The sequence below is a fragment of the Momordica charantia genome, assembly GCF_013281855.1.
Source record: "Momordica charantia cultivar OHB3-1 chromosome 10 unlocalized genomic scaffold, Mcharantia_2.0 BLBB01000010.1, whole genome shotgun sequence".
NCBI lineage: Eukaryota > Viridiplantae > Streptophyta > Magnoliopsida > Cucurbitales > Cucurbitaceae > Momordica > Momordica charantia.
This window is the reverse complement of record NW_028275158.1, coordinates 19,010,363-19,082,451: the sequence shown is the minus strand read 5'-3', so window position 1 is coordinate 19,082,451 and position 72,089 is coordinate 19,010,363. Positions and strand designations below refer to the sequence as shown.

Here is a 72,089-nt window from a genome sequence, read left to right as displayed (position 1 = left end):
ATTTCAAATTAAATAAAATTTTTGTTTTAATTTAATAAAATTCGTTTTTTTTTATTTTTTAAAAATAAATTAAAAAACTTTATTTTTTAAAAGAATATTATGTTTACATCTTAGGATATTGACATAGTGGCAAGATGTTTGATTCTTAATGTATAAGACCTAAGTTTGAATCTTTGAATCTCTCATTGTTGTCATTTGTTTTTACTAAATAATTATTTTAAATAAAAGATTTCGCTTAGATTTTTTTTTAAAACAAAATTCAAAAATACAAAATTTGTATTTTAAAAGGGATCATAGCTTATATCCTAAAGTGTTGGCACGTTGGTGAGATGTTAGAATGTCATCAATCATGTTGTAAGTTTAAGTCTTAATGTTTCTTAAATTAAAATTATTTATTCATTTTTTTTTTGCTAAATAATTATTTTAAAAACTCCAATGAAAGGAATTGGAACCTTCCAATATTCACCTGTCAAAATTTTTCTAATGGCCTTCGTGCCACTCATACCTATTAATTCATATCTTATTACAAAATGTGAATTAATATAATATGGGACATTTATAGGATAATTTATGATAAAATGTGGTACCGTTTTTGAACGGGTGTCGTAGGGTGCTAACACATTCCCTACGCTCGACTCCCGAACCAAAAATTTATTTTCGCAGACCAAGTTTTTAAATAGGTGACCAATCACATCGTAGATGATTAGTGGCGACTCCAAACCCTTATCTCGAAAGAAACCCTTCAGGGGATGACGTCGGTAGCTCCGCGTCTCGATGACATTGCGACAGACGTACATCAAGAAAAGAATCACCATGAAAAGCTTATATAACAGAGCCGCTGACCATAGGAGTCGGCAAAGAATTTGCTTCATGCATTTTCAATTTGTGTGGCAAATCTGTAATGTATTTTAATTGGGAGAGGAACATGCCACCAGAGGAAGGATATGAAACTTCAATCCCTAGAAAAAAACTCAGTTGACCAAGATCCTTAAGTGAAAAAGTACACCATGTAAGAAAGCATTATTTATATCAACTTGGTGAAACACCCATTTATTTGTTAAGGCAATGGTAAACAAAATACGAATTGTAATGGGTTTAATAATGGGACTAAATGTCTCAGTATAGTCGATGTTTGCAGCATGGTGAAATCCATTCGCCACAAGTCTAGCCTTATATTTTATGAGTTAAGGCAATGGTAAACAAAATACGAATTGTAATGGGTTTAATAATGGGACTAAATGTCTCAGTATAGTCGATGTTTGCAGCATGGTGAAATCCATTCGCCACAAGTCTAGCCTTATATTTTATGAGTTAAGGCAATGGTAAACAAAATACGAATGGTAATGGGTTTAATAATGGGACTAAATGTCTCAGTATAGTCGATGTTTGCAGCATGGTGAAATCCATTCGCCACAAGTCTAGCCTTATATTTTATGAGTTAAGGCAATGGTAAACAAAATACGAATTGTAATGGGTTTAATAATGGGACTAAATGTCTCAGTATAGTCGATGTTTGCAGCATGGTGAAATCCATTCGCCACAAGTCTAGTCTTATATCGAGTTATAAACCCATCAGAGTTCCTATTTATCTTGAAAACCCACTTACAGCCTACTAATTTCTTGTTATCTGGTAAGGGAACAAGGAACCATGTTTGAATTTTGAGAAGAGCATTGTACTCTTCTTGCATAGCTGCCAGTTACTTTGGATGAGTCAAAGCTGCCTTAACCATTGGTGGTTCTACTTCAGAATAATCAGTCAAAAAAGCCTTGGGTTTAAAGATCCCATTTTTGGCTCATGTAATCATCTAATGCACATTCTGAGGAATGATCTGTAGAGGGATAGAATCTTATGTATCTAATGCAATGGGATTGGAAGAAACTTCATGAAAAATAGTAGGTGCATGTGAAGCGGTATTCAGATTAGGAGAGACAGTAAGTTGGGTAGTGGGAGAGAATGGATGAACAAATGAATTGGTTGGTGTATTAAGCTGGGATGGAATTGGTGTATGAGTAGTATCAGTTGTCAATTGAGAAGGTGTATCAGTAGAAAAGAATGAGGATTGGTAAGAATTAGCAGAGGAGAAGATGTAGGAGATGTGATGTTTGGATAAGAAGACTTGCCTATTAAAGATGAGTAAGGGAAAGAGGTCTCATCGAATAGCACATGCCGTGAGATATATATTCTCCCTGATGCGGAGATAAATTTGTAGCTGCAATGTTTATTGCTATATCCAAGAAATAAGCAAGGTGTGGATCGTGGTTCAATCTTATGATTATTGTAGGGTCTAAGAGATGGGAAACAAAGACAGCCAAAGGTTTTTAAGGAAAGTATAATTTGGTTTAAAAGTAAAGAGTTGTTCAAGAGGAGAAAGATTACTAAGGACTGGTATAGAGAGGCAATTAATGAGGTATAAAACCGCGAAGAAGGCATCATCCTAGAATGTAATGGGCATGGAAGCTTGGGATAGAAGAGTGAGACCCGTGTCAACTATATGTCAATATTTTCTTTCAACAATATCATTTTAGGAAGATGTGTAAGGACAAGTAACTCTATGTTCTATATCATGGGTTTTGAGAAAAGGAATGAAAGAACAAAACTCACCCCACCGTTTGTTTGAAGTCTCTTGATAGAGCAATTAAGAGATTTTTCAACTTGAGCCTTAAACAATGTAAAAGCTTTAAATGCTTCTGACTTGGAAGTAAGAAAATACACCCAGGTGTATCTAGAATAGACATCTACAAAGTTGATATAGTATTTAATGTTACCTTTAACAAAAATGTATAAAATAATAATCTCAATCTCAAATATTATTGATTGGCTATTTGAGTTTAATTACACAATCAATAGTTCTAACAGAAAGCATAGTTACAATAATAAATATAACTGCTTCTAACTAATACATATAACATCCTCCTTCAAACCTAAGCCGAACTAAGGCATGAGTTTGGATTTTAGAAGCAGAAAACGATCACCAGTAAGTGGTTTTGTCAGCAAGTCTGCAAGTTGAGCAAAGTAGAAATATATTGAAGGCATATGTCTTTACGAATAACCCGCTCCTGGATAAAATGAAAATCGATCTCCACATGCTTCGTACGGCCATGGAACAACCGGATTTCGAACTAATTGAATAGTGACTGGTTATCACACCAAATCTTGGGTGGCTGAGACAAAGCAAGACCAAGATCACGAAGCAAGTGACGAATCCAGAATAATTCAGCTGCTGTGGAGGCAAGAGCCCGATACTCTGCCTCAGTAGAACTTTGGGAAATGGTTGTTTGTTTCTTGGCAGACCAAGAAACTGGATTAGGACCAAGAAACACAATAAATCGAGTGGTAGAACGCCTATCATCCAGGTCACCAGCCCAATTCGAGCAGAAAATGCAGTAATACATAAAGGGGCATAAACTTTACGTTGAAAAAGTAAACCAGAAGAAATAGTTCCTGCAATATAACGTAAAACCCGTTTCGCAGCAGCCAAGTGAAATAATGATGGAGAATGCATAAATTGAGACAACTTGCTGATAGATAATACAATATCTGGTCGAGAAAATGTAAAATATTGCAAAGCACCAATAATAGCCCGATAAGCATGAACATCTGAAGGAGAACAAGGCTGTGAATTATAAAAAATAGTCTTGATAGAGATTGGTGTGTGACAAGGTTTAGCTGCAGCCATGGCAAATCGTGATAGAAGATCCCGAGCATATTTAGCTTGTGAAACATGAATACCATTGATAGACCGAGTGATGTCCAACCCAAGAAAATATTTAACACCACCAAGATCAGTCATATCGAAACGCAAGCGTAGTTGAGATACAAGGCCATCAATATAAGAAGGATTATTGCCCATAACAATGATATCATCAACATAGAGTAAGAGATAAAGTAAAATGACTAGCTAATTGATACACAAATAAAGAAGAATCAGCAGCTGAGGCAATAAATCCCAACGAGAGTAAGTAAGAGGTAAAACACTCAAACCACGCCCGAGGAGCCTGTTTCAAACCATATAAAGATTTGACTAGTTTGCAGACATGATTAGGAAATGAAGGATGTACAAAGCCCTGAGGTTGCTGCATATAAACTTCCTCTGTTAATTCACCATGGAGAAAGGCGTTTTTCACATGAAGTTGCCTAAGATCCCAACCATATTGAGCCGCCAATGATAGAATAATCCTAACAGTAGGCTTTTTGATAACAGGGTAAACATTTTATCATAGTCAATGCCCTCTTGTTGATGATAGCCTTTGGCTACAAAGCGAGCTTTATGACGTGCAATAGACCCATTAGGATGATGTTTAACATGATACACCAATTTACAATCAATAGCACTCTTGCCTTTAGCCAAAGGAAAAGCGCTTTTACTATTTATATGTAATAATATGGATACATTATTTGATTCATTTCAGGTGTATAGATTTTGTCTAATCTTGAAGAATACTTTTGGGACAAACTGAAAATTCAAATGGGTCATACTTTTTTTGATGTATGTCTTTTTTTTTTTTTTTTGAGAAATATATGTTTCTTTTTCTTTTTGGATATAATGACAATAGACATAATATTTCATTTACTGACTTTTACTATTTGCAGTTGGATTTATATTATGACGTTATACAATTCAAATGATTTAGGAGGTTCTTGTGAATAAATTGTATTGTAGAATTTTTAGGTGCAAATTGACGATTACTTATGTTTTAGAACAAGTAATTTAGAGGTGATTTTCAAACTAGTTTCAGCAACAAAAGTATTGTGGAATTTTTAGGTGCAAATTGACGATTAATAAATGTTAGAACAAGTAATTTAGCGACAAAAGGAAGTGTTGAAAATTTAACATTGATAGTAATAGCGATAAAACAAACATTTTGTCGCTAATAAATTTATCAACGACAGATATACGTGTCGCTAAAAGCAACTATTAGCGACACGATTAATTTGTCACTAATATAATTATTAGCGACAGCATATATATGACGCCTGCTCTCTCATCGCTAATATCTTTAGCGACAAAATGCAGCTTTTAGCAACATATTTTCCTTGTCCCTAAAAGCCTTTTTTCTTGTAGTGAGCTCCCAAGTATGTTGCTTGACAAGAGCATAAAACTCCTCCTGCATAGCTTGCTGCAAAATAGGAAGTTTAGATGCCTTGGTAAAGGATAAAGGTTCAATATCACATACTGAGGGTATGGCAGCTTTGAAAACCTTCTTTTTAGATATACTGGACTTTCATCGGGTCTGCATAGGATGAATATTGGTGGATAAAGATGGATGGCTAAAAGTGGTAGTAGTAGGGGTAAGGGTAAGGGTAGAAGTGGGCAAATCAGTAGAGATAGAAGGAGGCAAATCAACCAGTGGGGCTGCAACATTAAGTGAAGGAACAATGTTGGTAGAGGGTGGTTGAAGGACAGTAATGGGTGAAGAGACAGTAGGGTGATGGGTTAGCAACATCAGAATAAATGGGAGAACATGAATTAGTAGTAGTAGCAGAACCATTAGTAGATGTAGAAGAAGAAGATAGAGTAGAAAGAAGCAAAGGAAGATTAGAAAATATAGAAGGTGGGGAAGAAGAAGAAATAGGTAAGGAAGAAGAGATACCAAAAGGAAAACGGTTCTCTTCAAAACGGACATGCCTAGAAGTATAGAATTTGCTAGTGCTCATGTTATAACATAAATAACCCTTATAATCCAATGGATAGCCAAGAAAGACACATTGAGATTTTTTTGGTTGAAGTTTGTGAGAATTATAGGGTTTAAGCAAAGGATAACAAGCACAACCAAACATTTTGAGATGAGAATAATCGGGAAGACGTTTAAAAAGGCATTCAAAAGGAGATTTGTTACTCAGAGAAGGAGAAGGTAATCTGTTAACAAGAAAAACAACTGCAGAGAAGGTATAAGACCAAAAATGCAAAGGAATTGAAGCTTTAGTCATGAGAGATATGATCATTTCAATAATATGTCAATGTTTCCTTTCGGCAACACCATTTTGTTCAAAGGTGTAGGCACAAGATTTTTGGTGTAAGATGCCATGAGATGCAAGGAAAGAACGAAGAGAATGGTTAACAAACTCACCCACGCCATCACTTCGAAGAATTTTGATACGACTAGATAGTAAATTTTCAACAAAGGGTTTAATGTGACGGAACACATCAGAAACATCAGACTTATGCACAATAGGAAACAACCAAGTGTATTTAGTAAAGTCATCAATGAAAGAAACATAGTTAGTTGAACTCATTGATAGAAATTTCAGGGGTAGGGCACCATACATCAGTATGAACAATTTCCAAAGGAAAAGAAGAGGCAGTATGAGAAGCAGAAAAAGACAGTTTCTTCATTTTGCCATACAAACAAAATTCACAAGCATGGTTAACATAAGAAATAGTGGATAAACTAAGCAAACAAAAAAACAGAATTGAGTATAGGGAGGCTAGGATGGCCTAACCGATTATGCCAAAGAATATAAGAGGAATGCTTGTTAACATGAGCAGCTAAGCAAATCGGTGTAGAGGAAGCTGAACGTGAAGAAGACCGCTCAACCAAAGATGTAAATGGATATAGGTCATTTACACTAGGACCTTTGTATAAAATTTTGCCCGTAGATTTGTCTTGGACAAGAATATAATCATAATAAAAAAGAATAATGTAATCGTGATCAAGACAAAGCTGGTTAACAGATAGAAGATTGGAGGCAATATTGGGAACACAAAGTAAGTGAGATAAAGAAAAGGAAGATGGGGGAGTATTAAAAAGACCGACTTGTATGAGATATAGGAAGATTCTTGCCATTACCCATTGAGACATGATCTTCCCCATTATATTCAGATGCTGCCGATAAATTGGAGAGATCAGAAGTAATGTGTGTGTTGCAGTCGGAATCGGCAAGCCATTGTGAGGGGTGCATTACGACAAAGGCAGATGGTTGAGAAACAAAATTGGTTGTAGGTAGAGGTTGATGTTGATGGCCAACAACAGCAAGGTTTTGGGAGGCCACCATACCTGCAAGTTGAGCAGGTGGATGTCTACCCTGATATGTGTAGTTCATACGGTTGAAACAATCAATAGCCGAATGACCAAGACGGTGACATATCTGGCAGAGTATACGATTCTCAAACTGAGGAAAGCTAGAATAGGTGTTACAATTACCAAAGGAAACGATTAAATCGCCCGTGATTTCCACGATTGGAATTCCCAGAAAATTTTCCGCAACCTTGATTTCCTCTTCCCTTGGAAAAATTTGGACTAAAACCAGGAGAATTGCGAGATGATGAAGAATTTTGAGTAGCCATAAGAGCAGTAATTTGAGAGAAAATATCATCGCGCTTCATCTGTTTCTCCAAGACAATCTCCTCGGATTTCCTGAGCACATGGAGTTCATCAAAAGTGATGGACTGAGAACAAGTGAACATCGATGTTCGAAAAACATTATATTTCAACAGGTAGACCATTTAGAGCATAAATCAACAGGTCTTCATTGTCAACAGTAACAGATACATTGATGAGCTTATCTTTAACTTCCTTGATTCGTTTCACATAATCGTCAATTGACTCACCTGGATTTTTGGTTATGGACTGAAGATCGGACTTCAGATTTACCACAATAGTATGAGAATTGGAAGAATAGTGCTTCTTCAAGGTCTCCCAAATCTGCTTGGACGAAGTACTTCTGACGAGATAGGCTAGTAGTGTAGCGTTTATCAGTGTCATCAACGCTTGATCTCGAGCAATCCAATCAGCATATGTAGTATTCGGAATCATCTGAGAAGCCGAATCAATAGAAGAAGACGATTCAAGAGTAGAAGCAGCAACAAATTTCTCTGGCGGTGTCGAAGAACCGTCAATAAAACTAAAGAGCTTATGAGCCTTTAATATGGCTGTAAGCTGAAATTTCCATAAGATGAAATTGGTGGAATCGAGCCGAATCGAGATCAAATTACAGATATTAGAGAGAAGGAAGATGGGCGAATTTAGATCATTCTCAATACAAAGGGAAGCCATGGTTAAGCTTCAAAGTGATGAGATCGAGATGGAGATTGAGAGTTACTTAATGATGGAGGTTGAGATTTGTTTGGCGATGGTGGTTACCAACACGTGTGAGAACCAAGAAGATTTGACGCGTGTAGGCAGGATCAAAAGAAACGTGTTACCTTTAACAAAAAGGTGTAAAATAATAATCTCAATCTCAAATATTATTGATGGGCTATTTGAGTTTAAATACACAATCAATAGTAACCAACAGAAAACATAGTTACGATGACAAATATAACCACTTCTAACTAATACATATAACATTTAAAACCATTGGAAGATGATAATGATGCTAGTCCTCAAAGGTCAGTAATCACAATTGCAAGGGGAGAAGAGTAAACAGTATTTGATTTCAAAGAATGGAAGATTATGACATTTACTCACAGCACAACATTATCAGGGGCAAATTGACTAATGCTAAGAAGATTTTTAGTTATGTGAGTTACATGAAGTAAACTATCTAGTATGAAAACAAGTTTAGAAGATAAAGAAGATGAACTAGAAGGTGTAACTAAAGAAGAACCAGTGTGAAGAATTGTCAAACCTGCACCATTGCCAATTTTCACTTTGTTATCTCCCATATATTTCGAATTGACTACAATATTATTGAAGTTTCTGGTGACATGATTGGATGCCCAAGAATCGGGATACCAATTGATATCTTGATTGAATGTTTGTTGCGCCAAGAATGCATTCATATGTTGTTCATTACCAGAAAAGCTACGAGGGCCAGATTTTTGCTGTGCGATTGTTGAATACGGATTATGTTACCAATTCTTATATATGTGCGAGTGTACACAATCGTCGCAACAAGTAATAAAAAGTTCGAATCCACAGAGACTAAATGCCCAAACACTCAATATTTACTTAAGAAATCAATGCAATAAACTAAATAATTGTTCTTTTGAGTAAATGCAAAAGTGAGCAGTAATGCAAGTAGGTTAAACATATGTTATCAAACACACATAAATTTTCACTAGGGCTAACAAGCATTCACAATCACTAAGTAACTTCTTATGAAGATAAGAGTGTAAGGGGTAGAGGACGGCGACTCTTTCTGGGTCACTTTAATGATGCTGCAACATTAATGGAGTTAATGCAGTGGTCAAACAAACAAGATGTTCTTTCAAACACCCCAGATTTTCTACCATTTGAGTTATTAGATAAACAATATGAGCATATATGGACAGTTTTTATGACCAAGCTAGGTGATGCTTATCCCCAAGTCACCACACTCTAAACTCAAATAGACTCTAGCTCGAGATGAAGTTTTTCGCTCCCTAATACATTTTTCCAAATGTTATTAAGAAGATATTTCAACATGGTGATCAAGCACATCAAAAATGGAGTGATACAACAACTTCAACTCAAAACGTACTGTCATTAATGCAAAACAACAAGGTTACAGCCCAGAAAATGAGTCCACAACATCTCCCCCTTACACAAGATTTTTAGCTAGACAATGTCATAATGGGAATCAACAATATAGGAATAAAAACAATACAAATAGCTTAAAAGATGAGAGAGGGAGCTGAAAATCAGCTCCCTACAAGAGTTCTCGGCTTATTTCTCAGCTACGGTTGCTTGGTCTTCTTCTCCTCTTGACTTCTACCAATGGTTGGAGAGGTTTTCTTGAAGTGAGGGTTTTTGTGATTGCAAGAATGAGATGGAATAATCTTGTGTGTGGAGGCTTCTCTTTATTGCAGCTTTTATATTTCCCTCCGATTTTAGGGCAACAAAACAAGCCCTGTGGGACCTAGCTCTCACTCCCAGGTGAAACCTCCAGTTACTATGGTAAATGTCGTTGAGAAGTCTTTTCACTGCTAACTTGCTGTTTTTTGTCTCTTTCTTGAACCGATGATGTAGAATCATCAAAGCTACAGTAAAATACTTAAAAATCAGCTCATTTATATTAGTGCTAGCATTATACAGCAGAATCTTGATTTAATTGTTAATTTAGGCACAACTCAGTGAATATGGGGTTAAATGAGGCTATCTTTAGCTATCTTCTATGCAATTTAGACACAAATAACTCTCTTTTGGAGAGTTATCAGCCATGAAGGCAATCATGGGAGTATTGGAACCAGATGTAGGACCCCTGGTATTTGTTGCTTGATGAGAGTATGAAGGAGACCCATTTGGACCAACAAAGGATTTCTCAAATCTAAAATAACACCTCGCAACTGTATGTTCAATTTTGCCACATATTTGGCATTGGGGTAGGTTTCCATTATTCCAATTTCAATGAAAATTAGGATTACCATTTCTACCTCTAAAAGTAGAATTGTGACATTGTCCATCAGTTGCAGAGGAATTCTTACTTTGTGTAGTAAGATTCACCGATGGAAGAGACCCATCAGTATTAATCAAATTTATTTCATTACGAGCTTCTTGAGATAGAATAAACGAATAAACTTCTTGAAGAGTTTGGGATTGGGTCCGCGTTGAGATTAATAATACTGTAGATTCAAAATCGACCCTCAATCTGACAAGAATATGTATGGTGTCATCTTCAATCAGAATCTTTTTGCAAGCAGTAGCGAGAGAATTAATAATTGCCTTGATTTGTTGAAAATAGTTTTTCAGAGATAGGTTTCATTTCTTGAAATTCTCCAATCTTGATTTCAATTGCATAACCCGAGCAAGATTGCGAGAAGCATATATATTTTCGAGAATTTGCCATACCTAGCGTGCTGTAGAGCAATGAATCATTTCGCCAAGTATATTTTCTGACGTTGAGCTAAATAACCAGGAAGTAATTAGTTTGTCTTGCTTCTGCAATTGATTAAAAGCAGGATTGACTATCATTCTTGATGTAGAATCTTCTCATACAGGTGCAATAGTCTGAGGAGGTATTTCAGAATTTCCCATGATACTGTGTTCAAGGCCATGTCCTTGAAGTGCTTTAATATCAGCAATTTCCAAAGCAAAAAATTTTCATCATTCAATCTTACCGTAGAAATCTTACTTCATTATGTAATTTTTTTTGTTCATCTGAGAAGATATGACTTCAGAATTTAAAAAAGAGAAATTTGTTTTGCAGTAGAGAGATGTCGTTACACTGTAAGCTCTGATACAATTTCAAAGTTGTACAAGAATGAACAAAGTGACTGATTTTCTTGTTTTATTTATGAACCAAAACAGTGGTATTTATAACCTACTGTATGTTATACATCTATTGTACCAGACTACCAGAAATACAAACAAAACAAAAAAGAATTACAACCAATTGCAACCAATTGAACGAAACTTCACAGAATCTACAACCGATTGACGAGACTTTAGTGAGCAACTTTAACATCTATTGTGATAAACCACACAGACAAAGTTTATATATACTGATAACAAGAAGCATTAATAATATCTTTGAAATAAAATGAAGAGCAAACAGTAACAAATCAATGAATGTTACTGGATTAAGGGTGTGTTTGAGAGTAATTTTAGCCTGGTCAAAATCACTTTTGCTATTGTCAAAATCGTTTCCCTTTCCATTAATCATGTTTGGCAATAGAAAAGCTTAAAATCACTTTAAATTGATCTTGAATGTATCACTTGGATAATGATTTTGGAAAATCAATTATACTTGAATCAAATTTTTAAAAATCATTAATTCTACCATCCTTCCCAAACACACCGTAAAACTAAAGAGAATAAAAAGAGAGTAAGAGACTCATATTTTAGAGTGGAATTTCCTCTTGGATTATTCTACAGTACAATCAGTGGTACAATCACACAGTGCTTCTCGAAATTATCAAGCTCACCTCTCTTATCAAGAAAACTAGAGAATAAAAGATACCTATTTTAGGTGGCTTGCACAATCAACTTTTTGACCGAGCCGACAACCATTGTAAGTCAAGATGTGAGAGTAAACATCCATTAAATATTTTGAGAATCTTATCTGTTATTTTTTAATTCAAATATTTTTACTAGAGAATTTTATGACAAGCCTAAAAGGAAAAAATATTAATTAAATTAAAATCTAATAAAATTAAAAAAATTATTTTAGAAATAGAAATACCAAAATTTAAACATGAAAATTATTTTAGGAACGGAAATACCAATACCAAAGATGGAAACAAATACAGTAACAAACATGATGAACAAATTCTAACAAATATAGTAACAAACATGATGAACAAATATGGTTAACAGATGAACAAATACGATGAATAGATTGACAAATACCTGAACATTAAGATGAAAATATACTGTGAAAAATAAGATGAACACATAATGTTTATTTTGTGATGCAATTAATACAAAAATAAAAAAATCTACCTTTGAACTCATACTGTTGACTTCTCTCTTCTTTACCCTCCGTCACTCCCTACCCTACTTACAACTTTGTCACCCACCTTGTTGCTCCATCGTTATATCTCCTGCTCAATTTCATCAATTCTCCGCCCCACCTACACCTATGTCACCCCCTTGCTGCTCCACTGTTGTCTCTCTTGCTCAATTCCGTCCATTCCCCGCCTTGTAGTCACCATTGCTCAATTCCTGTCCATTCCTACGTTGTCTCTTTCGCGATACTCCTTGATTGTGTCTCACTTTATGTTCTATCCTCTTTGAGTTATGTTACGCTATAATCAAATATATATTTAAAAACTGAGATAGGTGGTTTCTAAAATTTACAATATAATCAGTGGTACAATCACATAGACCACTCTTTAAGAAGCACTCACAAAATACAGAGTAAAAATACTCTTATCAAGCTCACCTCTCTTATCAAGAAAACCAAAGGAAAAAATACCTATTTTAGGTGGCTTGCACAATCAACTCTTTAAATGAGCCGACGAACATTGTTAGTCAAGAGTAAACTTCGACTAACCCTTTAATTATCTGTCAAAAATTTCATATATATACATATATATATATATTAGTACAATATGTGGAGGTGGGAGATTCGAACTCATAATATTTTGATCAGATATAGGTAGAAATTAGCGCTGAGTTAAGCTCATGTTGGCAAAGATTCCACATTAATCATTGTAATTTTTACTATATAACTAAGGAAGCGAAAGACTTAAGATTAATGGGGAGTTGGATAGCGATTGGCTTTCTCAAAATTTATCATTGTTCATGTTGAGTTGAGATGGCGATGAATGGAACAGAGGTAAAGCAGAATCTAATCTCTCTCATGGTTGGATAATGCGTATACTTTTGAGTTTTATTTTTATTTATTTATTTTTAGAAAGTTGTGCTTTTGAACTATGCATGTAAAATGTCTCGAATTATTTTTACAAAATTATAGGAAAAAGCCAATTTTTATTCCTCTTGATTTCATCAAATTGAATAATGAGTGAAAGCTTTTTGGGTTTTTGGGCTGAATAGCCCTTTTACTAAGGTAGTATTGTTTTTTACCCATGTTTTTCAAAATATATGTTTTCTAATCTTTGTTGGCATCATCTTTGATATCAAATTACTTTCACTATCGCTCCACTCATTTTTTAGATTTCTCTCTTGTTCCGTCTCCCTCTTTTTCCATATCTTCAAAAAAGTCATCATTCTTCCTCTCTCCTCATTTTTCTTTTCTTCTTTCTTCTCGTTCAATTTTTTCTAAAAAACATAAACAAAAATTCAACTAAATTGATAGACATACTTTCTCTCTCTAAAAATAAGATTTAGAATGGAACAAAAATCCAATTAATTCATAGAACACTTTCTCTCTCTCTAAAAATAAGATCGTTTGAGAGGGAGATCCGACCGTCGAGAGCAAGTTCCAACCGTGGGCAACTCTATTTTCCTTTTATTGGACGGTTTTGCCGTTTTCTTCTTGCTCTCGATCTCGCTCAAAAGCTCTACTCTCGCTCTTGATCTCGCTCAAAATCTCACTCACGCTTTTGATCTAGCTTATGGTCTCAATCTCATTGTTGAGGAAGAGGAAGAGAAAAGGTCTCTAGATTTTTTAGAGTGGGTGTGAGGAAGAGATAGTGAAGGGTGTGAAGAAGAGAAATAAAGATTTGGTGTGAAATGAGGGGGTGAGAGGGAAGAGAGATAGATGTAGGCATGGAGCGAGGGGTGTGAGAAAGAGAGAGGAAACCTATTTTGAGAGAGAGAGAAAGAGAGTGTGAGGAAGAGAGTGGAAAATTAAATTTTATAGTTGAAAACATCGAGACAAGATGAAAAGACAAAATAATAATAATAATAATTTTAATTTCTTTCTTCCCTCTCTCCTCTTCCTCTCTTCCTCCTCTCCTCTCTCATTTTCCTTTCTCCCCCTCCCCCTCCCCCTCCCCCCTCCCCCCTCTCTTAAAATTCCCTTTCTCCTACCCTTTCTCCTAGTTAAGAAAAAACAGATATTAAAGTTCTTTATCTTTGTAAATGATGTATTAGTTGGGCTTGATTAGTTGGTGATATAACAAATTTTAGTTGTAATATTTTTTGGGCCTAATATATAGCCTTCTTCTTCTAATAATATTATGCAAGATTAATTTACTCTCTAGCCTCAATATGGTATCAGAGCACACGTGGGTTTTTCAGAGAGTATTTTGGTAATTTCTTCTCCACGATTGACGGTTCTTTTTCCTTTTCCTTTTCTCGCCTTTTGCTTCGTTTACATCAATGGCGGACGATTTCATCAATCTGACTGCATCCACGTCTACTATTATCGCTCTGATTGCAATCGAGCAATATACCAACCCTTATTTCTTGCATCACTCTGATAATACAAGCCTTGTTCTTGTATCTGATCCTTTGACAAACGAGAATTATACATCATGGAGTAGATCGATGTTGATTGCTCTCACGGTGAAGAACAAAGTTGGTTTTGTTGACGGATCTATCGTTCGGCCTACTGGAGATCTTCTTCACTCTTGGATCATCTGCAACAACGTTGTAATTTCTTGGATCTTGAACTCTCTGTCAAAAGAAATCTCTGCAAGCATTTTATTTTCTGATTCGGCCCGTGAAATTTGGCTCGATTTGAAAGAGCGTTTTGAGAAACAGAACCGCCCTCGCATCTTTCAATTACGTAGAGATCTGTCCAATTTGGTGCAAGATCAACTTTCTGTAAGTGCTTATTTCACTCTTTTAAAAACACTATGGACAGAACTCAACTCTTATAGCCCCTCTTGCACTTTTGGTCGCTGTTCGTGTGGTGGTGTGAAGGAGATTATTGCTTTTCAGCAACAAGAACACGTTATGTGTTTTCTTATGGGGCTGAATGAATCTTTCAGTCAATTGCGGGTACAATTACTCCTTATGGAGCCTGAACCAACTATCAATCGAGTCTTCTCCTTGGTTTCTCAAGAGGCTCAACAGCGTGCCATCCTCACTTCTACATCTCCGCAAACTTTGCCTACTGCTCTCATGGCTCGGAGTTCTTCCTCCTCTGGTTTTTCTAAGTCGGTTTCTAATTCTTCTTCATATTCCAGACAAGCCTTTTTGCACACATTGCGGTCTCACTGGCCACACCGTTGATAGGTGTTACAAGTTGCACGGGTATCCCCCTGGATACCGCACTTCGAGCTTTCGCAACAATTCTTCTCAAAATAAGTCTGCTACTGATTCCTCGAAGACGATTGATTCTTCTACCTCTTCGAATCTTCCTGATTCGTTGACGTCTCTTAGTGTTGATAAGTGTTAAGGGCTATTATCCCTTCTTCAATCTCATTTGACCAAGGTTAATTCTGGTCCCACGGCAGATTCTGTTCAATCTCATGTTGCAGGTATTTGTTTTGATTCTTCATCAGCGTCTTTTTTACACACTCGTTGGGTTGTTGATTCGGGTGCCTCGGCTCACATATGTTTTAATCGGGAATTGTTTACTACACCTACATCGGCTTCTGGAGTTAGACTCTCTCTACCAAATTAGTCCAGTATTACAGTTGATTTTATTGGGGATATTCGATTAAATTTTGATTTCTTGCTCACCAATGTGTTGTTTGTACCATCGTTCAGATACAATCTGCTTTATGTCAGTGCCTTGACAGCTGATTCTTCTGTTTCTGTTCTATTTGCTGATAATTGTTGTATTCTTCAGGACAAGTCCTCTTCGAAGATGATTGGCAAAGCTGAATCTTGGCACGGTCTTTATCTCCTTTCTGTTGAGCTGTATGCTGCTCTTACTATAGTTGTTTGTAATTCTGCTTATCATACTTGGCACAATAGACTTGGTCATCCTTCACCCAAGCATCTTTTTGCTTTAAAAAATGTCTTGCATATTGATTCAGTTTCTAAGCATGATTCTGATTTTCCTTGTGAAATATTTCCTTTGGCCAAACAGAAAAGACTTCGTTTTGAGTCTCACAATAATATTTCAGTCTATTCTTTCGATCTAATACATTGTGATGTTTGGGGTCCTTTCTCTTCCTTAAGTCATGCTAGTTGCAAGTACTTTTTGACGATTATGGATGATTTTTCTCGCTACACATGGACATTTTTAATGAAATAGAAATCTGATGCTTTGGTGATTGTTCCTCGTTTTTTTAAGCTATTTGAAACACAATTTGGAAAAGTTACTAAGTGTTTCCGTTCGGATAATGCACCCGAATTGTCCTTTACTGAATTTTTTCACTCTAAAGGTGTTGTGCATCAATTTTCTTGTGTTGGTCGCCCTGAACAGAACTCAGTAGTTGAGCGCAAACACCAACACTTACTTAATGTGGCTCGTTCTCTATTTTTTCAGTCTCGTGTGCCCATTACTTTTTAGGGGGAATGTGTCCTTACTGCCTCTTTCTTAATCAATCGAACCCCTTCCCTTGTTCTTCATTGGTTGACTCCATTTGCTAAGCTATATGGGAAAAGTGTTGATTATTCATCATTGAAAGTTTTTGGGTGTCTTTGCTTTGCCTCAACGTCACCAGCACATCGCTCCAAGTTTCATCCCTGGGCCATTCCTTCTGTCTTTGTTGGTTATCCCTCTGGCATGAAGGGATATCGTCTATTTGATATCGAAAATAACAGATTTTTTATATCTCGGGATGTTGTCTTTCATGAAAGGGTATTTTCCTCATACTTTGCCTCTCAGTGCTACAGATTTATTTTCTGATATTGTTTTACCTCGGGCTGCTGCTTATTCTGGGATTTCTGTTTATGAGCCTACTGTTTCTAATAGCATTGGTATGACTGATCCACTTATGCCTCCTAGTTTCGATGTTGATTCTATTGGGTCTCCTATTGTTGTTGGTTCTGATTCTTCAGGTGTTAATATTTTACACACTGATGGTGTGGTTGATGTTGTTGATACACCATTTGTTGCTCATGATGGTGCTACTTCTGATTTCGTTCATGATGTTTCTTCTGATAATGTCGATACTCTTATTTCTGTTCGAGCATCGGTGGTGGCACCTCGTCGCTCTAGTAGGCCAACTCGCAAGCCCTCTTATTTACAGGATTATCACTGTGGCCTTATTAAATCAAATGTCTCTCCTGTTTCATCAGTACAATATCTTTTGCATAAACATTTGGTATATGACTGGCTTTGTTCTAATTACAGAGGTTTTGTTCTCAATGTTTCAGCTACCTACGAACCTCAGTTCTACCATCAGGCAGTATCCTTTTCTCATTGGCGTGATGCAATGCGTGATGAGCTTCAGGCCATGGAATCTAATTATACTTGGTCAGTTGTCCCTCTTACCTCTGGTCAACATTCTATAGGTTGTAAATGGGTTTATAAAATCAAGTATAAATCTGATGGTACTATTGATCGGTATAAAGCAAGATTAGTTGCTAAGGGGTATACTTAGCAAGAAGGATTAGATTATATCGAAACTTTTTCTCCTGTGGCAAAAATGGTAACTGTTAAAGTCTTGCTTACTCTTGTTATATCCATGAATTGGCCTTTAATTCAGCTTGACGTCAACAATGCTTTCTTGCATGGAGATTTATTTGAGGAAGTATATATGGATTTGCCTCTTGGATACAAACATGCTAAGGTTGATTCTAAGGGGGAGCGTTTTATTTGTCGCCTACATAAATCCATTTATGGTCTTAAGCAGGCCTCTCGACAATGGTTTGATAAGTTTTCTCAGTCTCTTATTCTTCTTGTTTTACTCAAACCAAATCAAATTACTCATTGTTTGTTCGAGGTTCTGGCTCTAGTTTTGTTGCACTTCTTGTTTATATAGACGATATAATCATTACTGGTGCTTCTTCCACTATTATTGATAGCTTGAAGTTACATCTTAACCATGTTTTTAAGCTGAAAGATTTGAGATCATTGAGATATTTTTTAGGCCTTGAGTTAGCCCGGCCGTCTATTGGTCTTTTCTTGTCTCAACGCCATTATACACTTCAGCTATTAGAGGACACTGGATTTTTGGCTTTAAAGCCTTATTCTCTTCCTTTGGATCCTTACTTGAAGCTCTCTGCTACGGATGGGATTTTGTTGGATGATCCATCTGAGTATCGACGGCTTATTGGGCGTTTATTATATCTTACTATTACCCATCCTGATGTAACTTTTGCTGTTCACAAACTGAGCCAATTTGTGGCTGTTCCTCGATCTTCTCATCTCAGTGCTATCCACTCTTTGCTTCGATACTTAAAAGGTTGTCCTGGCCAGGGTGTGTTATTGAAACCTTCTACATCTTTCCAGCTTCGTGCCTTTGCTGATGCGGATTAGGCGTCTTGTTTGGACTCTCGTAAGTCTACTACAGGTTTTTGCATTTTTTTGGGTGATTCTCTTATTTCGTGGAAAGCCAAGAAGCCAAAATACTGTGTCTCGTTCCTCTACTGAGTCAGAATATCGTGCCCTCGCCACTACTGTTAGTGAACTTGTGTGGATTTCTTATCTTTTGAAGGAATTGCAGCTTACTGTGTCTTCTCCAGCTCTTATTTTTTGTGATAATCAGGAGGCGATTCATATTGCCTCGAATCCATCTTTTCATGAGCGCACGAAGCACATCGAATTGGATTGTCACTTTATTCGTGACAAAATTGTTGCTGGCGTAGTGAAGCTTCTGCCCATCCGAACTGATATGCAATTGACTGACATTTTTACGAAGGCTCTTTCTTTACCTTCTCTATCTGCTTTACTATCCAAGATGGGAGTTTGTAATCCCTTCCATCTTGAGGGGGAGTATTAGAGTTCTTTATCCTTGTAAATGATGTATTAGTTGGGCCTGATTAGTTGGTGATATAACAGATTTTAGTTGTAATGTTTTCTGGGCCTATATATATGGCCTTCTTCTTCTGATAATATTATGCAAGATTAATTTACTCTCTAGCCTCAATAACAGAGAAGCAGGAAGAGAGAAACTCAAAAAGAAGAAGAAGAAGAATGAGAGAAAAATAGTGTTGCAGAAGAGAGAAAAGAGAAGAAAATAAAGTAAGGAAGAGAAAGAATGAATTAATGGAAAACAAGAGAGAGAAAATCTCGAAAATGAGAGCGAAAAAAATATGGAAAAAGAGAGGGAGGGAAATAGGGTGAGTGAAAAAAATTCTGGAAAAAAATGGAGGGAATAAGAGAGAAATCTAAAAAAAAAAAATGAGTGAAATTAATTTGGTATCAAAGATGATGCCAACAAATATTAGAAAATATATGTTTTGAAAAAGTTAGGTAAAAACAAGTACTACGGGCTATTTAACCCAAAATCCGAAGCTTTTTTGGGTTTCATCTTCCTCTCTCACTGTTTTTTCTTTTCCATCGTAGAAGGAACAAACTCAAATTTAGCATTAAACAAACTAGTAAGCTCAAAATGTAATATAATAATCAAGAAAACAAGCAGTAATTTAAGAACGTTACATGTTTTTCGGATACACTAACAAAAGGAATAAAATTTGATCAATTAGTGCTTTTGGAGAAATAGGAAATCCTCGAAAACTCTTTTCATTACTCCATTTTTCAAAGTTTGTTTTTTTTATTAGAAGGATAATAATATATTTATTTTATTTTTAATTAAAGTCGTATTTTTAATAATGGGGCTTAATTTAATAAATTAATACAAATATAAACAAATTTAACACCTGCGAAGGGGCTAATTTCATAAATAATGTAATTTAAAAAATAAATTACAAATTTAAGGTAGATTACAAACTAAAATTAAAAAAATATAAATAAAATAATATAAATCCGAAATAGGGTACATTCCAAAACTATTAATAAAATTAAGATGGTTATGGTCAAAGTCAAAACTCATGAACAACGTACACGAGTTTCACGTGTCCACTTAAATCTAATGTGGCAAGTGGAGGGTCAGTTGAACTAATAAATCGTGTATGTTGTAAGTGATTTGAGGGAACTCGTGTACAAAGTACACAATTTACCTGGAAAATATGTACATTGTACACGATTTGAGGGAACTCGTGTACAATGTACATGTTTTTCAGGTTACACGAGTTTCCTCTAACACGTTTTCACCCACATATATATATATATATATGTATTATTCTCCTTCTAAATTTTTTATACCAGTTGCGATTTATCTTGATTTGTCTTTTCTTTTTGTGCAAAAATTTTGAAATTTTTTCTTAGTCTTTTGTCGTCGGTTGAATTGTGAACTAAATTCATGTACCACATTATAATAAAAATTAACTTACATGATAAACTAATTTATGTTGGCTTTACGAGTTTAAATCATACCATATATTTTAATGATAACAAACTTAATCTACTGATGATTTTAATATTTCAAAGTGTTCATAATGTAGAGTTTGAAAAGAAGAATCCGACGCAATTTGAGTTGCTCAAATCGGAATTCAGATGCAGAAGTTATGATCGAAACAAGCTGAACGAAAAATACCCGATATGATAACGTGGACGAATTTGATGCTGACACATGACGAGCTGAATTATTAAAAAAAACACACACAATGACAGAAAGAGAAAAGAAAAGAAAATGAAAAGAAAAGAAAGAAAATGAAAGAAAAAGAAATTAAAAAAATAGAAGTTACCATTTGAAAAAAAATGGAGAAATTTTGAAGTAGTCCAGTTATTTATCTATATCTATACTATATTAAAAATGGAGCATCTTGGAAAAACATTTTTGGACTATTCTACCCAATTATCGATTTTTAATTTACCAAGAATGTCATCTCTTATTTTTAATAACTTTAACTAATAAAAACATAAAAGTTATGAATATGAAAAGCTTGAATATGAAAAGTTACGTATATTTACTCATAACAATTTATGATTTTACTTTAATTGAAATTAATAGAATTCAAAAGGTATTGGAATCTCAAAAGTTTTTCTAACTTATATTCATCATCTACATGTGTGTGTATATATATATACTTGATCAATTCTTTTAAATTTTATACATATAGATTTAGTAGCGTCATAGTGCACGATGGCGTAGCACGTTAGCGTCTCTATTTATAAGAGTTGCAGAATAATGTTGTTTATAAATAGAAGTCATTGAATCTTACAATTTGATCTCAAACATCAATGCGGGCAATTTCTGAGAAATTCAGGTATTAAATCATTCCTATAAATGTTATAAATTATTTTACAATTAATATTATTATGATTTTTTATTCTATGTAATATGGATTATTCAATACTTTCTCTCCTATTTGTAGGAAGGGAAAAAAAAAGAAAGAAAAAAAAATGTTATCTCCTACTAACATTAAACAATAATGTTATTATTTTTATTTGTTGAGTTTGATTTAAAGGAGATAGCATATTTGTAGTAATTGTTAAATTAAAAGTAGTTAAAAAATAATATTCTATTATGCATAGGAATATTGTGTGCATTGATTTATAAATGTGTTAAATTAAAACTCTAAAGTATTTTTCTATTCACAATTTTAAATTTATTATAACTCATTAAAATTAATATAACAAATTAAAATTGGATTAAAAATAAATATTATAGAAATATTATAATATGATAATTTTTATTACAGTAATTATTATATTTATTTATTAAATACCCAAATATGATAAATAAAATTAACTTATAGATATAAATTTATGAGTATTTATTGTTTTAAAGAAAAATGGATAAGTTCTTAATGCTAAAAATTAAAAAGGGAGCATCTTGGAAAAACGTTTTTGGACTATTCTACCCACTTAACGATTTTTAATTTACTAAGAATGTCATATTTTATTTTTAATAACTTTAATTAATAAAAACATAAAAGTTATGAATATGAAAAAACTTGAATATGAAAAGTTACGTATATTTACTCTTAACAATTTATGGTTTTACTTTAACTGAAATTAATGGAATTCAAAAGTGATTGAAATCTCAAAAGTTTTTCAACTTATATCCATCCTCTACATGTATGATGTTATATATATATATATATATATATATATATATATATATGTGTATAAAAAGTTCCTCCATTCTTCTTCCCATCATAATTTAGCTCTCTTCCTTAGTTTAGGCTTCTTTTCATTTATTGATCAATTCTTTTAAATTTTATATATATAGATTTAGTAGCGTCATAGTACACAATGGCGTAGCACGTTGAGCGTCTCTATTTATAAAATTTGCAGAATAATATTTTTTTATAAGTAGAAGTTATTAAATCTTACAATTTTATCTCAAGCATCAATCAAATGTGAGCAATTTCTGAGAAATTCAGGTATTAAATCATTCCTATAAATGTTATAAATTATTTTACAACTAGTATTGTTGTGATTTTTTATTCTATGTAATATGGATTATTCAATCAACTTTCTGAAAGATTTGTAGATGAAAAAAAAAGTTTCCTACTAACATTAAGCAATAATGCTAATGTTTTAATCTGTTGAGTTTCATTTAAAGGAAATAGCATATTTTTAGTAATTGTTAAATTAAAAGTAGCTAAAAAATGATATTCTATTATGCATAGGAATATTTTGTGCATTGATTTATAAATGTGTTAAATTAAAACTCTAAAGTGTATTTCTATTCACAATTGTAAATTTATTATAACTCATTAAAATTAATATAACGAATTAAAAGTGGATTAAAAATAAATATTATAGAAATATTATAATATAATTTATTACAGTAATTATTATATTTATTTATTAAATACCCAAATATAATAAGTAAAATTAACTTATAGATATAAATTTATGAGTATCTATTGTTTTAAAGAAAAATGTATAAGTTCTTAAAGAAAAATGTATAAGTTCTTAATGCTAAAAATTAATTAGGGAAAGAATCAATCATATTTTTATTAAGTAAAAAGGTAAATCAATTGAATAAATGAAAATTTAAGTGCACCTAATAAATGTATAGAATTAAAAAAAATTGGATATGAATATCATTTTACTTTCTTGAAAATATTTTATACTTTTTTCCTAAAATATAAAGTAAATTTTTCTTCCAACATTATTTCACCAACAAAAATTGAGTTATATAATTTTATTCATTTATAAACATTTCTTTTTAAGTTTTTTACTTTTGATACATTTTTTCAATAAATATTGATATTTTTATTAATGAAAAATTAAATAAAAAGAATATTAGATGCACTAGTATATATATTATATTATAATATAATGTAATCATTACTTTTTCAACATACGTGGCTCCAACTGTGCGTCGTTGGAGCCACATCAAAGACAACTCGAATGTATTGCATACAAGTTTATCGAATTTGCGTCCAATACTCTATCGTGTACGATTTAGCTACCCCACTTTTGAAATTAGTTTTTAAGACTACCTATTTTTGTTTTTTATTTTTTAAATTACATTATTTAAAACAAAAATGTCTGCAAAGTCTAAAAACTAGGATAGAGATCTCCATTAAATTTACTTTTTTAAAAGGGACAAATCACACATATGGACAAAAACGAGTAGTTTTAAAAATCAATGAGAAAATATTTTAAAAGAAAATTCAATAAGGAAACATATTACACTTAGGCCATGTTTACCTACCAGGAATCGGAATGAAAATCGAGTCTAATCAATCAGAATGAGAATTTTATTCCTTTGATGCTCTAAACTGGAAATTTTCTAAAATCGGAATCGGAACTCCTTTGATGTTGTTTACTAAAATTGTTTGGAATCGGAATCGGAATCAGAATCAGAATCAGATCATTACTAGTATATCCTTGTCTTCTTTTTAGCTAATCACAAATACACTGTGGTGCTAATTTTTTTAATTACAATAATAATTTATTTTATTACTATATTATTGATAATAAATATTTTTTTTACAAAAACTATTTATTAATATTAATATTAATAAATAATAAATAATTAAAATAAAATTACATCCACTAAAATATTATTATAATAATGTTATTAAATTTTATTATTAAAATAATTAATAATAAGAAATTATATTTTAAAAATCTAATATTGATTAATAAAAAATTAAATTAATAAATTAAATATTTTATAATAATATCACATCTATTAACGAATAGTAAATAATTTCAAAAAAAAAATAATAATAAATAATTAAAATAAAATTACATCTAAATATTTTATTTAAAGAAAATTGTTGATATAAATATTATTGATTTTTAAAAATATGCATTATTAAATTTTATTGTTAGGATATTAAATAATAATGAATTCCATTTTAACCATTTAATTTATATTAATTACAACTAAGTAAAATTAAATAGTTGATAAATCAAATAAAAATTTGTAGTATCTTATAGTAAAACTACATCGGTAACTTTTAATTCAATATCTATGATTTTGAACTCAAATCTCACACATTCTCTTGGTTTTATCTTAAGACCACGTTTGCTTATCTACAATCGTAATGGAAATCAATCGTAATGAAAATCAATCGGAATCATAATGTTATTCCATTGATATTGTTTACCAAAAATTTTCCGTAATCAGAATTCTTTTGATGTGTTGTTTACTAAAATTGTCTTGAATCGGAATCGGAATTAGATATATAACAATTACTAATATACTATTTTCTCCTTGTTAGCTAATTACAAATATATTATTGTGCTAATCTTTTTTATTAATTTAATTTATTACTATATTATTGATAGTAAATATTTTTTTTATTATAACATATCTAATATTAATACATAATAAATAATTAAAACAAAATACATCAAATAAAATATTTTTTTATTAGAAGAACAAAACTTTAATCTAACATATTATTAAGTTTTATTATTATAATATTTAAAAGTAATGATATCTATTTAAAAATTTTGTTGATATTAAATTAATATTAGTTTATCATATTATATAATAAATCACATCAACTAATAAAAATTGGAGTATAAATGGATAAGAAATTATAAAACTATCAAACAAACTAACTAAAAATTATATAGATCTAATCTATAGATGAGAGATAAATGGTAAAAGTGGTACATTAATTATATTATTATATGTGAGGTTTACAATGAGAATGAGATTGACGGAGTTGTAGGAATGTAATGAGATTACACATTTTTATGTAATGAGATTTGTTTGAGGTGGGTCTCACCATTTGATAACATTCCTACAACTTAGTAAACACCATCAAAAGGAATCAAAGTTTTCATTACGATTCATTAATTACCAGGTAAGTAAATGAGGCCTAAGGTTATCTTTACTTCAAGGGAATGAGAATGAATAAATGGAAATCAATTTTTTTTTATTATATTTGATGATGTTTACCAAATTGTTGGAATTAGAATCAAATGGTGGGATCCACTCACTTTTTTCATTTTCATTCCCTGGAAAGGACAATTCTATTCTTCTCGAACACCCTAGTCATGCATTTTCATTCTTTATTCCGTGGGCCCCACATATTTATTGCAATCACTTTTCTATTTTTTATTTTCTCTCTCTCATGATTGATTAGACCCGTAACTTTTTATTTAATTGTTTTATATTTTATATTTTTTTCATTTATACTACTAATAATTTTTCTTTTAGTAAAAATTTATCATTTTTATTTTTATTTAAGTTGTTAAGATAAAAAACTATTTTTATTTAAATAATAAATTCAGAATAAATTATTAAAATTTCTTATTAGTTATTATTTTCTAATTAAAAAATTATATATTTTAGAAATGAACCACGAATAAAATGGTGATATATTTATTATTATTATTATTATTTTTATGAAAGAAAGGGTGAGATATTAAAACCTTGGACCTCAAGAAAGATTAGTCGGGGTCTTGTCTATTGGACTAAGCTTGAATTGTTGTTAAAAAAAATTTAAAAATTGCATTAAGATTATATTAATATTTTTATGAATAAGGCCAAGTTAGAGACATGTGTCAAACTCAAATAGTCCGATCTGACTAGACTATATCAGATCGAATTGGTCTACTTGAACCAACTCGAAGGATACCCTTTTTATGAATAAGAGAGAGGTCTCTAGACGTATTCGTACCTTTTGGCATAGTAACTCAAATCGAAATCCTACATCAGAATATAATAACATCACAATTATAATATTTAGTAGATGTATTTTTAATTGGATGGAAATAAATATAATAACACTATAATTTTTTTTTTTGAAACACAAATATTATTTATTTCATGAGCGCATCAACATAGAAAAAGATATATACGTGAATGTAGAAATCCGAATCCAATATGGAAAATATATAATGTTTAGTAGATGCATTTTTAATTGGCTAGAAATAAATATATTATTATTGATAATCTTTCACGAGTGCCGATATATATGTGAATTAATAATCCAAATAAAATATATATCTTAACCGGTTTAATTATAATCAAATTATTTGATTCATACATTTTTAATCGACTGAAAGTATTAGTAACATTTCCATCCCGATTAATTTGATCAGAAACTGTATGGAATTAAGGATGATTTCGTTGGGTAGGGCGGTGAAGGATGATCGGTTGATCACGTTATTTTTTTGTATTTAATTCTGTGGACTCGTACTCGCAATTGTGGCTCAGAGCGTTTGAACACAACACGCAGAGCCCATCCCGTTATCGTCTTTCCCAGCAATTTCCAACCTTTCTCGGAAAAGGAAATCGAAATTACGTAATCAGTAGGAGTTTCTGTGCAGAATAAGAACAGATTAAAATTAGCGACGACGGAAGGACCCCGAATCGAGAGGAAGAATTCTGAGTGTTCGAGGTAGAAGCCATGGCGATGCGCGAACTAGTTTCCGGAGGAGCTGCTTGTGCTGTTCCTGGGTCATCTTCTTCCTCTAACCCTCTTGGTGCTCTTGCCAACGTTCTAATTGGCTCCTCTTCCAAGACCCAGGTTTTGTTCTTCCCCCTGCCTCCTGATTTGGTTCGATGCTTCAATTCAATCATTGTTGCTACCTTTCATCTGGGGTTGGTTCAATTATGTTTCTAATACTTTGTTTTATATGTTAATTCATGAATTTGCTGCTGTCTAGTCTGGTGTAATCAGATTCTCGTTGTTTCCGCTTTTGTTCTTATCATCTTTCCGCTACCAAATTGGGTTTCCTGTTGGGTGTCACGAGGTAATTAGACAATTCATCTTACGTATGAACTATATTCTGAGCAGGAAAGGCTACGGGAAATTCCTACTTCGCAGCTCACAGGTCCTGACAGGCCTTTTCACCCTGAGAGCCATGAACAGCTTCCTGGGTCTGAGTTTGATCACCCACCGCTTCATCCTAATGAGCAGGTTCGCTTTGTTTGTTTTTTTATCTGTTGCTAATTTTCCGTTCAGAATTCACATGGAGTCTTGAACTACTTAACCATTGTTTCTATTCTGCGTCATGTCAGGCGGCAAAATTTTTCAGTGGCTTCCACTCGGCTGCCGATCAGAGTGGCATGGCCTCTGCGTGGAATGAGGTACAGGGTGGTCCTCCTCCCGCCCACTTGAGGGAAATGCAACCAAATCTTGCTGAATTTGATCGTATTTACGATCAAATCCCTGCTTCTCAGCATCAACCAATATTGGATGGTACTTCTGGGTTTCTTATTTATTCTTTAAAATTCTGGATGTGGCATATTTGGCAGTTTGATTGTCATTTGTGTTGCTGCCAAACCGTTTTGATTCAATTACGAGGACTCCTGGTATTGATAATAAAAGTTTAGTGCAGTAACATTCTTTTTTTGTTTAGTCTGGGTTCCCAATTCAGGACCTGAACTCAATTCCTTGAAACCAAAAGTAAATTAATGGCTCCAAGTTGCAGTTTAATGCATTTCAGAGAAGCTTTAGTTGGATTTGAGCTCCAGTATTTTTACCTGCAACGCTTGTCATCCATCAATTGACTTATGGAGATACCTGTATATACTAGTTGATGTAATATGTCCTCACTGTAGTTTGTTTAGTTGAAGAACTTCCAAATCATAGTCTTGAAACTCCAATTCCTTTACTAAAATCTACCAGAGTTTCCTGATCTGTGCTGTCTGCAAGTTAAAAATTCCATTTTAAATTTGGAGGCTAAAGCCAAATTAGAATTTGTATGCCAGTGGGTTGGTTCTGCCTGTGTAAACGTAAAGTATGCTTCGGACTATGCAGAATACTCAACCTTGACTGACTTGGTGGATTGGAAGATTCTTTTTAGTTCATCACAAAGTTATAAACTTTTAATAGTGACTATGTAACATCTGTTATTGTTAGAGCTTCAATTTCATACTCTTTCCAGTCTTCAGTAATTATTTTTGACTTCGCATTTACTGTAAACCAGGGCCACCACAAAGAGTACTATCAAGCTTTTTACACTCGTTTGTACAGAGTAGCCGTGGTGGAATTCCTTTCCATCCTACCCCTCTTCCTTTATTGGGACTATCTGAAGGTGATAAACAATGTATACGTGACCGTAGTAGCATTATGGCTCGACATTTTTTTGCAGATAAGAGTGAGGACTTCATAAATGCACAGGTTTGGAAAATTTCTGTGTTTAGTACCGATTCAGAAGAAAGCATGTTGTTAACTTTTTTATACCAAATTTGTAGACAGTATCCAAGCACTAGGTTAATTGCAATAGGATTTCACCATCTTCAGGTCACGTTGAATGTTTGGCTCTCATTTTTTCCCTTTTGTTTAACTCCATATTTTGATTTCATTTTATTTTTCTTACAGATCTTTTTTTTTTTGGGGGGGGGGGGGGGGGGGGGGGGTGAAGGAACGGCACTTCCATTAATATTGAAGAACAAAATACAGATCTTGAAAAGCTTTAGTATGTGGAAATATTTATGATTTTTTCGATAAGAGACAATTCTTGGCAAAATAAGTATATGAAAAGGGGAGTCATTGGCCCTAGACACCAAATCTATTCTCCAATAGCTGATAAAAAGGAACTCTAGTCGCAAAAAAGAGATTGTAAACCTTTTTATGATTCTAAATGAGTTTGCAAAGAAAAGGATTAAGCTTATCAACTTTCTTTATATTCAACTGGTAACTTGTTAATGTAAACTTATCGGGGTTTCTTTGTTCTCAATTCTTCCAGGTTAATGCACTTCTATCATCTTTAGACATTGACAACAGTAAAAAGGTTAGAGGGCCTCAACCTGGTAGGTTTCATGAGTTGGAGGATTATTGGAATGAATCCCAAGGTGTCCAGAGAGCTGGTGGTCATATAGCAGATGGATGGGCTTCTGAATATAGTCTAAACAGGGAAAAATATGCTGATCATGAGGCTTGGGCTCAATCGTTTGAACAACAACATGGTGCCAATGGTTGGGCCTCCGAGTTTGAGCAGGTAAGAAGCTCTGCAGCTTGTCCTACAAGTTGCAACTGTAACGCTGATCCCCATCTGATCAATCAATATTACATGATGAGTGGCTGATGTTTTTATTGGCTTTCTACTGTCCATTTTGTATTTCATGCTCGTATTAGAGTGTTTAAGCGACAATAATTTTTCCAATGATAATCATGAAACTGGCATTAGGTAATGCATCACATCACGAGCTTGATATCTTTGGTAATTATTAATTTAGAATTAAGAACATTCTGTTGGATTAAGAGTTGCAGAATTTGGTGGCTCCCTGCTGTAGACTTGGTCATACGGAGATATTTAAGCCATGCCTATGCCATTTTAAAGTTTAGACAATGATAAAGCTGCTTTACTAATTCTGGGTAGTTTATTTCTTGGTTGATCACCATTGATTACACTTCGTGGCCAATGTCACGTGACCTTGTTTTACTTTCAACACCCTTGGGTAAATATTATCTACATGTCCTCCACTCTTGGTTAGCATAATAATTGATGCTGCATGCACAATATCTAATTTGACGCTAATTCAATTATAATAACTTATATTTGACTCCATGGTTTGTGGATTGTAATTCTCTTTCTCCCACAGGAGAAGTTTCAGTTAGCATCGGCTGACATGATGAAAAGTAATATGATGAACGCATCTGCAATGGAGCAGACTCGCAAGCTTGCAAATACATTAGCTGAAAATAACGACCCTAAATTTCAGGTTGATATTCTTTGTCACGATTTTAGTGTTTCATGCATCTAAAACATAACTAATGTTTTTTATTTCCATTCATATTTGATGAGAGTGCAACATAAGCAAACTTTGACAAACTGTTGGTTTGATCAATTATGCTTGCTAACATCGTAAAATTATTTTTAACAAAAAAAAAAAGGTTCTATAATGGTATAAAATATAGTATTTTCTTGCCAAATAAAGCCAAAGGTCAAACTAATGGCTTTATACTGGGAGTATCTTCATTCTTGTGCTTACTGAATGTAAAAATCAGACTAGCACCCTGAATATCTTTGTTTGTTAGGTGGTTCTGGATTTTTCATTTATGCTTGCTGACGGATAGATGGCTAGTTTTCATTATGCTGCGTCTCATTTGTTTTCAACATGGATCTTGAACATTAAATAATACCTATTTAGTCTTTAGTTTCCAGAAAAATATCATCCTATCTATTAAAATTTCTGTAAATTTTACGGAAATACTGAGATGGCTATGCTATTCTCCACTAGGTTAAGAAAACTCATCATCGGAAGATTAGTTAGTTCCTCCTATAAAAGGTTGAAGTTAGGATTTCTAAGCTGCTTGACTTTTGTGATATGTTACTGCTAAGCTGTTTGATTCTGTGTGATATAGTTGTGAAAGGGTCCTTATGCCACTCCATTTGGCAGCATTCACTAATTCGGAAGTGTGGAATTAGGTGATGATAAAAGGTAGGGATTTCTGACATCTATGGACGTCCTAGGTCGAAAAACACAGGATTTTTGGGATGAAATTGTAGCATTATATGGTTATTGCCATGGTGTTTGTTTCAAGAGAGAAAGGAAGGGGGTGGTTTTCTATTAATCGAAGTTCGTGAAGTACCTTTCCAATTGTTACTTGATAGATTTTTGGTTTCAAGTGAATGGATGGAATTGTATAAGGAAGCCAACGTTGACTTCTGATCATGCACCTCGTCTGATGGAGACATGAAATTCAGAATGGGGACGAATGCTCATTGATTTGAAAATGGATGGTTAAGAACTTGAAATATTCTGGTTTTATTAAAAAAGTTGGTGGAAAGAAGGTTTAACCGCAGGCTTGCTGAACTTCAAATGCTAAAAAAGTTGGGAAATCTGATTTACAAGCCAAAGGCGTGGAGTAAGTCTATACTGTTAGTGGGGGCCGGGGGACCTCAAAAATCAAAGGAGGAAATAGATAGAAGAAATTGCTGCCTTTGATAGTGTTGAGGAAGATAGGTTTCTGTTTTCCCAACCGAGGAGGCAGAAGAGAGGATTGACCTGATAAAACGGCTGATAGACATTTGTTTGGAGGAAAAGACAATTGTTATAAAAAAGTAAAAATCAATTGGCTCAAAGGAGATGAGAATGCAACTGTATTCCAAAGATGGTTGGCAGCCAAAAGAAGGAAAGTTACACCTATGAGTTTATTTCTAATCAGGGCTTTAGCTCGGTGGAAGACTCAGAATTGGTGTTGGACGTAATTTCTTTTTTATCGATAAATGTAAAAAGAAGCTGGAAACAGATTTATACCCAATGGCATTTACTGGAAACATATCTCTCAAAGCTAATACTTGTGGTTTGAGACATTTTGAGGGTTTTTTAGGTTTCTTGGGTTAGTGAAAGCGTTGAAAGGTTCAAAGAATGCTCTTGGGCTGGATGGATTTACAGGTGAGTGCCTTAAAAGACTTAGCATGTTAATTAAAGAAAGACATAGCCGAATTGTTCCATGATTTTGTAAGCAGGTCACCTAAATGCAAGGCTGAAAGAAATTTTTATATGTTTATTGCTAAAAAGGAGAGGGCACTTCTCATCAAGGATTCCAGATCTTTTAGTTTAGTGAATGCTATCTGGAAAATCATTTCCAAAATTTTAGCTTAGAGATTGAAGGTCATTGTTGTCATTGTATTTCACTTTCAAACTGCATATATTGGGTGGTGACAAATTGCCGATTCAATTTTAATTGCTAATGAAGTGGCAGGGGAGAGGGTGGATTTTTAAAATTGTTTGAGAGAAAACTGACCCCAAATCACTAAATATTACATGCAAGTGTGTGACACAAGGACTAAGGAAGGGGTATTTTTTGTGGGCCCTAGGAATATCGTTAGTTAGAGGGAATGAGGTGTAAGGGCTGTGACACGAGGAGAGGAGGTTTTAAGATAGAATGTTGTTGAGGGGAGGGGTATTTTTTTGCATAGTAAAATCTGTAAGGCTCTGTGAGTCCTTAGGGAGAGTTGGGGAGCTCCCAAAATCTCCCTTGTTTTGATGTCTGTTTCGATAAATAATAGTGAGCCTTATAAAAAACATATGGTATGGTGGATTCAGAGCCTTCTTATTTGTGGTCTTGGGAGAGAAAAGGTCTTGGTAATAGGTGGATCGAAGGGTGCTATTGGGAACTTTCTCCTTTTCTTTGTGTTGCTGGGAGATGTGCCAAGTTGTTTGTTAATCCATGGTGAGAAGGTGGGGTTATTGGAGGGATTATGAGTAGAAAAGGAAGACATTCAAAGAACCAATTTCCAATTATCCGATGATTCGTTTTTAGTGAGGATACTCAGGTAAAGCTTTTTCAGATGGCTTCAAACGTTTAAAGGTGGATTTGGAGGAAGCCGTTGGTTGTGGCATAAATCTAACATTGGGAATTGGTTTCTGTGGCTGCAAAGTTGGCTTTGTTCTTCTAGTGCTCTACCTATTATGTATTTCGGCATGCCCTCTTGGGGGAAATACATAGAATTCTCTTGATATGATAAGTATAACACTAATGAATGTGCAGCCCTTTGGTTGTATGGACCCCCAAATACAAACACCGACACATTTGAATCATTTTGAATCAACTTAGGAAGATTAGAATGTATGGTTAAGAACTAAGAGATTTGAAGTATTCCACCTGCCCACCCCATTAAAATTTTTGGCTCCCGCCTTTATTTTGTCAAATTGACCATACTATCTTGTGTAATGTTGTGTCAAATCATAACTTATCACTCCCATTAGAATGTGAAGTTAACATTTTGAGGCTTATTAAAACCAAAATTGAAAGTTTATGATTTAATTAGAACTTTTGAAAGTTAAAAAGACTAAATGGACATAACCATCAATGTTCAAGGACTAAATTTGTAATTTAACCATGGTTTAATATTCTACTATTTTGGGTTGTTTGGGTTTGGCTTTCTTGTTGTTTGTAGTTTAGTTTTTTGGGGAACTTTTGAGGACTTTATGCGTTGCTTCTCTTATTTGTGTGTATGTAACATTTTAGAAATCCTTGTTGATATTCTTCTCGATAGGTGTTGTGTTTTCCATGCTTCTTATTGGTGCGGATTTTGCATTAAAAAACATCATCATTCTTGTATAGAAAAGCCAATTTTGATATTTGACCCTTTGGCACACAGAACTCGAAGTTTCTTCAGTTTGTTTCAAAGATGAGTAGGGGTGAACTTATTATTGATGATAATCAAGTCAAGCCAATCCCTTATTCTCCATCAGATAACTGGGCTTCTGAGTACCAGCAACAGTATAATGCAGGTCTTCCTTGGGCTGATGAATTTGTAAGTCATGAAACAAGATGGCCCCTTTAAATCCCAACCCCCACAATCTGTCGGGTGGGTGGGTGTTTTCATGAAAAGTTTCTTGTTTGGTTTCATTTGTTTCTTGTTTTTTTGTCCCCCACCAACCCAGAGAAAAAAAAACTATGAATCAAATAAGATAATTACAAAATGTCTTCAAGAAAAATCAATGATGTACAAGTATATGAAATGACCCGCTAATAAAGACAGAAACTTCTTGTTTGTTTGTATTAGGATTTTTGACAATGATAGTTGTCCCTTCCCTTGCAACCACCCTACATGCAGGCGACTTTTGAGAGGGTGAAATGTAATTTTAAAAAATTTGTTTGGTTAGATAATAAAAATGATTTAAAAAATTCTAAGGCATTTAGGAAAGCATTTAATGAGTGCTTCTTTCTAAAGTGCTTATAGAATCACTTAAAATCAATTTTTTTGAGAAGCCTTCCCAAACACACTCTTAGTGTTTTGTTTTTGATTTTTTACTGATGCAATGCAACTCAAATGTATCTATGCATGCACAGAGTTGAATCCTCTGCTCTGATCCTCCCCCTCCCAATTGTAGTTGCATTGGCACTTTTGCAACTCTTTTGATTGCAAGTCTACTTGTTCTTCTGCCTGTATAATTAAATTTATCCATGTTTCCCATGTAAGATAGAATTTAAATGCTTTTACGAGACTTATTTTTTTCAATAAAAAATGGATTCAGGTTTCTAATGAAACTAACCGGTGGGCTGATGAGTTTGCTGAAGGGAAGCAACATCTGTCAGATAATCCATGGGTAAATGAATTTTCCAAGTTGCACATGCAAGACTGGGGTGAAGAATTTGGTCAGCAAGTTGGGGAAGGGGCTTTTGGAGAAGCCGATAATTGGGCAAATGCTTATGATGAGTAAGTCTGATATTTTACTTTAAGTGACTATAAAATAATGCTGAAAGCAACCGCCTACAATAAATTCTTTTGCATTCTGCTCTACTTCCATGTTTTATATTTCAAATCTTTGTTTGTTGTTAGGTCCATATGTTACTTTCCATTAAGAGCAAAGACCAAGTAATGGTTTATTGCTACTCAGTGCAACAATTTATGAATCCATTACTAACTTGGAAAAAGATGAACAACACCAATTTAAAACTGCAGACTTGTATTGAAATACATTAGGCTAACAGCTATCTCATAATTAGCATGCTAAAGTGATCATTTTGGATTATTTGGAAAGCTTTGCCAATATACCTCAAGGAAGTGAACTTCTGGGCTATATATAGCTTCCCTTTTCTTTCTTTCTTTATTATTGATTTTTCTTTTTTTAAATTTTGTTTGTTTGTTTTTAAATATATACACACAAACATACACTAGATACCTTTTTCAGTGGAAGAGAAGTACAAAAGAAGAAGGAAATAAATTACTACTTCACCCCAGGAAAAAAAGGAGTGTGTAAAAATTTACTCCTATTGGGAGTAACCAAAAAAAGTACTGTAATTTCAAAAAAGCTTGGAAAGAGGACACCAAGAAGATTCCTAGAGCTCTGAGTTTCCCGTTAACCATCTCAAGAATATGTTGGACTCAATCTCTCAATTTTGTTTAAAAAAAAAAGAAAATGTTGACTCAAGGCACTATTACAAAAAATGTCTAAAGAGGATCTATCATAAAAAACTCTTTAAGTTTCGTTTGTTCCAAATGTTCCAAAGAAGGGCTCTAGACGTGCAGTTCCAAAGGACCTTGGCCTTGCGTTTTAACAACCAACCCTACAAAATCTCAGCCAAACTGCAGCAGAAAAAGCCAGCCCTTTAGCAGCAAACTGACTGTGGATAAAGATGTGGTCTACATCTTACTCCTTTCTAAGACACAAAAGGCAGACTGAGGGAAACAAGGACCAATTGGGGCATTTAAATTGGAGTCTTTTGTGAGTATTCAAGGTTCTATGGGCTAAGGACTAAAGAGAGACTTTAACCTTCATAGGAATCTCATACTTCCAGCTGAGGGGGAGCAGGGGCATTTTCAGCTTGGTTGTAATTTCGAAGAAGTTCTTCAAGGCTGACTTTGTAGTGAAATGTCTGTTTCCTCACCAAACCGAACAGTATCCAATCTGCTTACTAAACCCAACCAGCTGTCTAACTCTCTATCAAACTGGTCTCTTCTTAGACCCAAGTTGCAGTCACTTTGAGCTTCCTTCCAACACTCAACAATCGTAGCCTCTTTCTTCAGGGAAAGAAAATATATGTTCAAAAAGTCCTCCGCTAACGATTCAAACCAACCCATTTGCCATGCCAAAATTTAATTCTATTTCCATGATTAACTTTGAAAGACAAGAACTTTAGGAAGAAAGCAGTATTCTTAGCAATACCGAACCAGGGCCTTCCTTTAACTCCACCATTCGGTTTTTTAGTCAACCAACATTGAGTTTCCAAACTGTAGATGCTAGATATAACCCTCCTCCAAAGGGCATTCTCCTCTTGAGTAAACCTCCACAGCCACTTAAGAAGCAAAGCATTATTTCTTTGATAAAAAGCACCAATGTTCAGCCCTCCCATTTTCAAAGGGAGGGAAGTTTCACCCCAATTGACCCCAACCTAAAAAATGGTAGGCAAAGAATTCGTTACGGTTATAACCCCAATTGACCCCAAACTTTGAACGAACTTCTAAGTATTTCTGGTTATCTGAGTCCTCTTGAAAACCAACATTTTGACAGTGTGTATTTGGTCACCACTCACCAAGTCCTGTTGATTATACTTGTTTGTGTAACTTTTCTTTTATGTGTTGAGTTTCATGAACTTAATTTTTAATTTTTTATGATATAATGTAAAATCATATTATTTTTACTTTTTCCTTTTACTTTGGGCCTTGCATCTCAGCTCCGAAGAGTTTTTTGCCTTTAGCATGTCTTACACTTGAAAAAACAATATTCTTTTACTTGGGGTCAATTGGGGTGAGATTTATAGTCAACCCACGCCCTCCCGGATGTTTTTTTTAGTTTGTATTTCTGCATATCATTTCTTTTTTAAAAAGAGTTTATTTATATGAAAAGTGTAAATTGTGATGTTATTTTAATTTGCAATTACCTTTTTTTTGTATAGAAGAGCCAAGTTGTTCTATTTTATGATTTGTGGTTAGCAAGAATTTTGTTTGTCTAAATGATGTTTCTATACATCTGTACATTTCTTTTTCCAACATATGTTGGAGGTGTGTATGAACATATTTTGATTTCTCTTTGGAGAATCTATATTTAATGTTTGCACAAACTTATCTTTGATCTTGACTGCCAGCTATCTAAACGAACAAGTAGCTGCCAAGGGAAAGACGGATGCTTCAAAGGGAATATACGTCTTTTCTGATATGAACCCATATGTTGGTCATCCTAATCCCTTAAAGGAAGGCCAGGATCTGTTCCGTAAAGGCCTTTTGAGTGAGGCAGTGCTTGCTTTAGAGGCCGAGGTCATGAAAAACCCTGATAATGCTGAAGGTTGGAGGCTTCTTGGAATTGCACATGCAGAAAATGATGATGATCAACAGGTATTTTATGTTCTTGACGCAGATTTTCAGGCTTATAAGATCAACTAGGTATTTAACATTCTTGATGTGAAATAGTTAAAAATAGAAGCTCAACAGGTGCTTAATATTTTTATATAGAATGGATGGTTGATAGATTTTTGCATATATTGTTAAGTCACATCATAATACAGAATGGATTATATCATCTTAAAATGATGCAATTGTTGGGCATCAATATGCTAGAATTTTTCTGTTTCTTCCAAATTGTGAACTAAATTGTTGCATTGAAAGCACTATCTCTTCAGTCGTCATGGTATTTGATATTTGTAGTCCGGTAAAATTGCTAATTTTCTTTATGGAATCAATTAATTATCGCAAGTCACAGTGTCAACAGACAACTTTTTTTTTTTTTTTAAACAAGAAACGAACTTTTCATTGATAAATGAAAAGGAACAAAAAATATTCAAAAAGATACAAACTCTCAAGGGAGTGGAAAAACATAAAATAAAAAGATACAACCCAGAAAAGCAAAAATAAAAAGTCAGAGTATCATCCTGTCAACATGTCAACAGAAAACTATTTTTTTTTTAACAGGAAACGAACTTTTCATTGATAAATGAAAGAGAACATAAAATGTTTAAGGATACAAACTCCAAAGGAGTGAGAAAGATAAAAAATAAAAAAAATGAAAATAAAAAAAACAAAAAAAAATGAATACAAAGCATCCCAATTAGAATCAATCATGCTAGGTGAGTAATTGACAAAAAGATTGGAAAGAGCACACCATTGAGAAGCTTTGAATTTGGCAATGTGAAAACATTCCAATGGATGCCTTTTTAGCCCTTCGAAGGTCCTTTGATTGCGCTCGAACCATAATTCATAAATAAGGGCTTTAAGACCGTTGACCCAAAGTAATGTAGCTCTAGGATTCATGTGTAGACCAAACAGCAACTGAAAAACCAAGTTCGAGACTGACTTGTCCATAACCCAAGGTAGGTTGAAGATACCAAAAAAGGCAGACCAACAGGTTGCTGCAAATGGGCAGAAAAAGAAAGTGTGCAGCTGATTTTCGCTTGAGTTTACACAAAAAACACAAGCAGATGACTGGAGAAACATATATGGTATCTTTTTCTACATAGTTTCAGCTGTATTGACCTTGCCAAACATAAGAATCCATGTAAGGACATTAACCTTCTTGAGGGCTACCAGAATTCCAGAACTTTGAGCAAAAATCTCGTGGTAATGCAGCAGAGGAGCCTTAGAGTTACATAAGGAGCTGACAGAAAAAGTCCCATTTTTATTCAAATTCCAAGAAAGTTTGTCTTCATCATCATTTAACAAAACCAAATTCAGATTGTCCAATAATTCAATGTCAACAGACAACTATTAATCTACTAATTTTCTGTGATGAGTTGAACGTGGTCCTGGGTTTGAAAACCTTGGGAAGTAATTATACAGAAATTTTTGTGTCTGAAAACTGAAAAGAGTCGAAGTGGCTAGCTCAAGTTGTATTGCATGCTCAGCCATTTTCTAAAGGCCTGCTTTTAGTGATGCTAAGTGCTAATACTTCTCCGACATGCGTATTGCTAATACTTATAAACCTATAAGTTTAGGTGATGTATTTTCATGGCAATTATACTTCCGGTATTGTGGTATGCCATCTCATGTTTAACTCCTGATTGCTGATTGTTATTTATACAATATTATGCTATAAATTAATATTTGCAGGCTATAGCTGCCATGAAGCGTGCACTGGATGTTGATCCTACAAACTTAGAGGTGCTTCTTGCGCTTGGTGTGAGTCACACAAATGGTAAGTTGTTGCTTCCTCATCTATTTACATGCTTTACATGTTTTATATTTACACTTAAGCAAATTCTTAATTATCTTGACTGAATGACAGTAGTTATAAAGATTGAGTTTTGTAGTGGGTTTGTGTATAATTGTTTTTAGCTCCATTAAAGATATTTAAATATGGGTTTTCCAGTTGTCAAAAGGCTAGAACTTGTAGACCAAGAAAAGCCTTTTGGGTTGGGTGTCGAGTTGGTCATCTATTATTATTCTTTCAAGTTTCTTGATGTCAAATATGGTAGGTTGATATAGTTATGTCCATTTTTGTGTCAAATATTAAACGATGGTTTGGCTAGGTGATTCACAGGCAAACTATAACATGGGTTCAAAGTTTCAAACAAAGGTGACTACCTGAGATATTAGATATTCGGAGTTCTCTAGTAGTATCAATTGTTAAGGTTCAAGTGGTTGCCCCATAAAATTAATCAAAGCATGCATAAACTGGCCAGGATACCTATGGCTGATTAAAAAAACAAAGTATGAGGTAATTGTCTTCAAGGATCAGTTAGGGTGCATATCAATCAGCCTGGACACTCATGGTGTTAAAAAGAAGAGAGGGGTTTTAATCCAAATGTGAAGATCCCTTTGCCTGGCTCCACACCTCAACTGTTGTTAGGAGGTTTGAAAAGGAGTAGGATGGTTATTTTCTTAGGGAAAATGAAGAGGGTAGGGTGATGTGTGAGTTTGGATTTAATCGACCGTTTTTGGTTGGCTTCCTATCTGTAAGGATTTTTTTATACTCCCTTGTCCACCGACTGGAGAGACCTTTGTAATCTTCTTGGTCTTCTCTTTTAGTTTTGTAGAGACTAAGGTTGGAGAGTATCCAATATTCTATATTCTCATTATTAAAGTATATATATATAGACAAATATTCTATATTCTCATTATTAAAGTATATATATATAGACAAATATACAAGGTTGACCTAATCCTATAAGGAGAAGGTAAATGATAAATTAATATTAATACAAGAATATAAAATATACTAATATATACTCTAACACTCCCCCTCAAGTTGGTGCATATATGTTAATCATGCCCAACTTGTTAGACAAATAATCTATTCGTGCTTCATTCAACTTGTGTTCTGTGATTTTTGATATCATTGGGATCACCTCAGAAGTTACGATTGATTTCTTCTCGGCCATAACAAACAAGCGAACTTATTTGAACAAAACGACAGAACCAGACCAAACCACTCGAACCAAACAAAACAGATGAATCAAACGGTTGGAACCAAACTGGATTAGGTGTTTTCTGAAACCAGAAACCCCAAGTGCTCCCCCACGACAACTAGAGGAGTAAAGGCGATTGGCGGTCACAGAAGCGCACCGCGACGAAGGTGCGAAGGACGGCGAGACGAAACCCACGAATAGCAATTGGAAAAATAACTGGCAAATCAGCAAACGGCGGTGGTCGGCGGCGGTGGCGGCGGTGGTCGGCGGCAGCGGTGGTGGTGTTGGATAGCAATGAACAAAAACCCTACGGCACAAAACCCTAATGGGCGCAAAACCCTAATGGGCACAAAACCCTAATGGGCACAAAACCTAGATCTCTGATACCATGTAGAGACTAAGGTTGGAGAGTATCCAATATTCTATATTCTCATTATTAAAGTCTATATATATAGACAAATATACAAGGTTGACCTAATCCTATAAGAAGAAGGTAAATGACAAATTAATATTAATACAAGAATATAAAATATACTAATATATACTCTAACAAGTTTCAACACCTAATCCTACCTTTGTATTGCTTTTGAAAATTAATGCATATGTTCCTTTAAAAACAAAAATGTGTTGGATGACTCAAATAATTACTGCAGAATTAGAGCAAACAGCTGCATTAAGATACTTGTATGGATGGTTACGTCATCACCCCAAGTACGGAACACTCGCAAATCCGGAGCTGTCTGATTCATTATACTATGCTGATGTAAGCACCTTACTTGCCATTTCTGCTCATTCTTCTTTCAGCCTTTGTTACAATTTTAGAACTGTTGGGAAATTTATTAATGGAAAATGTGCTATCTGTAGCTTATTTCTATTGCATGTAGTAGTGTAGGCTTAGAAACTAGGTGAGGTTATAACATTTACAATAAAAATTCAGATATCTGATTTTAGTAATGTGGTAAATTACTTTCAAGTCTCTGTGGGTATTAAGTTTTGACTGTCAACTTCATGATTTCTGCAGTCTGCTAAGTGCTATCAACAACAGAATCTGGATTAGGATATATCAAGTAGCAAGATACTCAGAAAAATTATAACTACTGCTATTTCTTTTGAATGCTTGCCATTAGGAATTATCTGTTTAATGTGATATTATTTTATAACCCCCAAATGTTCTTGATGTTTGTATTTGTGTGCGTGCGTGTGTGTGTTTTTTTCCCTTTTGTTTGGGTGTACAGAGAGGTTTGAACAACAGCAGATTATTATTATTATTAATGTTATGATTTTTTTTACTTAGTAATCATTAATGAATAGTAATTGGTATATTGTATTCATCTTTGATCTAAATGCTTGTTAGTCTATGACTGCAAATCTAAGAAAACGATTCAAAGAAGCAAGTTTCTTGATGTGATCTTTCTACCGAATTCATCATTGATTTGATTTTGGATTGCATAATGAATTTCATTAGCATCTAGGAGTATTTGATGTGGAACTTAAGATGCTTCTCATTTTTCGTCCATTTCTCTCTCTGGTCTCAGACAATGCAACATTCTTCTTTTTGCATATGCAGGTAGCTGGCTTATTTAATGAAGCTGCAAAAATGTTTCCTGATGATGCGGATGTGCACATAGTACTTGGTGTCCTTTATAATTTGTCTAGAGAATTTGACAAAGCCATTGCATCCTTCCAAACAGCTTTGAAACTAAAGCCGCAAGATTACTCTCTTTGGAACAAGCTAGGTGCTACACAAGCTAACAGCATTCAAAGTGCTGATGCTATTTTAGCTTATCAACAGGTAATCAGGCCCTGTAATCTATCTCTCTCTCTCTCTCTAGGATGCATCTTTGTGTTTAACATTCAATGATTATTTAATGGTGGTAATTCCATCAAAGATAGTTGCAAAGGGGACTGAGGGAGTGTGAGAGTGTCGAAGGTGGAATGCGAAAAGGTTGGCATTACCCATTTGGGTAATGAATATGGAGTCTGAAGTCTTTAGATACTCGTCAGATGAGAGTTTAGAGGAGGAAGAGCAAAAACAGAGGAGAGGGAAAATTGTGGCATTGATTTCTATCCTACTGGTTACGGCTTTTTGGATGGGGTAGTGCTAGTTCCTCTTGGGGAGCCCTAGAAACAACAGATTCTTTTGGCAAACAAGAGGTGACGAGTCAATGAATGTCTTATGGATGGAGAAAACTTTTTATAAGAGGGAGGAGTTCTACAATTCTGAAACGTTAGTTTATAGGGATGAAAATGGTAATTTAACTAAAATATACAAGGAAGCCTAGCCGACAAGGAAGAAATTGAGAAAAATTTGAAGTTTTTGATGTAGTACAGGAAGAAAGATGTCATTCGGTAGAGGAAAGGGCTCCTACTTTCAAGGAAGAATTTCTTCATTATAGTATGCATGCTTATGCACATATGTATGTGTGCGTGTGTATATTAATATAGATGACATCATGAGAAGAATTTATTTATCATTTAAGCTTAATAATGATACAAAACAAGTAGTCATGGAATCAGGGTTGTGTGTAATCTCATAACATGCACAGATTTGAAGAAAGAGTGAAGTTTCTACACTGTTGTAAAAGACTGTGGTGAAGCTGTTTGAAATGATTTTCCAATTTATGCATGCCCTTATCATAGATATGCCCGCCCTTCTAACCATCATAAAACTGGTCATAATATAGGCATGGTTCCTACATTTGAGAAACTAAATCATTCACCAATAAAAGGCAAGTAAAGCCATCCTGCCCAACATTACAAGAATAGGAGTAACTCATTCCCATAGAATTGGAAAACTAGCAATTAAGCATTGGATGGATTTTCTTACTCGTCTCTTTAATAGCATGCACTATCAGGGGTGGAGATAATTTATAGGATTTTTCCTGTGTATGGTCGTGGTGTCATTGGAATCAATATTCTTGCTGGCCACCATGTAAACAACTAAACTGCATTTGACCATCAATATGTATTTCATGCATTCCATCTCCATTTTGACGTAGGTTGCACGTTTATTTCAATTTGTTTTAACCTCATAATGACTCTTCTGAGTGTTTTAACTGACTTAATTTGTCTCTTAGGCACTTGATTTGAAGCCAAATTATGTGCGTGCATGGGCCAATATGGGAATCAGTTATGCCAATCAGGTATTCCCCAAGCTTAACTATTTCTTGTTCCAGCCTTGGCTAAGTCCTCTTTCTCCAGATTTTTTTTTTCAGTTTTCTATTAACAAATTATTTGAAATTTCTAGGACGAATCTTTCGTCTACAGTCGTTAAGTAATGAAAATGTACTGGAACATCAATTGACTTTCTTACTCTGTGCACTTAGGGCCTGTATGAGGAATCAATTAAGTACTATGTGAGATCACTTAGTATGAATCCAAAGGCAGACAATGCCTGGCAATATTTAAGAATTTCACTAAGGTATGTGAATTGGAGACATTTTATCCTTGCATCATCTACCCTTCAACGCAAATATGAAGTCAAATATTTCTCTGTTGCAGCTGCGCATCAAGGAATGACATGCTGGAAGCCTGCGATTCCCGTAATCTTGATGTTCTTCAGAAGGAGTTCCCATTGTGATATTATTATTTATGAAGCCCTGGACGAATAAACTTTGGCTGAAGTAAGAGCCACGTCTCTGTTACATCGAAGAGGTTACAGTCAAATACTTGCCGCAGCTAGGACCCTTTATTTCTTCTTAAATTTGTTTGGGGGCTGGGGGTTAATATTCCACCAGAGTTCCATCATAAAATTGACTGCTGGAACCGTTGGAAGGAATATTAATGCCCAAGCCTCAACATTTGCTAGCTGGTGAGGAAGTTAAAACGAAAATTAGATTGCCCCTTGTATTAATTACGATTTGAGAAAAGATATAGTCCCCTTACACATCAATGAATAGTTGCATATTTTGCTAGTCAGACTGTATATAATATACCACTTGTACGAACCCTGTTGCATAGTTTTCAATAAAGAGAGAGAATATTACATATGTTTCTTTCTTTCTTCAATCTTATTAGTGGCCATTGATTGAAAATACAGTGAAAATGATGGAGGCTTTGTTTCTGGGAGGACTGAGACTGAGAAGAAGCCGGAAACTTGCAGAAATGGTGAAGTGATTCTCCTTGCCATGCCTACTACTTGTACACTCTGGTAAATAGCAAAACTTGGCCTTCTCTTTCTTTTAGTCCTGATAAATGTTAAAGCCACACGTTGAAGATTTCTGTCGTCATTTGTGTAAGAAAATCAAAACCAAAAGAAAAGAGAAAAAAAGAAAAACCCATATGGGGGAAAGCTTTTTAGTCCTTCCACACTGATTCTATATGTCTGCTTCTCTCTCTCTCTCTCTCTCTCTCTCTAGAACAACAGAAACACACTCGTACACTCCATACTACAATGATTTAGGTAGGATAATGCAGTGGCTCTGATGGAAGGGAAGTAGTAGTGGTACGATACAGCACAAAAATTATTAAAGAAATCTCACACACCCATCTGGCTTTCTGCTCTGCTCTGCTCTTATTTTTTTACTTGTTTCACACGGCCCCCTTTCCCTTCCCCACAGCTTTTGACACGTCCCTAGAAATAGAATGCCCAGTTCACACCCTACTCTACTCTATGCTCTACTCTCTCCACATTTATTTGCTCCCTCTTATGATCAAAATTATTGCTTTGATATGCTATTAAGTTTTCTGGCCTAATAAGAGTGGAGTGGCTTGATCATGAATAATGATGATTCTCCACTCCTTTCTTGTGTTGGTTCTCTTATCTCTGTTCACTGTTATGGTATTATTGTCTTATAATGTTCTATGATGTCTCTTTTCCCTTCTTAAGGCACTTTGTTGTGTGGAGATTTCTTTTTGTTTTGGAAATGGAACTTGGAGAAATACTAATGTGGTGTGGGAGCTACCATCTTTAGAAAGATATTAAAAAAATAAGGAGATTTTAAAGATAAAGAGTTCTAACCCATGTGATTGTTTGAGATGCGGGAAGTATATAAGTTTCTTGATAACGGTGTGTTGTAGGCAGGGTATTAAATTTTTATCGACATGTTGAAATTTATATTGGCTAGGTTAAACATCGATACAAGGGGTGAATTAAACATCTTTATAACTGAAAAAAAGTTAGTATTAATAAATTTTAATTTAAAAGAGTAAAGTGTTTATCTGTTATTTCAAATATTTGTTAGAATTTCTACTTCTATAATGTTTTCAGAAATGTCTATTGACATTAATATTTTATTGATAATTCTATTCACATTTTCGTACTATTGAGACCTTGACATTTACATCGATATTTAAAATTTTGGTTTTGCTTGTAGGGCCAAATGATGGCTTATGCGTGAATAACACAACAAAATGAAAAAAATTCCGACTTAAAATTCAACTTATTTTTATGTTCAAACGGGCATAACTCAACTTATTTCCATTAATTAAACTAATATATTTTCCACTCAAAATTATATAATAGTAAATCGATTTCCCCATGTGTCAGAATTCTATTCATTTGCCTTCCAAAGTTCCATTTTCATGCTTCCCATTTTGGAACTAGAATATTAAATGCCCCTCGAAAAGGTCAGTTCAAAAGCTGTACTAAAAAACTACTTTAAAAATACTGAAGAATCTTGACTTTGGACATGTTTGGTCTGTTCTGAAAACAAAGAAACAGTAGACATGAAATTTAATAATATTTGATATTATCAATGTTTCTTAAGACACTAGTGCTTCAAAAAAATTGATGTCTTTTTATAGTTTAATTAATTAGCCCAAAATGGTAAACAAAAATACAAATAAAAGTATCTGTTCAAAGGGATTGCTTTATCTCAAAAGTCCAAATGCAAAAAAGTTTCAGAACAATTTTTTGATGTAACATATCCAAACACCTCATGATTGATTGATTTCCTAAAAAATACTTCAGATATTAAAGTGAATAATATGAATGTTGATGACTTCTTTTTCCGAATACCACGGTATGGGTAATTCGATCAACTCCAAGAGCTATACTCGTATTAGAGATAAAATTCCTTATTATATTAAATAATATTAAAATTTAGGATTTAAATAATATTTAAGTCTATGTAATTTTAATTTTGGTTCATCTATTTTTGTACTTAAACTTTCAACTTCGGTTTATTTTAGCCTCTGTATTTTCAAAACATCTGCTTTGGTTCATCTACTCTTAAAAAGTGATCAATGCAAGTCATTATTCGTGAAATTTTATACACATTGGAAACTTTTCAATACAAATTTATGGTTACATTTCAAAAGGTTAAGTGAGTAAAATATCACACTAAAATTGTAATAGATATAAACGAGACAAAAATGAAAATCAAGAAATTAAACCGATCATTTTTAAAAGTGTATAAATCTAAATAGACGTTTTGAAAGTTCAATGACTAAAATGAACAAAATTAAAGAGTACATAAATTAAAATAGATATTTTAAAAGTATAAAGAATCAAAGGAACTAAATCAAAAGTACACATATCAAAATGGTATCTGTTACTTTTTTTTTCAAAATGATTTTAGTGTCATTTGTCATGTATTGGAAGGACGGATTCTCGCCCACAATTGAAAGAGGATCATCTCTACTACAAGAAATTTCTGACAAGAGAGAAAAGTGAGTTACTTTTTTTACCTTTGAGATGATACTCGATTATAGTTTAATTAGTTAAAGTTATTGATATCTTAGTTTAAAGGTGGTAAGTTTGTATTTCCACTTCAAACAGAAAGTAAAAAAGTCCACATATAGTCACTTTAGTTCTTATTTTTTTTTCTTTTGAGTACAATAGGTGGGGTGAGGGATTGAACTCACCACCTGTTAGTTGAAGATATATGTCAACTATTGTTGAACTATGCTCGTTTTGGTCACTTTAATTCTTATGGTTGTTTATTTTCCACTAAGACTTCGATTACTAGTTTTAGCCTTGTAATTTGGCATTGATTTTTTAAAGCATTCAAGATGATGGTGAGAGAATTTTAATTGTAATTTGGCATTGATTTTTTTTTTAAAACATTCAAAATGATTGTGAGAGGATTTTAACTGTTTTTTATGTTCGATAGAATTGATTAAATTATTCTGCTCAAAACCATTTTTTTTAAATACGCTGATCTGCAAAATCTGTGTTGTATTGCTGGTGAAGCCATCGTGACAAATAAGACCTGAGGGCCGTCTAGTAACGTAATTCATACCGAGCGACAAGTAGAATCTTTTGTAGATGATCTATTGAGATTCAACTATTTGTTACTCAGATTCATCTCTCCTGTTACAGAAGGCAAAGGCATGCAACTTTCTACAAAAATAAAAAATTTAAATTTTATCCTTCAACAAATTTAAGATCTGATTTCATATATGGGACATATCTTTTCCTATATCGAACATATACTAATCTCTTAGTTTTTTTTTCATATGTTCTCTCATTTCTAAAATTTTACTTTCTCAACCATTGGTATTAGTCACATTATAAACCTAAAAGTATTGCAATTAGGTTTTCAAATTGATTAGTTCATGCCAACTATTTTTTTAACTTGAAATTGGCACTTTCGTGTAACTCATGATTTCAGAATAATTTTTATTTTAGAGAAAAATATAGTAGTAAGTATCTATTTGGTCTCTCATGTTTCAATATGTATATTTTTGGTCCTCAAAGTTTGTGAAATTATTCTAAATGGTTCTTTAATCGTTAGTTGCCATGTGTGATTTTCTCACTCTTCATCCTCTCTTTCTCTCTCCTATTTCTGGCTTTTGTCGCCGCCACTGCTACCGCCACTGCCATCGCCAACCCACCACCCACCATCATCGTCGCAACATTTTCTCCATCGCCAACGACTGCGAAGAAAGGGAGAGAGGAAGACCTCCTCCTATCGTCGACAGCTAGGAAGGGGCATATGACTCCCTCTCTCCTTCGTTCTAGGTTCTACATCTGGAATGAGGGAGAAAGGGAGGCTTCCTCCTCCCGCCGGTAACTCGGAAGCAGCGGAGGTCTCCCTCTCTTCTTTGTTCCAGATCTGGAACGAGGGAGAGAGAGAGACATCCTCCTCTCCTCAACAATTGCAAGGAAGAAAATACGGTGATGGCATGATGATTGGGATAGTGTAGCGACGACGTGATGACTGCGATAGGTAGCAATGGCGCAATGAGGAAAGTGCAGCTACAACAGGCAGTTGGTTGGCGGTGGCAGCTGGACGGAGATGGGAGAGATAGAGAAGGGAGAGTGATATAGAAATGAGTGATCATGGAGTGCACGGGGAAAACTTACAAGAGGAGCAAGCTCAAATGAAGCTTATGCTCAAAGTCAACCCAATCATGAGCCAATCATTATGCCACAAAGTCCAATCACAAGAGCTAGAGCTAAAAGACTACAAGAAGGGTTGAATGGTCACTTCCAAGCTAAGGTGTTCACACTTGGTGAAGAGTTGCATCTTTCAAACTTGAAAAGACATCTTGTCATCCAAGAAACTTCATGAATCTAAAAATCCAGATTCATCCACATATTTAATTTATTATGTATTTTTCAAAGGTTGTGTCTTTTTATCCAAGGGTTGTGTCTTTTCAATTACTATAAATAGGGATGTACATTTGCTTTTCAAAGACAACATTTGATGAATGAAAATTTCAGATTGAGTTTAATCTCTCTCAAGCTTTAAGCTTTCTTTGTATTCTTGTGTTTAGAATGCATGTTTAGAACTTTCAATCTAGTTTGATCAATTAGGTTGTGAAGAGTTCGAAATCTTGAATATAGGAACAAGTTCTCCTTTATTCTTGATCATTGATCATCTTTTCCAAGCACAAATCTGTTTAGCTTTCTTGGGGTTGATTCATCATCTTGTTATTGGGGTTATTCTTATTATTGTTGTGGGGGTTCACCTTGTATAAGGGAGTTTCTCATGCATAATTGAGTTAGTTCCTTTATCATTTGGTATCAGAGAGGGAGAGAGAAAACCACTAACGGTCAACTAACAGTCAACTAACGGTCAGACTATTGAGAACGATTTCTCAAATCTCGAGTACAAAAAATGTTCATTTTGAAACTTGAGGGACAAAAGAAACACTTACTAGAAACCTCAGGGATAAAAAATGTTCATTTTGAAACTTTAAAGACCAATTAGTAGACACCAACCTCAAACCTTAGGACCAAAAATATATTTTTCCTTTTATTTTATTACAATTTGTTATTTCAAAAATTTAATTTAGAGTACATTTAAAGCATATGAAGTTTAGAAATTATCAACAAATAAAAAAGAGGAGAGTATGCATAATTTTAGTAGTTTACCCAACACTATAAATTATTTTTTCAAGTTAAAAATTGAAAAATTGACCCAAATTAATTTGTTCCATATTACAATCTAATTTTCACCACTCGCCAATGATGGTGCAGTGACTTGTGATCGAAGGGGATACCTCTCCTCGGTTCGTGCCCTATGAGGTGCGAAGTCGGATTTTCCTTTCGGAGACAAGTTTCACAACATTAGTTATAGTAGTTGATGGTCGTTGACACCCCCAATTATAAAGAACCTCAGGTATAAACCATTCCGAGTTATAAGAAAAAAATTACAACCTAATTTTTCTGATAACACAATTGACAATTATTTTCTAACCACATCAATATCAAATATATATATATATATATATATAATATAGTTGAAATTTTATTATTATCGTCAAAGCGAGCATAGCACAGCGGTAATTGACATATATGTCCAACCAAGAGGTTATGAGTTTCATCCCCCATCCGACATGTTGTACTAAAAAAATTTGGTTATCACCTATATGCTTCATGTGATACACAAGCCGAAGTACAATTGTTAAAAATTTATGTAGAATTATTTTGTCATAACTTCTCTATTGTTGTTGAATAATAGTAAGTCGATTTAGTTCAAACGTATTTCTCATTTATATGGAAGAATTAAATTCTTCGAGATATTACTCAATTATTGAGATTTATTATTTGCAAAATTTTCCTCCCAAATAAATGTAAAACTAAATTTGTTTTGATTCCATGCTCGTGGAGAGTGATGTATTTTAAGAGTCTTTATATCACTTTTATGAGATAGAAATTTAAAATAATATTTTAGGATTTGCTTGATAGTAATTTTCTTAAGGAAAATCGTCGAAGAATCTATGTTTTACACCAACTCTGACTCCTAAAATAAAATTAAGAATTCATTAGATAATGTTGTTGGAATTAGAATATAGTTTAGATTATATTATTTTAGTTAAATATAATTAGATTATATTATTTGAATTACATTTTGCATCTGAATTATGATTGAAGGTGGTTAGTATAAAAAGCTTATTAGTATACGAAATTAATTCAATTCAATGAAATCCTATTTATTATTTTCTCTATTTTATCTCATCTACTGAAATTAACCATTATCACATTTTCAAGTTTGAAACAAGACATTAACCTAATTTAAGGACCTTTATCTTGGGTCAAAGGTTTGCCAGCGTTACTTTATTGTATGTTTTCATAAACACGTTTAAATCACCAAGTTTTTAAATATTATCAATACTGAAAATATCGAGGTCTCAATTTTATAGAAATATCGACAATAAAATATTGAGAATATATGAAAAAGTTATCAAAATCAAGAAATTCATAAAAAATATTTAAATTAACAAATAAGTATTTTACCATTTTAAAACAAGTTAAAAATTCTTATTATCAATATTATTCCATGTTAGTGATATTTCTTTGATATATATGGTCCATTTTTTATAAGGAAAATGTCAATCATCCCTTAGGTTGATGCCGAACAATAGATATATGAAAATATTGACAGAAATATCGACATGTTGATGAAAATTTAATACAGTGCTAAATACAAGGTCATGACTTTGAAATTATGGGAGAGGAAATGATATCTCACCTATAGGCATATGTGAGATTTGTCGTGTGATATATCTATATCATTCTAGCAAATTAATTGACCTACATACGTTTAAGTTTGATCAAAATTCCCTTTAGGTCGATTTTCATGATAGTTTTATCAGATACTTTTGTTTGTTGATTCGTTTGAGAATTACTTTATTACTTATCAAACAAAAATATAATGTGTTATAAAGAATTAATTAAGCTAAAGCAACATAGTTCACCGTTGACATATATCTCCAACTAAGAGGTTGTGAGTTCGATTCTCTACTTCTACACGTTGTACTAAAAAAAGAACTCATAATCAGTCAACATTTGAGAACTTCAATTTTATTTGGTGATTGAGCTAACATGAGTTTGCTTTCCAATGAATTGAGGTTCCTTATCAAATACTTGAAAATGTTGAAAGTGATGTTCTTTCTCCTTAAGAATCCTTATGCATCATTTTGTTTTATTAGCTTAAACAATTTGACTTTTTAGTCTTACCAACATGAGCTAAATGGCTAGAATGAGCTTCCTACTAATACAAAAATTTAGGTCAACTTCTTCCTGAATTGTTGTTTGGATATCCAATGTCATTACTCAATAGTTATTGAGGGCTAACTCCGCTGATATTTATGGGAAGATAAATATATGTGAAGAGATCACTAGAATCTTAAAAAATAAAGTTGATTAAATATTGCAATTCGCACCAAACAAAGGAGGGTTGAACTAACATTTTCCACATAAACAACGTCAAGCGTTGATGTGGTTGAAAATATGTTAGGTTAGATGAGTGGATTTATCAATAATATTTTTGTGTAAATATTAGTTGTCAATATTAGTTGTTAATATTTGGTCTTTATAGTCTTTATTGCTTTCTTTTTTTTTGTAGAAGACCTAAGTTACATATATGATATACAAGAATATTTTTATTCTCTCAAATCTAGATGGTGTCAGAGCTTTAGAAAATAAAACACTAATTCTAAAAAACTGTAGATATCATAAAAACCCGAGCCGTCAAACCCGAACCGTCGTCATCAGACATCTTCCTCGCTGGCGATCTCTTCACGACAACTCAACTTTCGCTGACATCCCTCTCCATCGTCCATCATCGCAGATCCGCTACCTTTTCATCCCGAATCGGTTGACTTTGGAGATCCTCTTCTCAGATCTGGCCGCCACCCATCTTTACAGATTCGCGTTGTCGCGTCGCAGTGTCTTCGCCACACATCTGTGCCACCGTGTCGCCGTTCATTCACAAATCTAGTTGTTCAGCCCAATCTCCACCTAGCTACTCTCAGATTCGGTTCACAGCAGTCCAGCCGCCGCAGATCTCACTGTTGCCTCTGTAGTCGCCGCCGCGCCATCACCGATTAGTTCACTTTGTTATTCATTGCCGTCAGAAATTCTCCAAGTATTGCCTCGATTCAAATTCAAGTTCTTTGGTTTTTTCAAGCCTTAGGCCTGTTCGGTTCACGAGTTGGTCCATTCATTTATTTAAAATGGTCCAAATTTATGCGAACAATAATAGAGGAATGTTCGGTGACAATAATGGTGACTTAAGTATAGAGCAAATTCATCAACTCATGAAATTGCTATCCACCAATTTATCTTCTAATAATTCATGTGTATCCTTGATACAAACAGGTATTTATTCTAATGCTTTCTCATGTAGTAACTTATCTCCATGGATTATAGATTCTGGAGCTTCTGATCATGTGACAAGTTCTTCTTTGGAATTGTAGATGATAGTTTTTCTTATGTTGCAGGAAAATGAGCCATAAAACTTACTGAGACTATTTCTCTTCAATCTGTCCTCCATATTCCAAAATTGGCCTATAATATATTATCTGTCAACAAACGTTCTAAGGATTCTAATTGTTGTGCTACTTTCTTTGAATCTCATTGTACTTTTCAGAATCAGAACTCGGAGAGGATAATTGGTCATGGTAGGATGCTTAATGGTCTCTAGTACTTTGATGAAGGCATTTTTAGTAATAAAATAACTTAGGGTCTTAGTAATATTAGTTCTCTTTCTGTGAGGGAACAAATTATGCTTTGGCATCGTAGGCTAGGACATCCCAGTTTTTTCTATCTCAAATACTTGTTCCCAAAGTTATTTAAAGGAATTGATTGCTCATCTTTTAATTGTGAACATTGCATTTTAGCAAAAGAACATCGCTCCACATATTTTTCAAAACCATATAAAGCTTCCAAACCTGTTTGGGGAAGGGAATACCCTAGACACGTGGAGGACCCCTATTGGTGCTCCAAGATGGCTCATGAGTCATGCCCAGCTCGGATAGCCGAGATGGCCGCCACCAACGCCGACAAATGCTAAGTATGAGGGCCGAGGTGAACCTGGCCCAGGTCTGACCTACCGGAGAGCTCGGTATGGGCCGAGATGAGCAACTGTCTGCGGCGTGATTATCGGGCGTAACCGTTGGTTCCGAGATTACCGGGTGTAATCGACGGTCCCGAGATTACCGAATGTAACCGTCGCTAGATTAGCGGGACCACCACCCATAAGTAGAGGACCTCACTCCCCGATCAGGTACGATGATTTCTGGCTTCGAACTAAACTTGGAATCCGACCTATACTGACTTGATCGTCGGAGTGCTCACCTTTTTGTGCAGGTCCGCCCAAGTGTTCAGGTCGGTCCGGAGGCCGTGTTCGAGCTACAATCAGGAACACACTGTTGTGCACATCTTTGCATAAACATTTGGCACCGTCTGTGGGGAACACTGACAATCTAAGTCATCCCAATTCCTTTAAACCAACACGCGAGCGAACATGGTTCAACCAGCGAATTCGACCAATACGACAGATCGAAGGACTCTAGCTGCTAGCGATGCCCACCAGAGGGAGGTCGGAGCAGTGGCGGTAGAGGGGCAAGGTCACGACGGCCTAGCAACGGAACCCCTCCGCAAGACGGCACGGATCACTACGCCTGCCCTACCGCCTGCGCACCCGAGGACGTCCAAGGCCACCTGTGGCCGAGGTGGGACCTCTAAGAAGGGCGCCCGGGGTCCAGCCCCGGCTCCAACAAGCGAGAACTTTGATGCGCTCCAGAGAGAGATGGAGGCAATGCGCACACAAATGCGCTCCATGGAGGCAATGTATAACGAAATGGTGCTAGCTGCAGGCGCAGGGTCTCGATCTGAAAATCGAGTGACGCGCATGGACGTACGCGAGCAAAGGGGTTCCACCTCGGCCCAGCCGAGGACGAACGTCCCGAAGACAACGAGAGCGAGGGGTACACTCGCCAGAGGGGAGACCTCCGCGAGCATCTCAACAGAAAGAGAGGCTCGTCTCTCCGAAAAGGGCAGTCACCATCCCGCTCCCACAGGAGCTCCAACCAGCAGGCTGAATCCTCTCACAATCCCGCAGGGATAATCACAAGGGAGGAGTTCGACCAGCTGAGGAGGGAGCTCGATGCTCAGGTGGAGGCCTTAAAGGCCAAATGTGAGCAGAAAGACGATTCACTGAACAACGGCGACTTGGGAGAATCGCCTTTCACCTCGGACGTTTTTGAAGCACCAATCCCTCCGAAGTTCAAAGCTCCTACCGTGAAGCCTTATGACGGGACGAAGGACCCCAAAGACTATGTTGAGGTCTTTGAAGGCCTCATGCACTTCCAAGCGGCATCAGACGCAATCAAATGCCGCGCCTTTCAGATCGCGCTTACTGGCAGCGCGCGATTGTGGTACCGGAGACTGCCAGCCAGATCGATATCGACCTACTCTCAGCTGAGAAGGGAGTTCCTAGCCCAGTTCTCTTCTCGGCACTATGACAGAAAGACAGCGACCCATCTCGCCACCATCAGGCAGAAGGAGGGTGAGACGCTGCGGGAGTATGTCACCAGATTCCAGGAGGAGAAGTTGAAGGTTGCACACTGCTCCGATGACTCGGCCATGTGCTATTTCCTCACCGGTCTAGCCGACAAAGCCCTCACGGTGAAACTTGGAGAGGAGGCCCCGGCCACCTTCGCCGAGGTGCTCCAGAAGGCGAAGAAAGTCATCGATGGACAGGAGCTCCTCCGAACCAAAACCGGCCGACCTGAACGAAAGATCGGCCGGGGCAGAAGTGGAAAAGATGAAAGGGCAGATCCCAAGTCCAAGGACAAGGGATCCTTTTCCAGCGGCCGAGCTGAGTATCGAAGGGCGGAGAACGGACCTACCAGGAGCCGACCTTACGAGCGCTTCACCCCAACCACGATTCCAATTTCTGAGATCCTAACGAACATCGAGGATTCTGGAATGGAAAAATTACTCAAGCGTCCGGAGAAACTTCAGGGAGCCTCGGAGAGGCGCAGCAAGGACAAGTATTGCCGCTTCCATCGGGAGCACGATCACAACACGTCGGACTGCTGGGAATTGAAGCGCCAAATTGAGGATCTAATTCAAGACGGCTACTTCAAGAAGTTTGTGGGAAAGCCCAGGACCATCTCAGCAGAGAAAAAGGAAAAGCGAAAGCGTTCAAGGACGCCACCCCGGCGCACCGACCGACCTGCGGTCATCAATACCATTTTTGGAGGGCCAAGCGGGGGTCAATCCGGACATAAAAGAAAGGAGTTAGCCCGTGCAGCCAAGCGCGAGGTGTGCATCATCAGGGAGCAGGGGCCGACCTGCCCAATCACCTTCGACGGTGCAGACTTGGAGGAGGTCCACCTGCCCCACAATGATGCCCTTGTGATTGCTCCCTTGATTGATCATGTGGTGGTCAGGAGAGTGCTGGTAGACGGGGGCGCATCCGCTAACATCCTGTCCTTACCGACCTACCTCGCCTTGGGCTGGACGAGGTCGCAATTGAAGAGAAGCCCGACGCTGCTGGTTGGGTTCTCTGGAGAATCGGTCATCCCAGAGGGTTGCATCGACTTGCCGGTCACGCTGGGGCAGGACCAAACTCGGGTCACTCAAATGGCCGAGTTCGTGGTAGTTGACGGTAGATCGGCCTATAACGCCATCTTTGGGAGACCCATCATCCACTCATTTCGGGCCATTCCCTCAACACTTCATCAAATTTTGAAGTATTCCACCCCCAATGGAGTAGGCACGGTCCGAGGAGAACAGACCGCTTCGAGGGAGTGCTATGCCGCCGCACTCAAAGGCTCATCGGTCTGCGCCCTCGAAACTCTCAGGGATGGGACGCTCGAGTTCGAGGCCGAGCTTGTTCCTCTGGTTAGTCCCGAGAAGCAGGTAAGCATAGGAACCAAGCTGGGGGCCACCGACAGAGAGGAGCTAATCCACTTCCTCAGATCCAACTCCGATGTCTTTGCGTGGTGTCATGAGGACATGCCTGGCATTGACCCGCGAATTATGACGCATCGCCTCAGCATAGATCCATCATTCCGACCTGTGAAACAAAAGAGAAGACATATAAACAAGGAGATGAGTGATGTAATTGTTGAGGAAGTTAACAAACTTTTGAAAGCTGAATACGTAAGAGAAATTTCGTATCCCGAGTGGCTCTCCAATGTTGTATTAGTTAAAAAATCTAACGGCAAATGGAGAATGTGCGTAGATTTTACGAACTTAAATAAGGCATGTCCGAAAGATTGCTTCCCACTACCGAGGATTGATCAGCTCGTGGACGCCACAGTCGGGCATGAACTGCTCACCTTCATGGACGCCTACTCTGGGTACAACCAAATCAAGATGCATGTCCCAGATGAAGGTCATACCGCTTTCATAACAGACCAAGGTCTGTACTGCTACAAGGTCATGCCCTTCGGGTTAAAGAACGCAGGAGCGACCTACCAGAGAATGGTGAACAAAATGTTTGCCAAGCAGATCGGCCGGAATATGGAAGTGTATGTGGACGACATGCTTGTCAAGAGCAAGCAGTCTAAGTCGCATCTCTCCGACCTGGTCGAAGCCTTCGAGGTTCTGAGGGCATATCAAATGAAGCTCAACCCTGCTAAGTGTGCCTTTGGAGTCTCCTCGGGAAAATTCCTTGGCTTCATGGTAAACAACCGGGGAATCGAGGCCAACCCCGAAAAGATTAAAGCCGTGATCGAGATGGAGGCATCTAAAACGCTGAAGCAGCTTCAGTGCCTCAATGGCAGGATTGCGGCCCTGAACCGGTTTGTTTCAAGGTCGACAGATAAGTGCCTCCCTTTCTTCAAGGTCTTACGAAAGAAAGGGCCGTTTGAATGGACAGCGGAGTGCGAGCAAGCGTTTCAGCAATTGAAGAGCTACCTCTGTTCGGCACCCTTGCTTGCCAAGCCCATGCCGGGGGACAAGCTCCAATTGTACCTAGCAGTGTCTGACAGTGCCGTCAGCTCGGCCCTAATCAGGCAAGAGGAAGCGCGGCAAAACCCGGTCTACTACACAAGCAAGGCTATGACCGAAGCCGAGACTAGATACCCTCAGATGGAGAAGTTGGCTCTCGCTTTGGTCACCTCGGCCCGACGACTTAGACCATACTTCCAAGCCCATACGGTGGTGGTGCTCACTAACTTGCCCCTTAAAAGTATCTTCCACAAGCCGGAAGCTTCCGGACGCCTAATGAAGTGGGCAATAGAGCTAAGTGAGTACGACATCCAGTTCGAACCCAGAACTGCGTTAAAAGGACAAGCAGCGGCAGATTTCATAGCCGAGCTCACACCACTTTCCGAGCTGAGCGAGTCCGACCTACCTTGGACAGTCTATGTCGACGGATCCTCCAATGAGAAGGGGTGCGGAGCCGGGGTCCTCTTGCTCGGACCAGGGGGTGAGCGATTTAAGTATGCCTTGCGGTTCAGCTTCCGGACTTCTAACAATGAGGCTGAGTATGAAGCATTTATTGCCGGCCTGCGAATCGCTCGAGCATTGGGGGCCTCTCGTGTCAAGGTCTTCAGTGACTCCCAGCTGGTTGTGAGCCAGATCAAGGACGAATACCAAGCCAAAGACACCCGAATGGAGAAGTATTTAGGCAAGGTCAGATCATACCTCGCCCAGTTTCGAACTTACGAGGTAAGCCGGATTCCGCGAGCAGAAAATTCTAATGCTGACGCCTTGGCCAAGTTAGCATCGGCGTACGAGAACGACCTCGCCAGGTCGGTCCCCGTCGAGATCCTAGACAATCCCTCGATCTTAGAGCCAGATCTGATGGAGATCGATGCTCCAGAATCCTCATGGATGGACCCGATCACGGACTTCATTAGGGGCAACTCACCACAAGATTCCAAGGAGCGCAGAAAGTTGGCAAGGCGGGCAGCTCGGTTCGTGGTCCGAGATGGTGCATTGTACCAACGTGGCTTTTCCCTGCCTGTATTGAAATGCCTAACCCCTGAAGAGGGCCTGTACGTCCTCAGAGAGATCCACGAAGGAGTGTGCGGCAATCACTCAGGCGCCCGGTCGCTGTCAGCCAAAGTGATCCGGCAAGGATACTATTGGCCGACCCTCAGCCAGGACGCCAAGAAGTTCGTTAGAACTTGCGATAATTGCCAACACTACGGGGCCATAATCCACCAACCTCCCGAGCTGCTCACCCCCATCTCGGCCCCATGGCCATTCGCGCAGTGGGGGGTAGATATCATTGGTCCTTTCCCTTTGGGCAAGGGCCAGACCAAGTTCGCTGTGGTTGCTGTGGATTACTTCACCAAGTGGGCCGAGGTCGAGGCGCTCTCCCACATAACGGAATCCAGGGTCAAGTCCTTCGTATGGACAAATATCATATGTCGCTTTGGTATACCGCAGGCCATAGTGACAGACAATGGGAAGCAGTTTGACAACGCCAAGTTCAAAGACTTTTTCAGCAAACTTGGCATAAGTCATCTCAGCTCGTCCCCCGCACATCCGCAAGCAAATGGGCAGGTGGAGGCGGTCAACAAGATCATCAAGCGAGGCATCAAACTTAGACTGGACTCCAGGAAAGGCAGGTGGGCCGAGGAGCTACCAGAGGTTCTATGGTCGTACCGGACCACCCAACGAGAGTCGACGGGTGAGACCCCGTTATCCCTGACCTTCGGCTGCAAAGCTATAGTCCCGGTTGAGATCGGCATGCCATCTGACAGAGTAGAGCATTACGAGCCTACGACGAATGAGGATGGGCTGCTCCTCAACCTCGACTTGTTGGAAGAAAGAAGAGCAATGGCCCAGCTACGCTTGGCGGAATATCAGGGCAGAATGGCCAGACATTACAATGCCCGCGTTCGACCTCGGGCCTTTCAGGTCGGACATCTGGTCTTAAGGAGGGTCCAAACACATGTGGGTGCCCATGACCCGGCCTGGGAGGGCCCGTTTGAGATCAAGGGCATAGTCCGACCTGGGACGTACATATTGGCCGATCTAAGAGGAGACGTCCTCGTGCACCCGTGGAACGCGGAACACCTGAAGCGTTATTATCCTTGAAATGACAAAAGGATTTTCAATGCATCTGTAAAGACTGTTCCAAAAGAATTATGATCGGAATAAATGTGATGATTTAATTTCATGCTTCCGAGTTCGACAAGAAATTAAATGGGGGCCACGGACTCCCACGCGATCGCATTCCAGCAGTTGGTTCAAATTCAATCCTTCGAAGCCTAAGGGTACGAGGGGCGATGCCAAAACCACTGACGAACTTAAAATTCAAACCTTCAAGGCAAAGGGGGCGATGTGGAAAGTTCAAAATGATCAAGCCTCCGAACTTGGGGGTACGAGGAACGATATGAAGAATAGCTACGGACTTAGGATTTTAGCCTTTTTACCTTTTTAAGTTAAGGGTGAAATGTTAAAAATCCAGAGTTGGTGCAATGTATTGAACATTAAGAGATTCAAACTCAAACTTTCAAATTATTTTAATTAAAGGCGCGACCTCAAAAGTAAGAGGTGCGAGGTGACATTAGCTGCAGTTCAAAGGAAAAGCAAAGAAAAGAGGTTGCCAACAACAAAGTAGAAGCAAATGGGAGTCTCTTTATTGAATGAAGAGCAGAGCCAAGGCTTATAAACCTTGCAGCTCTGCCCTGACACTTACAAAACCAAAGAAAAGGGAGGAAGAACAGCGAAAAGCCTCGTGAAGGGTGGTCGCCTAAGAGCCCGCGTCAGAAAAATCTTTGGCAAATCCATCAAAGTCAGGATGTTGCCTAAACGATTCCTCCAGTAGGACTCCATTGCTGAGGCGCTCCTTCACCGTCTCCAGCTCGGCAGTCGCATGCTCCAGCTCCTTATCCTTCGCTTCAAGCGCCTGGAGCATGTCGTCCTTCTCCTTCAGGAGCTGGAACTTCTCCCTCTCCAGGCCCCTGGTAATAGCGTGGGCAGCTCAGAGTTGGGCCTTATGCCTGTCCTCTTCCTTCTTCAGCAGCTCGGCCTGGGACTCCACCTCGGCCTTCAAAGTCTCCACCTCAGAGTGAGCCTTCAACAGCTCATCCTTCATGGTGGAGGAAGCAGCCTCCAAGGCAGTAGAGAACTCCTCTTTCTCCCTCGCTGCCAGAACTTCCCTCCCATCCAGCTCGGCCTTTACAGCCAGAGCCGATTGAATGGAAGCAACGAACGCCTGAGAAATGGTACAAGGAAAAAGTTAGATCGAACTACCTGTTGGGCGAAATCAAGCAAAAATGGGGCACTAGTCTTACCTCGACGACGTAGTCGATGGTCCTCTGCAGAACGGACCCAGGGTCGCTTACAAATTTGGACGCCCTCCTTAGGCAGCGGTCCAAACTTGCAGCTGAGATGCGGGACACCTGGTCCCTTACCCCGGAACTTGACGGCTCAATTCTGAACCGTGCCGTCACGTCGGACGTCCCGCCCATCCTGGCCGCAGGATCGTCCACCCGATCTGCGAAACTTGCAGGCAAGACCCTGCAAGCTCCGACCTCCGAAGAGGAGATCGCCTTCTTTTTCTTCCTTCTTCGCTTCAGAGGGGCTTCCTCCCTCGCCTCCTCGCCCAAAGGCGGAGCGTCCACCGCCTCGGTCTGGGCGTCCACAGCCTCGGTCTGATCCCTGGGGCGCTTCTCCCTCGAGGGACCCCCAGAAGACTCCAGATCGATCACCGGGGCTGGATCTTTCGAGGCAGGCCCTGCCACGGCAGGGGTGGCAGGTTTCGAACTCTGGGCGGCCTCAAGAGCATGGGCTCGGCCCTTAGACTTGCGCTTCACGCCGCTTGCAAATCCGCAAACCATGGCTGCGAAATAAAAACAGGGGTCAACACAAGGTTAGAAGAAAAAGGGGGGAGGCAAGCTCGGCATACCAAGTTCAGAGTTCGGCCTTGAGGATTCAATGGGACGAACTGCAGGGTTGTAATCTAGCAGCCCGGACTCAAGCAGGAGTTCGTCAGTCACCAGGGTTCCGACCTTCCTACCCCTCGGAAAGCGCTCCTTGTAGTATTTCAGCGTATCGAAGAAGGCTTGCGTAAGCTCGGGGACTGGTCGGATTGAAACTGCACGAAGACAAAATCCGAGTTAGACCTGAATGACAGAAGAAAATTACGAAAAGTAAGAATTACTCCGTACCTAGGTTCCCAAACCTAGTGGGGACGTCAAAGAAGGAACGACCTGACTCGTCCTTTGCGAGCCATTCCCGGGAAGCGTAGAACCACTTCCTCACCCATCCCTTGATGGAGGTCGGCCCCTTAACTATACCGCCTGCGCCTTATAGAACCGACCAGGCTTCTTAGCTATCCTTTTCGCCTCGAAGCACGCAAGGAGCTGGTCTACGTCCAACAGCTCGGCCTCCTCACTATCCCGAGCTCGTAGCCAGAAGAGGATGGCCAAAGCGAAAATGACACCCCACCCATTGGGGGCCACTTGAGCCGGAGCCAACCCAGTCTGGAAGAGAAATTCTTGGACAAAAGGGTGAAGGGGAAGTCTGAGGCCGTACTCAAACATTTTGAAGTAGAGAGTGACCCATCCCTCTAGAGGATTGTCAGCTCTCTCCCCCTCCTCCGGAAGCCTGAGGAGGATGTTCTCAGCGATAGCGAACCCCCTACGAATGGATCCGAGGTAGTGCTCAGGTATCCTAGAAGGGTACTCCAAACCCTGACCTGAAGTGGAGGCGTCACTATCCTCCCCGTCATCGGAGATTCTAAAGTTTTCTATCTCCTCGAGCTCGGACTCTAACCTACGAGCTAAATCGGATCCTAGGTTGCTGCTAATAGAGGACGACATGGCAATTACGTTCGAAGGAGAGAGGGAAGAGACCGACCTACCAAGGGTTCGAGCTGCCTTCAGATCGAACTCCAAGAATTCAAGGAACGTAAGGTATGATCTGAAGGATTGGGGACATTTATAGCCCGTCGGATGAATTTCCCCACCGTACACGTGTAATCAACGAGCGGCTAGGATCCTCTCTAAGATCCGAAGCGTCGGAATATTTGAATATTCCGACGATAAATCTTCCGCGACGGTTGTATTTTCTCACGAATAGGAAGTCGCCACGTGTCCAAAGCAAGTCAAATGAACTTCTCTGCCAGGTCGAGATCGGACCAGACAGAGAGGGGGCCAATGTTTGGGGAAGAGAATACCCTGGACACGTGGAGGACCCCTATTGGTGATCCAAGATGGCTCATGAGTCATGCCCAGCTCGGATAGCCGAGATGGCCGCCACCAACGCCGACAAATGCTAAGTATGAGGGCCGAGGTGAACCTGACCCAGGTCTGACCTACCGGGGAGCTCGGTATGGGCCGAGATGAGCAACTGTCTGCGGCGTGATTATCGGGCGTAACCGTCGGTCTTGAGATTACCAGGTGTAACTGACGGTCCCGAGATTACCGAATGTAACCGTCGCTAGATTAGCGGGACCACCACCCATAAGTAGAGGACCTCACTCCCCGATCAGGTACGATGATTTCTGGCTTCGAACTAAACTTGGAATCCGACCTATACTGACTTGATCGTCGGAGTGCTCATCTTTTTGTGCAGGTCCGCCTAAGTGTTCAGGTCGGTCCGGAGGCCGAATTCGAGCTACAATCAGGAACACACTGTTGTGCACATCTTTGCATAAACAAAACCATTTTACTTAATTCATAGTGATGTGTGGGGTGCTTCTAAAATTAGCACTCATAGTGGAAAACGTTGATTTATTACTTTCATAGATGACCATACTCGTCTGTCTTGGGTTTACTTAACGTCAAAAAAATATGAGGCGAAAGATATTTTTAAAAACTTTTACAATATGACTGAGACTCAATTTCAAACAAAAATTTACATTTTACACTCTGATAATGGAACGGAGTGTTTTAATGAACTTTTGGGTAATTTTTTTTAAAGAAAAAGGTATTATTAATCAGTCTACATGTTGGCATACTCGTCAACAGAATGAAATTGTTGAAAGAAAAAATAGACATTTACTTGAAGTAGCACATGCTATAATATTTTCTATGCACGTTCCAAAAATATTTATGGTGGGAAGCAATTCTCACAGCTGCCTATCTAATAAATATAATGCCTAGTAAAGTCTTAAATTTTAAAACTCCGATAGGGTGCTTGAAAAATGTTTTCCCCACTGGATGTACCACTGATGTTCATATACCTAGTCAGTTTAAGTCAAAACTTGATCCCATGCTATTAAATGTGTTTTGTTCGGCTATGCTTCAAGTCAAAAAGATTATAAATGTTTTGATCCTCAGACAAAAAATATTTTATGAGTATGGATGTGTCGTTTTTAGAAAATCAACCTTGTTTTTCCCAAAATTCTCTTCAGGGGAGAAAACGAATTTGGAAGATAATTTTTGGGATATTTCTATTTCTCTTCCTAGTTCTAATTATTATGATGTTACTAGTCCTTCAATGCCAAGTATAGAAACTTTCAAATAAGGGGAAAAAATATTACAAAACCATTATGCTAATCCTAGTTCTGTGTTATACAGTTTTATACTAGAAGGAAATTTAATCAGAGGAACCAAGACCAAATAGTTACTCCTTCACAAAGCCAATCTGAGACTCCGAGAAATGAAACTAAACTGTCTGGTAATCCCTCTTCTTCAACTTTTCAAAATAATTCACCTATTGTCTCTGACCTTGATGTTCCCATAGCCTTTAGAAAAGGCATTCGAAGTTGTACCAAATATCTTATTTCGACCTACATTTCATATGAAAACTATCAAATAGTCATAAAGCCTTCACTTCTAGGATAACTAATTTGTTTGTTCCAAGGAATATACATGAAGCTTTAGAAGATCCAAAATGGAAACTAGCTGTCATGGAAGAGATGAATGCTCTAAAGCAAAACAGTATTTGGGAGATAGTAGAGTTGTCAAAAGATAAGAAACCAATGGGATGTAAATGGGTGTTTATCGTAAAATGTAATGCAGATGGTAGTATTAAGGCTAGATTGGTAGCTAAAGGCTTCACTCAAACCTACAGGCTAGATTATCAGGAAACGTTTGCTCCTGTTGCAAAAATTAACTCTATTAGAGTTCTTTTGTCTCTTGTAGTTAATTCAGATTGGTGTCTCCACTAGCTCAACGTGAAAAATGCTTTTCTTAATGGCAACCTTGAGGAAGAAATTTTTATGAATTTACCACCAGGGTTTGAAAAAGAACTTGGATGGAATAAAATCTGCAAATTAAAGAAATCTCTTTATGGCCTCAAACAATCTCCTGCAGTTTTATTCGAACGATTTGGAAAAATCATATCAAGTTATGAGTTTCTTCAGAGTAAAGCTAACCATACTATATTTCATAAACACCCTGAGAAGCAAAAAATAAAATGTAGTGGCCAGGAGTAGTGTCGAATCAGAGTTTAGAGCATGAGCTCATGAAATATGTAAAAGTATATGAATCAAAATGATACTTGAAGAATGGAAGGTCTCTCAGACAACACCTATAAGGATTTACTGTGACAATAAGTCTGTCATATCTATAGCTCATAGCACTGTTCTACATGACTGAACAAAACATAACGAGATTTACAAACATTTTATTAAAGAGAAGATTGATGCAGGTGCAATATGTATCCCCTATCTTCCGACAATAGAGCAAATTCCCAATGTTTTAACTAAGAAACTTCCAAAGAAACATTTCGACAATTTAATAAACAAACTGGCTATAGATGGCATCTTCAAACCAGCTTGAGGGGGAGTGCTAGATTTATCAATATTTTTGTGTAAATATTAGTTGTCAATATTATTTGTTAATATTTGGTCTTTATGGTATTTATTGCATTCCTTATTTGTAGTAGGTCATTCTCCTATATAAGAAGATCTAAGTTACGTGTATGATATACAAGAATATTTTTATTCTCTCAAACCTAGAGCTATAATATAGAAGAAGAGTAACCAAGAGTTTGGAACAACAATATAGTTTTGGCAAAAAAGCTCAAACGATCCAAGTTAATATTTTGAGTGAGTCAATAGGGTAGAGTGAGAATAAGAGTACTGACTAAAATAATTTCCAATATGTGTGTCTATAAGTCAATACCTATGTTCTAACATGAGAATGAAATGTCTCGAGAGGTACTAAAGGAGTGTTTTGAGGTGACTATGTAACCTACAAAGAAGGAAAACCATGCTCGATACTAACTCAGTAATTTTTTCTAGGTTATCTCAAGATGAGCTATCAATAATGCTCGTACTTGATTCATGAAAATGAATCCCCTATTTCTACTATTGGTAGGTGAGGTCTACTTGGTGGTGTTATTAAACACTACTCAGGAATTACGAGGTAGGAACTGCCATCGTGGGACGATGGTTGGCAGAAGTTATCACTTCGAAGTGTTTCATAAGGTCTGGCAGAAGTTGGCAAAAGGTCTGGGCTTTTTTACCTTGTCCTTTTCTTTTAGATTTTTACTCTCTTATTACATGGACGATTGTCTCTTTTGCTTCCCCTAATAAGCTAAGTTAGCAATCAACTATAATGATGGTTGTTGTGGGGTAAATTTGAGGTACCACATGTCAAACCCTCAAACAACATAGATTAGAGTATGAATCCATATCTTGTGATGTTGAAGGGCAAAGAAACCTCGAGTGCATCGAGTCAAGCGATCGAGTGCACCGAAACGGCCCGAGGGAGCTAATGGTCAACTTTGGGGGTAAGGGGCGCTGACACCTGTTAAGGACAACGATACCACTAGTATCTTCACAATTATATTATATTGTCCTGTTTGGGCATAACCCTCACAACTTTACTTTTGGTTTCACCAAAAAGGCCTCATATCAATGGAGATAATTGTCCTCATCTATATATTATGAATCACTCCCTTTCCCTAGCGGATGTGAGACTTTGTTTACACTCCTTATAAACTCAACAATCTTCACCTCTAGCAAAGTACCACTGAGCTGCCTCCTCTCAAGTAGTCAACCATCACTCCACTCTTGGACTATAATGAGAGCTTGCTCTTATCCAAAACTCCAGACACACCTAGATAGAGTACAATCACAAATTACACCATGACTACATCTTCTAAGGCTCACCACTTTTTTATTCGGCATCCAAGGATTTCTTTCACATAGCTATATTTTTTACCATAGTTCTGATACCACTTGTTAAGGACATTGGTATCCCAAGTACTCCAAGTATCTCCAGAATAGTATATGAAGAATTTACCTCTCTCTGAAACCAACTAAAAGTTCAGTTGGACTGTTAGTTGAAGCTACCGTAGCAGTAACTGAGGAAGAAGACCAATTAATTACTCTGTATAAAAGGAGAAAGAAGAGTGTGAGTTCTTTACCTTGTAATCAATTTACTAAGTGAAATAAAGGTGCAGTAAAAGTGGATGTAGGCACCTCTTTAGCCGAACCACTCTAAAAATCTTGATCTTGATCTTCATTTCTTTACATCTCTTCTCTGATTGCAAACCAGAAGCTCAGTGCATATGACAAAAACTCACAGATCTAACAGATCTAACCTCCAGTATAATATTGTCCGTTTTAGGCATAACCCTCACGATTTTGCATACAAATGGAGATAATTGTCTTTATTTATATACCATGGACCACTTCCTTTCCTAGCCAATGTGAGACTTTGTTTTCACTCCTTGCAAACCCCAAAACACCTCGTGGCGAATCCTGGTCATGTGTCATATCATTGTCCTAGACGTTGTCGCGCCCCTCTGTAGCACTAGAGAGGGTGCTAGAATGTCGTTGTGCGCCAAGCCCCTCCAAGTCTTACTCTTTTTCTCTCCCCTCACTCCTTCTAAGGACTTTATCTTAATCTTAGGTACGCAAATTCTCACGCGAAAAATCCGAGTGCTCTATACTCGTTCGACCCACCAAAGTTGTAACTAAGACCTTGGGGTGTTGAGCACCACAGCAGTGCTAAATTTATGTGTTTAGGATCAACTAGAGCTGGAAGATGAAGGCGTACGTGGCACCTACGTGTCACTTATGCAGCGCTTGCCCAAGAATCGACATCAACAATGATCACAAAATCAGCTTGGATGGTTCCATTTAACTATTTGGCAAGGACTTGGTAGCAATTGAATATATATGGCACTTAATCAAGATATCACGGTTCCATTTAGCTACTGTATTAGACTATAGATTTTTTAAAAATCGTGGTTGAATGTCTAAAAGCTAGTGTAGTCTATTCCTAATTGTGTAGTAGTGTAGACGACCATATGATTATATGATTGCATATGTGTACTTTAATTTGTTTGGTTGGCTGAATAATGTATTATTTGATTATGTTGGGTTTGGTGCCCTTAGCTCGTGTATTTGTAATTAATGAACAAATTATTTATTTATTCAATAAAGAGTTATTTTTTCTTTGCATTACTCGTATTCCAATAAACTAAAATCCAATGTTATTTAATGTAACTGGAACGATATGTATTTGATATACGATATATATTTAAGATACAATGTATATATTTGATATACAGTATATAATAAATATACAGTATATATTTAATATATAAGTGGATAATGTTTCAGTAATAACTTAAATGGTCTATAGTACATGGAAGGTTGTGTATCTTATCTTGAGAACACTATGGATACGACCCGCTTTGTAATGTTACAAACGACTTTATTCAGGTCGTTCATGTGGAGACATGCGAGTGACAATTTAGCCCCTAAATTTGATATGTAACAATTTAATCTCTATTAATTTAAAATTTGTAACAATTTAATTAGTCCTTAACATGAAAATTCTCATCAAAATCAAATGTCAATTTTATCATATGACGATTTAGTCTAGATAATTTATGAACATACATTTAGTTTCTCATCCTTTTATCAATCCACATATATAGAAACTTTATTAAATATTAACAAAAAATTTTCACGATAAAGACTATCTCATTACAAATTTCACACGTTGGAGTAACTACATTATTGTTGTATATTAAAGTTCAGAGATTAAATTATATTGTTACCAGATTAAAAGTACAAAAACCAAATCGAAAATAAGTCATAATTTCAATGAAATTAAAGAGAAAAAAATGTGTTTTTTAACTTTAAATTATACTACCTCTATTTTGTCAATGAACATCCAACTTAACAACATCTTCAATTCTCTTGTGTCTCCTTGGTTTGCTCACTCTATCCTTCATATATACACAATGCCCCTACTTTGTATAACCAAAAAAAAAAAATAAAGATCAAAAATACCATTTTGCCATTACAAATATGTAGTTGCATGCTTTAATTTGTATTTATTTTCCACATACATTTATTCTTCATATTCCTAACTACTTTGTGTAAAAGCACTCCCATGAATATCTCTACATAATAAATGGGGACCCACCATCACTTCATCAACCTCTCTATATTGTATTATTACTTCTCCATAATATTATACAAATATTAAATATAAACCCTCATGGGGACCCTAACAAAGTAAATTTTTTTGCCATTTTCATTACCCTTTTGGTTGCTATGCATGTGCTGCCATTAGTGCCCTCCTCTTACAAATCCTTTTTGTTTCTGGAAATGTTCATTTTTTTTTAATCATTTTTTTCTTTGTAATCATGAGACTTAAATTATAACAATTTCAATCACAAGTTATTTTTGGATCATCAATCTCTCTAGAGTGTTTCTTAAAAAGATTTATTTTTTTTAACCAATTCAATTACCAAACATGGTGGCATATTTTTTATTTTAGAAAAGGAACACTGAGGAAATTAATAAAAATATACTTTAAATTAGTAATTTTTTAGAGTGTTTAGAGAAAAAAATATTTATATTCAAAAATGGCTTTTTTTTTCAAAAGCAAATTTTATTAAGTTTGGGTTCTAGAATTGAGTGGGTGATGAAGTTGATGATCTTTAATAGGTTGCTTTTCTTTTCTATTTTGAAGATTTATGGCTGGTAAAAGGACTATTTTAATGGATGTTTCACTAAGTGTTATTATTATTATTACTCAACTTGAAACTGATTAACGTTTGTGAGAATGCAGAGATAGGATTCGAACCTACGACCAATCGGTTAACAGCCGATCGTTCTATCACTGAGCTACTGAAGAACAACAGGAAATTAGGTCTCATAGAATTCAATTTTCGTTCTCAACCTATGATCAATATGAACTCGAGGTTTCCTTCGTAACTCCCGAAACTTCTTCGTGGTGGCTCCGTTCCATGCCTCATTTCATAGATCCAGAGAACTTCAAAGAAATGAAATGAATAAAAAAAATGAAGGAAATTAAATAGGGGAGAGAAAAAAGTAGAATCATAATTGAACATATTCATTGTGGATTATAAGCCCAACAGATTTCATCCATTATTGTTTCAAAAAAAAAAAGAGATTTCATCGATTATAAAGATCCCATGCATGCGTGTATTATAGCTTTTTGCATTTAAAATGCAACACTTTTTTTCTCTCTCCCTTTTTGTTTCTCTCTAAGGCACGGAATCTACACGTGCAAGCCACAGGAAGCAGTCAAATGGAAAGAAGCATACAATTGTGTAATCATACATTGCCATTTGGGGGAAAGAGAAAGGCAACATCAAATGGGGAACAAAAGATTCCAATCTCAAACCCTACATTATATGCTTTCTTTATTCACTACACCCCTAATTAACATCTCTATATCTTAAACATTATAGGTTAGGCTTCTCATTTATGGTTTTGAAATATTAGCCCAAGATCCAACCAAGTGACCATAGGTGATATTAGTTATTAGAGAGAAAATGATTGATATATTTAAGGGGTAGGATCCTCACTTCTGGGTTGACCGTATCATCAATACTACGGGAGAAAAAACGATACTGTGTGAAGGGGTTACAGTTCGAACACAGGGAACCTATTCTAATATTATATTGAATTACCATTAAACCCTAAAAGCTTGAGTTTATATTTTAGGGTTATTAAATAAGCCCTAGATCATCCTGGGGAGATGGTGCAGTGGCAAGTACATGGAGTCTTACGGTATTACCTACCATGACTGGTTACGTTGTTGCTTAGCCCAAACAACGACCTTTAGTTATAGGGATTCACTAGCGTAAGTCACACAACATCGATTCCAGAAAAAAAAAAAAATCAGTCCTAAGCTCCAAAAGTTTGTTCTCAACTTGTGAGCAGTTCAAAAATGAGCATGGTTGTTTTACTAGGGAGGAAATGATATTGTACATGCGAACCTGTTCCGATTACCACTAAACCCTAAACGCGCTTGAGTTTATATATTAGGGCTATTAAATGACCCGAGGCCGAAAACTCTTTCCTCAACATGCGTGTTCAAAAACTAGCACGTACGACATTACGAACAATAATACCAATATTTTATTAGGAAGAAAACGAAACTGTATCGTATCAGGGGTTTGAAAGCAAAACTTGTTGCGATTACCACTAAACCCTAAAAGTGGGATTGTAAATGCTAATTAAGGTTATTAAATCGATAACCCTAGACCGAAAAGCTAGTTCACACATGCAGAGTCCAACAATCAATAACATCAAAGAGGGAACAACAATACTTCAGGAGTTCAAATACAAGACGTTTGGTGGATGTTATAAGCAAAAAAGAAGTGGGAGAAGGGGTATAGGGTTTTGGATTGGGAAGAAAGAAGGGAAGGGGGGGCATTGGGGGGGCAAAAGGTAATGTCAAAATCAGATTGAAAGATGGATGGATGTGTGAATGTGGGATGGCATGGCATGCCATGCGTGCACCAACTCTTTGCTGGACTGATCACAATTACTTCACTTCCCACACGCAATCTTAAAACTTCTTCCTCTTTCCCTTTTCCCCTTTGTCTTTCCTCATGCCTTTGCCCCTTCTCACCATCTTATCACTGTCACCCCCCTTTCTCTTTCTCTCTCCTCTCTCTCTCTCTCAACTACTTTTATCCCTTTCCACACATTTATGTATATACTACATAATCACTCTCTAAACACAATGCATCTTTCTTATAAGCCCAAAAAGACGAAAGGTAAACCACCATCAATACCTATCTTTTGTTGACCATCGTTAACGTTCTGATATATAGGAGAAATGTGTAGAAAATGAGATTTTTTTTTTGTTATTTTTAGTGGCGGTCAATACTAATAAGCACTTATGTATTTTTCAAAGATAAAATGGATAGAAGCTTGTAGTATATAAGAATTCTTGATTGTTTTTTAATATAAATAAATAAGTAAAAATTGGATGGTGGATTTAGTGAAAGTGAAAATTGAGATGGAGTGTTAAATTACCACTAAACTAAAAAAGTTTATATTAATATATTTTATCATTTTAATATAGAGGACAAAAAAAAAATGACACATGGATTGAAACCTAAACCTTTTGCTTTAATACCATGATAAATAACCAGGTTAAAATTAGTGTATATTTAAATGTTTAAAAAATATACTACTAACATTCTCCCTAGTTTGAAAATTAGGAAGATTAGGAAAACCAGGGTTTGTATCATAAAATCTCCTACTCTAATCTAAAATTAAATGAATCACACTACTAAATTTTAGATCGGCTTAATTATAAAAAACACCCTTAAATTTTATCATTTGTTTAAAAAATATCCCTACCCTTTCAAAAGTTTTAATATTACCTTTCATAAGTGTTTCAAAAATACCCTTTAATCAAACTTATATTAATATTTTGAATGAGGCAGAATAAAGACCGACGACATGTGGCAATCAGCGTGGAAGCTTGGTTTTCGACTCGGGTGCATACAAACACAT

The 72,089-nt window shown here is 36.6% G+C and overlaps 3 protein-coding genes across 6 annotated transcripts; 2 read left to right on the top strand and 1 right to left on the bottom strand.

The window, feature by feature from the left end:
• Nucleotides 1-6,161: 6,161 nt before the first annotated feature.
• On the bottom strand, nt 6,162-8,052 carry LOC111020396 (retrovirus-related Pol polyprotein from transposon RE1). Its single transcript, XM_088119061.1, is given in 3 exon segments — nt 6,162-7,024; nt 7,144-7,427; nt 7,429-8,052. Coding segments are annotated over 3 exon segments (975 nt in total). The 5' UTR covers nt 7,996-8,052; the 3' UTR covers nt 6,162-6,900.
• A 6,537-nt stretch (nt 8,053-14,589) lies between these two features.
• LOC111020399 (uncharacterized) lies at nt 14,590-17,714 on the top strand. Its single transcript, XM_088119173.1, has 4 exons — nt 14,590-15,375; nt 15,407-15,606; nt 15,928-16,359; nt 16,997-17,714. The coding sequence occupies exons 1-4, from the start codon at nt 14,590-14,592 to the stop codon at nt 17,712-17,714; spliced, it is 2,136 nt and encodes a 711-aa protein (XP_087975299.1).
• Nucleotides 17,715-26,663: 8,949 nt separating this feature from the next.
• On the top strand, nt 26,664-44,598 carry PEX5 (peroxin 5). 4 transcript variants are annotated; one of them, XR_002602661.2, is made up of 16 exons: nt 26,666-27,075; nt 27,346-27,468; nt 27,570-27,750; nt 28,481-28,674; nt 29,243-29,494; nt 30,099-30,218; nt 33,608-33,763; nt 34,488-34,669; nt 37,039-37,285; nt 38,993-39,077; nt 40,944-41,053; nt 41,858-42,082; nt 43,368-43,433; nt 43,617-43,711; nt 43,792-43,944; nt 44,330-44,598. XR_002602661.2 is itself a non-coding variant. In XM_022297043.2 (16 exons), exons 1-15 carry the CDS (start codon nt 26,956-26,958, stop codon nt 43,868-43,870), a joined length of 2,235 nt encoding a protein of 744 aa, XP_022152735.1. In that variant the 5' UTR covers nt 26,666-26,955; the 3' UTR covers nt 43,871-43,913; nt 44,330-44,598. The 4 variants fall into 4 exon arrangements, 3 of the variants coding, with proteins under 3 accessions (XP_022152736.1, XP_022152735.1, XP_022152734.1); XM_022297043.2 differs by having other exon boundaries at nt 43,792-43,913; XM_022297042.2 differs by lacking the exon at nt 44,330-44,598 and having other exon boundaries at nt 43,792-44,279.
• Nucleotides 44,599-72,089: the final 27,491 nt, after the last annotated feature.

Bases quoted from the DNA above. Each gene is read 5' to 3' on its own strand.
- PEX5 (XM_022297043.2), top strand. From the start codon at position 26,956: ATGGCGATGCGCGAACTAGTTTCCGGAGGAGCTGCTTGTGCTGTTCCT. The intron at 29,495-30,098 runs GTAAGAAGCTCT...TTTCTCCCACAG, and splicing joins GGGCCTCCGAGTTTGAGCAG to GAGAAGTTTCAGTTAGCATC. The intron at 43,434-43,616 runs GTATTCCCCAAG...CTGTGCACTTAG, and splicing joins GAATCAGTTATGCCAATCAG to GGCCTGTATGAGGAATCAAT.
- LOC111020399 (XM_088119173.1), top strand. From the start codon at position 14,590: ATGGCGGACGATTTCATCAATCTGACTGCATCCACGTCTACTATTATC. The intron at 15,376-15,406 runs GTTTCTAATTCT...ATTCCAGACAAG, and splicing joins CCTCTGGTTTTTCTAAGTCG to CCTTTTTGCACACATTGCGG. The intron at 15,607-15,927 runs GTGTTAAGGGCT...ACCATCGTTCAG, and splicing joins ACGTCTCTTAGTGTTGATAA to ATACAATCTGCTTTATGTCA.